The sequence below is a fragment of the Schistocerca nitens genome, chromosome 5, assembly GCF_023898315.1.
Source record: "Schistocerca nitens isolate TAMUIC-IGC-003100 chromosome 5, iqSchNite1.1, whole genome shotgun sequence".
NCBI classification, from domain to species: domain Eukaryota; kingdom Metazoa; phylum Arthropoda; class Insecta; order Orthoptera; family Acrididae; genus Schistocerca; species Schistocerca nitens.
In genome coordinates this window covers 394,138,593-394,210,681 of record NC_064618.1, presented here as the reverse complement: position 1 = coordinate 394,210,681, position 72,089 = coordinate 394,138,593, and the positions used below count along the sequence as shown (strand labels likewise).

The following is a 72,089-nucleotide window of genomic DNA, read 5'->3' as shown; positions in this document are numbered from 1 at the left end:
TGGGAGAGCCATTCCTGACAAAACTCTACCATCTGGTGAGCAAGATGTATGAGACAGGTGAAATACCTTCAGACTTCAAGAAGAATATAATAATTCCAGTCCCAAAGAAAACAAGTGTTGACAGTGTGAAAATTACCGAATTATCAATTTCATAATTCACGGCTGCAAAATATTAACAAGAATTCCTTACAGACTAATGTAAAAAACTGGTAGAAGCCGACCTCGGGGAAGATCAGTTTGGATTCCTTAGAAATATTGGAACACGTGAGGCAATACTGACCCTACGACTTATCTTAGAAGATAGATTTAGTTGACAGTGTTGACTGGAATACTCTCTTTCAAATTCTAAAGGTGGCAAGGGTAAAATACAGGCAGCGAAAGGCTATTTACAAGTTGTACAGAAAGCAAATGGCAGTTATAAGAGTCGAGGGTCATGAAAGGGAAGCAGTGGTTGGGAAGGGAGTGAGACAGGGTTGTAGCCTATCCCCGATGTTATTCAATCTGTATATTGAGCAAGCAGTGAAGGAAACAAAAGAAAAATTCGGAGTAGGAATTAAAATACACGGAGAAGAAATAAAAACTTTGACGTTTGCCGACAACACTGTAATTCTGTCACAGACAGCAAAGGTCCTGGAAGTGCAGCTGAACGGAATGGACAGTGTCTTGAAAGGAGGATATAAGATGAACATCAAAAAAAGCAAAACGCGGATAATGGAATGTAATCGAATTAAATCATGCGATATGGAGGAAATTAGATTAGGCAATGAGACACTTCGGAGCAAAATAACTGATGATGATCGAAGTAGAGAGAACATAAAATGTAGACTGGCAATGGCAATGAAAGCGTTTCTGAAGAAGAAAAATTTATTAACATCGAGCATAGATTTGTCAGGAAGTCTTGTCTGGAAGTTTTTGCATAGAGTGTAGCCATGTATGGAAGTGAAACATGGATGATAAATAGTTTAGACAAGAAGAGAATAGAAGCTTCACGAAATCTGGTGCTACAGAAGAATGCTGAAGATTAGATGGGTAGATCACGTAACTAATGAGGAGGTACTGAATAGAATTGGGGAGAAGATGAATTTATGGCGCAACTTGACTAGATCGGTTTGTAGGACACGTTCTGAGGCATCAAGGGATCATCAATTAAGTATTGGAGGGACGCGCGAAGGATAAAAATCGTAGAGGAAGACCAAGGCATGAGCATACTAAACAGACTCAGAGGGATCGCAGTAGTTACTTGGAAATGAAGAAGCTTGCACAGGATAGAATAGAATGGAGATCTGCATCAAACCAGTCTCTGGACTGAAGACCACAACAATAACAAGAACAGGCTAAACTAATTAATGAGTTATAGTGGCATGGAAAAGTCGCACACATGTAAATAAATGTGTCTGTAAAGACGAATTGCCCTCATTCGCTCGACCAGTAACCGCACAACTGCACCATAGATATCACCGACAAACAATGACGCCCGTAGTATCGTGCAGTTCATTGTTTGGGAAACATTTTGTTTTCTCAAGAGCAAAGAGTTTTCATTGCAACAGGATCTTACAAGTCCTTCTTATGCAAGTGTTGTAGACGCATTTTCTGGGAAATACAAGATAACGCAATGCTAAAAAATTCGAATAACAAGATTAATTCATCTATATCTGGGAATGCGGGTCAGATGCAAATGAAGAAGACAATCTGGGGGACTGGCCATTTTGACGGGCTTTGAACTGAGTCATGTGACGGACATGATACGGTGTCCGCCTTTAAAAAGCTTGAGATTATCTGTCGGATCTCTAATTTCGTATCCTATCGTTCGGAAAGAGATGCAGAAGTTGAAATTCCGTGCGTATCATGTTGTAGTGAGCAACAATTGACGGTGCTGCATAGAGAAAGCCGTCTAGCGTGGTGTATATGGTTCCGGTCGCTTGTTGACATCCATGAAATTGCAGAACTGGATGAGGCGTGGTTTCACCACAAGAAAAGACAAAACAAAAGAATTTTGTCAAAAAAAATTGACATATCTTTCAAGAGAACACATTACACTTTCACTATGCCCGCCCAGTTAGCTGTGCGGTCTAACGCACTGCTTTCCAGGCGGGAAGGCGTGCTGGTCCCCACCACGAATCCGCCCGGCGGATTAGTGTTGAGGCCCGGTGAGCCGACCGGTCTGTGGATGGTTTTCAAGGCGGTTTTCCATCTGCCTCGGCCGAATGCGGGCTGGTTCCCCTTATTTCCCCTCAGTTACGGTATGTCGGCGATTGCTGCGCAAACACTTTCTCCACGTACGCGTACAACATCATTACTCCACCACTCAGACATTTGGGGTTACACTCGTCTGGTGCGAAACGTTCCCGGGGTGTGCACTGGGGGGGAGGGGGGGGCGAACCGCACAATAACACTGGGTTCGGTGTGGGGCGGCGGAGGGGTGAGTGGACTGCTGTAGGCTGTTGTGGGGTAGCGAACCACTGCGGGCTACGGGGGGGGGGGGGGGGGGAGACGAAGCCTCTCACTCGTTTCTAGGTCCCCAGTTCAATGCATTACAATTAAATACAATACACTGTCGCTAAACTGGATTGAGATATGGCGTATGGCATCGTCGAATAGTGGTCCGTATTTTCTTTGAAACTGTAGTGAACATTGTTGTGTACCAGGATAACATTGCACACTTTATTTCGCTTCTTCAGGGAGACGAACGTTATTGCCACTTTTCACACATCTAATGAAATAATGTATGGTGGTCAAAATAAATGTTGCATTCTGCTGAAACTTTAATGTTGAACGCGTCATTGATATCAGTAGATTGGTCTGTTTGTAATGTAATTGTAACGGAAACAGTTCATGTTTTTACCGCGAGGGAGCAGCATGTGCAGTCTATAGCAACCGTGCCGCCTCCACGCATTCCTGTACTTGCACTGTATGTCATAATGAGGGTTGTGCTACTTCCGGATGGTTCGGACAACAATAACGTAAAATCAGAGCCTCCGTAGCGTCACTCTAATGGAGCAGGGAATGAGACAGGTGGACGTCTCAGCGAATGTCACTGTGAGTCGAAGTTATGTCTTTCGAATCTGGAACAAGTTTCTAGCGATAGGATCCATTCAGGATCGTAGCCGCAGAAGAAAACCAGCTGGTGTGAAGGATGAATATCTGCTTATAACACAATGCTACACGTCTACGGCGGTAGTTCCAAACAGCTACAGGACTGCACGTATCAACACATATCATACGAAATAGTCTGCATGAGCAACGATTTCGAACTAGAAGACCTCTCAAGGCTCCCCCCCTAAACCGTGTTCGGAGAGGGACTCGTGTCACATGGACACGAAACCATTCTTTGCGCACTAGGCAGCTGCGGGATACAACGCTGATTCAGATGAGAGCCGTTTCAGTCGTCATTCTGACAATACTGATAGGGACAACGCTTACACAGTAACAGTACCATAAACCGCCACTCTTATCACGGCGGTTCAGTCATGTTTTGGGGTGAAACCATACATGTCCGCAGGGCACCATTTGTGTCAGTACATGGAAAGATGACTGATATGTAGGATCGGAACGACACCCTTACACTCATTGTGGCTCCATTTGTTGAACATATCGGAGAAGGATTCATAGTGATGGACAATGGACGCCCCCGTTGTCACAATCTTGTGAAAACCTTCCTAGTGAAGGACCGAATAAATGGAATGGAACATCTTCCATATTTTCCAGATTTGCAATAGTTTTGTCATAAAGATGCATTACAATGCATTACAGGCTGTATTCTTTGCAGTGGAATGTTTTGTAAGGTTTTTTTTTGTTTTCTTGTTTGTATTTATTAAGTGGAAACGTGTTATTACGTTTATGTTTGTTTTATTATGACTGTAACAGTGAGAAAAAAAATCAGTTTTATTTCCTATTATGTCCAGTATTGACAATATGCAACATTTATTTTGAACACTGTATTTCTTAAGCGACTTTTATGGTGATCGAATAGCCCCTAAAGGAGTATGCACCCCCCCCCCCCCCCTTTCCATGTTCTAAGGATTTTACGTGTCCAGAGTTCTTCCTGGGGGGTAACCTAAAGGAAGGGTCCTATACAACAGGCTGCACTATAGATTAACACAACAACGGAGATTAGTAAAATCAATGATCAATATCCATGTATCCGAAAAGTGTCCTCAAACAGGGTAAGCCGAGTTCGTGTGTGCTTTACAGAATAGGGGACCATTTTGAGCGTATATTATGAACAATATGTGTAAGGTTATGAAATTATACATATGATTAATTATGTGCGTAATCTGGAATAGATACCACTGCTTTCTTCATAAAACAATATGCATGTATAGGGGCACGGCACAAATCGAAAGTTATCGATAATTAACTAACGAGTGCTATAGAAAGAAAAGTATCGTATAAATGGATCGAAAAAAAGTATTGATACATCGAGGTATAGAAATTTATCTTTGGTAAAAAGATTGCAACAGATATTTTCTGTTGGCTCCAGTCTGTCGCTCTCTGTTTATAAAATTTATCTATAATAGAGAGAGAGAGAGAGAGAGCGGATTTTCACAAATTTTAAATAGAATAATAATATCGTTAAATCAAGCAGTGTTCATGTTTTTCTTACAGATTACAATTTTTAAAAATTTGTAACTTAAAATGTAACATGTATAATTATCCTAACAATTGTGTATCGCCCCATTCACTCTCTTATTATCCTGTTAAGTAAATAGTTGTACCTCGCTGTTGTGGTAGGACGTTATCTGAAATGTTTTTTTCATGGTTGGACTATTTCCCAAACATCTCTACCTTATAAAACCGGATTTGCCCCTGTATTATCATTCAGTTTACCAAAATAGTGCCAAGCTTCACTTTCAGCAGGCATCGATCTGCCCACTAACTCAGTAACTCTTCCACTTTAACTGTTTTAAACAACAAAAACAAATATGGAAGTCGAATTGCGGGTATTAGATTACAAATGAACGTATCCGAACGAAACCTTTACCAGCACTGGCAAAGTGTCGCAAAGTTTTCGTACACTCACCCGTTCATTTGGTGGTCTGTCGGCGCTCGTGCGTACAATTGTTGAAAGTAATGGGTCTGAGTCACCCGACCAAAATTTTTGGTAGATAATAAAAATGTAATAAATCATTATTAGTATCACACGATACGATACGTCCTATAAAATAATGATATGAGTGTAAGTATCAATTGAAAAGTATCGTGAGAAAAAAATTTCGGTACCGAGACGAAAGTACCCGACAACAAGAAAAATCGGTATTTTTTACGTGTCGTTAACTGAGTCATCAAGTGAGTCACAATACCTATAATTGTATTGGCCTTCGCTTAGATCTGTATGTAAGCTGAAAATATCAGTAGCAACAATAATAATAGATTTTTGTCTCATCCGTGGTGAAACAAATTCATCACACTGATGAAAACCTACGGAATCAACAAGCTCTTTGCAGTTTGTTCGCACGTGCTACCGAACACTGCCTGTGATGAAAAGCTGTCGGAGGTCTTGAGTGTCGTTTGAACTTCAAAGAGGTACGTCACGCTCTTTCAGCTCATCTGAGCGTTTAGATCCCCGAGAGGAACGCAGCCTGATGCCACAGTACGCTAGGAACGCTTTTGAACATTGCACACCTGGCTGTTGCCTGCTGCATGTTGTTCGTGCCATGGCAAGCAAGTGACGTGTTCGACCTGGTCAGCACTTTAGAGACACCTGCCACACAGTTATTTCATTTCTAAACACCACATGTTGTACTAAAGCGGATATATATTTGTCAATGAGTATATCGTAATTGTACAGTCATACATTCGTTTCAAGGAAGATGCGTTAGGTCGCTCACAGAAACAGCGATCGGTCTTTGACTTCGCCAGTCATCCTCCTCCATCTTCTGCGGTCCGAGTATTGTTCTCTACTTGGTCAAAAAAAAAAAATGGCTCAAATGGCTCGGAGCACTATGGGACTTAACATCTGAGGTCATTAGTGCAGTAGAACTTAGAACTACTTAAACCTAACCAACCTAAGGACATCACACACATCCATGCCCGAGGCAGGATTCGAACCTACGACAGTAGCGGTCGCGCGGTTCCAGACTGAAGCGCCTAGAACCGCTCGGTCGCAACGCTTGGCTCTCTACTTAGTCCCATCGTATTCATGTCCTGCCCTAGTCAGTTACCTTAGATGTCTTCTTCCACCACATGCCGGTGATCTCGACTTCTCGGCGCATTGCTTGCCTATACCACTTCAAAAATGGTTCAAATGGCTCTGAGCACTATGGGACGTAACATCTGTGGTCATCAGTCCCCTAGAACTTAGAACTACTTAAACCTAACCAACCTAAGGACATCACACACATCCATGCCCGAGGCAGGATTCGAACCTACGACAGTAGCGGTCGCGCGGTTCCAGACTGAAGCGCCTAGAACCGCTCGGTCACAACGCTTGGCTCTCTACTTAGTCCCATCGTATTCATGTCCTGCCCTAGTCAGTTACCTTAGATGTCTTCTTCCACCACCTGCCGGTGATCTCGACTTCTCGGCGCATTGCTTGCCTATACCACTTCAAAAATGGTTCAAATGGCTCTGAGCACTATGGGACGTAACATCTGTGGTCATCAGTCCCCTAGAACTTAGAACTACTTAAACCTAACCAACCTAAGGACATCACACACATCCATGCCCGAGGCAGGATTCGAACCTACGACAGTAGCGGTCGCGCGGTTCCAGACTGAAGCGCCTAGAACCGCTCGGTCACAACGCTTGGCTCTCTACTTAGTCCCATCGTATTCATGTCCTGCCCTAGTCAGTTACCTTAGATGTCTTCTTCCACCACCTGCCGGTGATCTCGACTTCTCGGCGCATTGCTTGCCTATACCACTTCAAAAATGGTTCAAATGGCTCTGAGCACTATGGGACGTAACATCTGTGGTCATCAGTCCCCTAGAACTTAGAACTACTTAAACCTAACTAACCTAAGGACATCACACACATCCATGCCCGAGGCAGGATTTGAACCTGCGACCGTAGCAGTCGCGCGGTTCCTGACTGAGCGCCTAGAACCGCTAGACCACCGCGGCCGGCTATACCACTTCAGTCTCGTCTCTCTAAACGAAATGGCGAGTGAGGAGTTCATGGGTAGGTGACGCTACGTCAGTACTGTGTAACAGGCTGGGACTTTGGGTGAGCTCGAAAGAGTGCTCGGATGGCCGAGGCGGTTAAAGCAGTCGCTTGCGTTAAGCAGGAGATCCGGGCCCGAGTCCCGGTCTCGCAAAATTTTCATCTGTTGTCATTGATCCGTTTCAGTGCCCAGAAGCGGCTAACGTCGTTGAAAAGCTTTCAACCGTTCCATTAATGTTAGACTCGGCTACAGGAAATACGAAAAAGAAGTTCGCATAGGGATGCAATTTCACTCAACGTATGCCACCAGCCTGGAAGTACTGTAGTACCAGTTTGGCAGCGTTCATGGTGCGACACTTTCCATTCCCGTCAATGTTTTAAAGTAAAATTACTTGACCTGATTCTTAGAAATGGAACTTAGATAACCAGATACGGGTAAGGACAGAACCCAGACTGTAAAACTAGGTCCTTTTTTGAAGAGGGCCAACAAAATTGAGAAACAGTTCAGACACAAAAATATTACACATTATGTTAACTTCCTGTGCTTTAGCAAACCAGAGATTTTGTTTCCTTTGGTTTGGAGCCGAGTAGATGGTCTCAACCAAAGGCGTTGTCGACCTATCTGCACATTTCTGGACCTGCGTTATCAGGTGGGCAATTGCAAGATTCCCCTTGATAGGTCAAGGATGCGCTACACAAAGGAAGCACCTACTCGGGTAGCAGACTACTTCTGGAGTACACATGGTTTTTTTTTTTTTTTTTAGGCTGGGTGGAATTTCGGAGTAGGCCCTACTCTGATGAACACTCGCCAGTCGATACGCAGGTAGCGAAAATCAGACCACGTGCAGACTAAAGACATATCGACTATCAAAATTTTATCAGTAAATTGTCGAAGTATTCCTAACAAAATACCCGAATTTACTGCCCTCAAGAAAGTACTTGCGCTGAAATTATTCTCGGTACCGAGAGCTGGCTGAAACCCGAAGTAGAAGGCTCTGAGATATTTGGTGAGTCATGGAAAGGACACTGGAAGACAGATTAGACGCCATAGGAGGGAAAATGTTCATTGCAGTTGAGAAAAATATAGCCTCTATTGAGGTCGAAATTGAGTGTGATACTGAAGTTATCTGGTCGCATATAACAGATCTAGGTGGAACCAAGTTAATTATTGGATGTTTTTACTGGCCACCCGATTTCACTGTGACATTTCTAAAGTGATTCAAAGAAAGTCTACGGTTAGTAACGAGTAAATACCAAGATCATTCAATACTACTTGGATGCGTCTTTAGCCTGCCGAGTATAGACTGGTGTGTCTGTGAATTCATCGCAATGGGTACAGACTGACAGTCTTGCAGTGTACTATTGAACACGTTTACCGAAAACTGTCTTGAGCAACTAGTTCGGCAGCCCACACGCATTGGAAATATGGAAAGAAGACATTTTAGCTACAAACAAGCCGGACCTAACTGACGATGTCTGTATAGAGAAGGGGTTTGGGGTCGTGACGTCATCATAGCGACAATGGTTACAAAAGTTAACAAACAGTCAAAAAGGCTAGGAGATTGTTTCTGCTAGAAGGATCAGATAAGCAGATTTTAGCATCTCACGAAGACAATGAAAGTAATCGCTTAGTTCCATTATCATAGACGTAAAGGAATTATGGGCAAAACTTAAATAGATTGTGAATCGTGGTGAGGAGAAGTACGTGGTGAGTAAGTGGATTAAGGAAAGGAAAGACCCACAGCGGAAAATGCCTGGGAACCAAAGGCTGTTGCAGTCTCGGTTCAAAAGAGAACGCGCAAGTGATGACAGGGAAAGGTTAGTAGAAATTCGTGCGTCTATGAAAAGATCTATGCGTAAATCATACAAATACCACCGTGATACCTTAGCAAAAGACCTGGCAGAGAACCCGAGAAAGTTCTAGTCCCATGTGAAATCGCTAGGCGGTCTAAGCTTCCATCGAGTCACTCGTTGACCAGTGTGGTGTTGCAGTTGCAGATAGCAAAACGAAGGCCAAAGTTTTAAATTTCGCGCTTAAGAAATTGTTCACGCAGGAGGATCGTACAAACATACCGTCGTTTGACCATCGAATAGACACAGATATAGTGATAAACATACAGGGCGCCAGTGAGGCTATTCTTGCCTGCTGCACGATTGTTTGGAATCCACACTAGGTCGGACTAAACGAAGACATTGAAGCAGTTCAGAGGGACGTTGCTAGATTTATTACTGGTAGATTGGAACAGGATGCGCACTGATAACCGCGGCGTTAAACGCACGTAAACTCCTACTTCTTCGAACGGGACTCAAGTATTTGCGAAGATGCTTCGGCAACTCAAATGGGGATCCCCGGAGGAAAGACGACGTACTTTTCTAGGACCACTTTTTAGAAAATTTAGAGTACCGCAATTTGAAGCTGACTGCAGAATGGCTCTACTGACTGCAGAATGGTTCTATTGCTGCCCACATACATTTCGCCCAAAGACGATGAAGATAAGAAAGCGTGGAAAGGAAGGTACAATGGGTTTAATGTCTCGTCAACTTAGATGTCATTAGAGACGGTGCACAAGCCTGGATTTTGTCTAGGATGGGGAAAGAAATTGGCCGTGCCCTTTCAAAGGGAGCATCCCGACATTTGCCTGGAGCGATGTAGAGAAACCACGAAAATCCTATACCTGAATGGCCGGATGAGGGTTTGAGCCGTCGTCTTTGTTATATCCACAGATTACCACCCATGTGCGAACAAATATTTTTATTAGGTGGAGCAAGGCCATCGCTTAATTTTACAAAAAGATAAACTTTCTTCGAAAACAAAAGGCTTCGTCTCCTACCAAAATTGTATAACAAGCCAAAGAATATGCCACCTTATTGAATTGAAATATTAGCAACTGAAATGCCGAGGAAGTACACGGGCGCAGAGTCCGGGGTCGATGGCCGGCGTAGCCTGGACGTACCGGCTGCGTCTAAGTGTCTTCCGGGCGGCAGTCCGGGGCGGGTCGGAAGACGCCTGCTTCCCTTTCTTCCGGCTGTTTAACACGGCGGCTCAAGTCTTCCTCCGCTGATTCCGGAGTGATGATTGGCGGCCATTGGCGACCCCTGACTAGTGGATGGTGATGTCATAGTGTGACCATCCGCGCCGGAAAAAGGCTCGTGCGCTTGCGTAGTTCGCGGCTGATTGAATGTTTGTCGGGAACGCCTCTAGCGCCGGCTGGAGGAACGCGCCGGCATTCGCTGCCTAACTCTGCCGCGGTAGCCGACCGTTGAGCGTTTGTGTGGCTGTGCTCGCCACGGCAGTCTTCATAATCCGAGTCCAACGTGCTAACCACTGCGACAAAGATATTAGAAATTAAGGCTCACACAGAGTCATATGAACCGCAGCTCTGTTTCGAGTGGATCTGGAAATGAAATAACTAGTAGTTGTACAAGGTACCCTCCGCCACGCACCACACGTTAGCGTGAAGAGTATGTATGTAGAGGTAGATGTAAACAGATCCTTTCTGGAAAAAATAGGGCTTTTTCTGGTAAAAATTAAATGACATGCGAATAATTGTTTAAGGAGATATGTAAAAATTGCTTGCTCAACTTCCTCTTAGAGGTTAGTTTAACATTGACTGTGACTCCAAAGTAAGGAGGGCCTACGTGTACTCCCTACAAAGGCGGCAAAGCTGATGAGCTGGAATGAGGCGGAGGATAGGCTACTGTACGATCGTCGATCACCAATCGAGATACCATCATACGGCGTATCTTTAAAAATATGTGATCGGCTCAAGTTGACTAATAGAACCTAGGACGATATACGGAATGGCGAATATTCACCTGAAACCAAATTAACATTGGGTGTTGCTCAAAGAAAGGTAATAAAACGTTGACGAAAAAAAATTACAACACAAGAAGTTGTGCGACGTAAACGAATGTTCATATTTCATACCAGTTGCCTAAGAGTGACGCTAGTAGCACCGCTACGAGGATGCAAATCAGGTTTGCTTTAAATGCGCGCTGTAACAGTCGTCAGCGTTAGTTAGCTTTGAGACTGGACGAGGTGAGTTGTTGCTAGTCAATAATGCCTTCAAGGCGACAAACACGCCGTTATCAACACGTCACTACGTTTGAACGAGATCGTGTAATAGGGCTACAAAGAGCTGGATGTTTACTAGATGTTCCTTCTGCTGTACTTCAGAAAAACTTGGCTGCAGTGTAGCCACTGCTCCTGATTGCTGGCTTACATCAGGAAATGCGTCTGCTAGCACACCTTCGACGTTTTTCTGGTTTAGACACTGATAGTTGTGGTCTAATTTTTAGTTGTTCTGCAGCACTCTGCATTTCTCATGCTTTCCACAGCACTTATAAGCAAACCATTAGAAATGCATAGTGCTGTAGAACAACCAAAAGCTAGACCACAACTATTAGCGTCTAAAGCAGAAAAAAAATCAACGGTGTGTGCTAGCAGACGTCATTTCTCGATATAAGCGAGAAATCAAGTGAAAATCACCTTAAGTACAAACCAACATATCTTTGACGAACTGTGTTCGGTCTTAAAGCAAAACAAAATAAAAATAACTTAATTACAGACCACTAATGATGCTTTACATCAATAAAGCGAAAGGCGTCTTGTGGAAAAAAAACCATGCATTTTTGCAGTTGCAACGACAGAACAAAAATACCATCAAGAATTGTAAAGCAAATACGGACAATATGGCCACACAAATGAAATTTTATTTCCATGTCAGAGATTCTTTTTTACGACTCTTCAACACACTAACCATCTACTTTGTAACGAACCTTCATCCATGAATAGCCGTGCGGGGTAACCGCATGGCCTTAGGCGTCTTGTCACGTTTCGCGCGGCTGCCCCCGTCGGAAGTTCGACTCCTCCCTCGGGCGTGGGTGTGTGTGTTGTCCTTAGATTAAGTTAGATTAATTGGTGTGCAAGCCTCGGGTCCGATGACCTCAACAGTTTTGTCCCATAGCCCTTACCACAAATTTCCAAATTTCATCCGTAAGTAGCACATTTGAACTAAAATGAGGGTTGACACATTGCTGAATGAACCATTGACTGAAGTGGACACGTGCAGTAAAACAGCTGTTGATATTGCCTCCACACGCTGTACATGGTACTGATACAGCAGGTTCTCTCATAGCTCTCTCCAGACAGTCATGTAAGGAAACTGCTACGAAAGCCATGGGAACTTCATTGCAAATTTAAACGTAACCAAAGCCTCAGAGACGAACAAAAATTAAAAGTAACCAGAATTAGCTTAAGGAAAGCCTTGCGTGGACCGTTCAACACTTCGGAATGAAATATTCTGCCTACCGACTTGACAGAAAATCCTAAGAAGTCAAGGTCTTATCTTAAATCAGTAACCAGATCGAAACCATCTGTCCAAACACTTCGTGACTATAATGGCACTGAAACTGAGAACTACCCAGAAAAGGCTGAAATACTAAACATTCTTTTGCAAAAGTGACTCACAGAGGTAGAGTGCACTCTAGTGTCTCTTTTTATGCATCCACTGACGACAAAATGGCTATTATAGAAATAAGTGACCGCAGGATATAAAAAGTAACTGGAATCGCTCAGCAGAGGGAAGGCCACTCGACCTGATTCCTCATAGAGTGTGGGAAAGAAGTTCCCCTCTTTTAGCAGCAGTGTACCGAATGGCTTTGGAGGAGAGACGTATTACTCATTAATGAGAAAAAGTACAAGTCATTCCAGAATTCATGAAGGGTCGTCGAACCGACGCACAAAACTAATAAGCCTCTGTCTCTGAAGTTGGTCTGTTGTAGAATTTTGTATGTTTTATGCTCGCTTATTGTGGCATTTCTGGAAGCCGAAAATCTCCTCTGTAGAAATCAACATGGGCTCCAAAAGCAATGTTCATGTGGAACCCATCTCGCTCTGTTCGTCCACGAGGCCCGGTAAGCAATAGATACGGGCTAACAGGCAGATGCCCTGTTCCTTGACTTCCGAAAGGCATTCGATACAGTTTCGTACTGGCGCCTAATGAACAAAATAAGAGCGTAGGGAGTATTATATCAACCACGTGCTTTGATCGAAGAGTTTCTAGCAAACAGGACACAGCACGTCATTCTGAACAGTGTTCTGAAGTCTTCAGACGTTAAAGTAGCTTCGGACATGCCCCTGGGAAGTGTTATTACTTTTCAGAAATATATAGAAATAACTTAGTAGATAAAGCCAGAAATTTCATGACGCTTTGCGTGGATGATGCTGTTTTATACAGAAAAGTCACTGTACTAGCAAATTGTGGGGAAATGCAGGAAGACCTGCAGACGATTGACGCTTCGTGCAGGGAGTGACAACTGGGCCTCAACACACAAAAATGTAACTTATTTTATCTACATTTACATCTGCATGACTACTCTGCGAGTCACACTTAAGTCCCTGGCAAAATGTTCTTCGAACCACCTTCACACTATTGCTCTACCGTTCCTCCCTCCAAAAGCGCGTGAGAAAAACGAACACTTAAATCTTTGTGTACGACCTCTGATTTCTCTTCTTTTATTAAGATAATCATTTCTCCCTTTGTACGTTGGCGACAGTAAAATACGTATTTTCACATGCAGAGGAGAAAGTTAGTGATTGTCATTTCGTGAAAAGGTCTCGTCGCAACGACAAACGCCTTTGTTTTCATGATTGTCATCCCAACTCGCTTAATATATCCGTGCCACTCTCTCCCCTGTACGCGATAATACAAAACGAGCTGTCCTTCTTTGAACTTTCTCGATGTCGTCCGTCAATCCTATCCAGCAAAGATCCCTTACAGCATAGCAATTCTCCAGCAGAGGACGAACAAGTGTATTGTAGGCAGTCTCTTTTGTAGAATAGTTGTATCTTGGAGGTGATCTGCCAATAAAACTTAGTCTTTGGGTTATTATCCCCACAATATTACCTATGTGATCGTTCCAACTTAAGTTGTTCGTAATTGTAATTCTTTGATATTTTTTAAAGGAACACATCGTCATTTGACTTCTTTATTATTTATTTAAGTACAACATAGGTTTCGACCCTTTATGCCATTTTAAAGTATTTGATTTTATGGTCTTCAACATATATTGATGGACACTTGACAAGTTGTCAAGCTCAAAGTTGACCATAAATTAAGAAAAACATTGGCTCCCCACGAAATGCCAGATGTAAAATCACCATCTTGTAGCAGATAAGTAAATAATCGTGGGAGCACATCTAAATATTTACTGATCTGTGACACGATGGTGACTTTACATCTGGCATTTCGTGGGGAGCGAACATTTTTCTTAATTTATGGCCAACTTGGAGCTAGACAACATGATAAGTGTCCAGCAATATATTGTGAAGATCATAAAATCAAATACTTGAAAATGGCATAAAGGGCAGAAACCTAAGCTGTACTTAAATAAACAATAAGAAAAAGTCAAATGGCGGTGTGTTCCTTTAAAAAATGTTGTATGACTGGGGCTCAGCAACATCAAAAATTGTTTTCTAGATATTTATTCGAACTGACGCCCTTTACACTTGGGTGAATTATTATGTAATCGAAAGTTAACAGAAATTTTTCCTTATTAACAGAATCTTCCGTCGGTTCTTGGTAGAACAACATTATAATAAATTAAAGGCACCAGTTTGCTTTTGTTCTACAAAATTGTGGAACAAAAGCAAACTGGTGCTTTTCATTTATTATTTTTTCTTATTGCGAGACAACTGCCACTTTTCGCACCATTCAGATATCGTGTTTAAGCCATTTTGGAACAGCAGAATGTCTATACCACTTCGCTGGGGAACGCCGGATATCACTGCTGTTGAACTCAATGATTTTCCGTCGATTACTACGTGCTGTGATCTTTCTGAGAGGAAGTCACGGATCCATCTCACAACTGAGACGATACTTGCTGGGCAGGCAGTTCGAAGTCTCTTGTGATGAACGGTGTCAAAATCCTTCTGGAAAGCTAGACATATAGAATAAATTTGAGACCCTCCGTCGGTAATACTCATTACTTCGTGCGAATATAAAGAGATAGTTGTGTTTCACAAGAACAGTATTTTCTGAATCCGTGATTATTGTGTTTCAATACAGCATTACCTTCGAGATAATTCACAATGTTCGAACACAGCGTATGTCCCAGAATCCTATTGCAAATCGACCTTAGTGATACGGGTCAATAATTCAGCAGATTTCTCCTGTTTCCTTTCGTGAGTATGGGTGTGACCTGTACAGCTCTCCAGTCCTTTGTTACGGATCTTCCGTCAAGCGAGCGGTTGTATGTGACTGCTAATTATGGGGCTATTGTATCAGCATACACTGAAATAATCCTTATTGGTATGCTGTCTGGACCGTATAAGACTTGTCTTCATTAACCACTCGAACGTGTTCAATGAACTGAGTTCGACCTGCATGGCAGCGCTGTGATGTGTGCTCGACGAACGGCCGTCGGGCCCACAGTTGGCCACATTCGGTACTTAGATTTTTACACCAGTCGCAAAGGTCCCACTCGGTATTTTCACATTCGTTTTAGACGATAGGTTGTTAGCAATAATGAGACGAATAGCCGCGACCGCTCCGGTCGCAGGTTCGAATCCTGCCTCGGTGTGATATCCTTAGATTAGTTAGGTTTAAGTAGTTCTAAGTTCTAGGGGACTGATGACCTCAGAAGTTAAGTCCCATAGTGCTCAGAGCCATTTGAGAAGAATAATCACACTAAGCAGTTTGTAAGTTCCCACGTGGGTACAATGAAACAACGATCGCTTATGCACCGAAGGGTAGCAACCAACAATCCCAATGCTATTCCTACAAGGCATACTTCAGAAAGCCGATTTTGAAACATATTACTCAAGGGAAGAAAATCATGAAACATCAATCTCCGGAAGAGTATTGTGCATACCAGGGCTGCCCAGCCTTCTAGCTTACCGGAGCCACAATGAAAGAAGGCGAGTATTTTTGGGCTGCACGTAATATACTCATTGCTAACGATAACTGCTGAAGAAAACAGATGGACCAATAAAGGAGTAGAATCGTGTGGTGGCAGTTTCAGATTAAAATATTCAGTTTATCATAGATTTACATGAACGGAATTTTATGGATTTTTATCCGACCCTGTGTTAGACGCTCACTCCTTGGGCCGCACTGATAGCTACTTTGGGCCGCATATGGCCCGCGGTTGGACACCCCTGGTGTATATGTTCGCCCCTCCAGTAGAAACCTTCACGAGACTCTTAAAATAAATCAATTGTAGAGTACTTATTTTGATAGTACACTATTGAGAATTTACAATCGCAGCAATTACTTTTTACGAAAAGTGCACTGAAACGTGTCAGATTACTCCGCGCTTCAAGAAAGCGCCCCGAGGCACTGGGGTAGTTACACGGGCGGGGAATCGTCGGTCAGTTAAATGCTACAAATTGCTTCGTTACGCCGAGGATATCTACTTACAAGTTACTCACGCTGACACTGTTCTCGATTCGAATACTGTAATATTTACTTCGTGTTCTTTACTGAAGTAATTTCGGAAGACTGTGTATAATAACTCTGCTTTAGTGGCGCTGTCATCGCTTATATTACCACTGGTATCGCTCAGTGAAGCTATTGACTCTGTCTTTCCGTTGGTGTAGTTTGCATAAGACCACAATCTCTTTGGATTTTCAGTCAGATTTCGGGACAGTTTTTCATTGTGGAAACTACAGGGTGGCGCACGAAATGTGTTACCAATTGTTTCTTTCATAATTTACGACGCACATTAGATATCCCGCTGGGATCTCTACAGCAGTACCAGCAGAGCTTGGAAAAACAAATGAGTTACAACATGACGTGTAATTCACGATACTGCCGCTAGGAGACTAGTAAGCAGCAATGGCTGACAATGGAAGACTGACGACACAGCAACGATCGGCAATTGTGTTACTTTTTCATGAAACGAAAAGCATTGTTGTGACTCAGAGGCGTTTTCGACAACAGTTTAACACACGATGGGTCCCTTGCAAGAAGACCATCCACAGGTTGTACGATAAATTTGTACAGGAAGGAACAGTATTGGAAGCGAAGCGACCTCGGCCTAAGCCTGTTTGTTCGCCGGAGAATATTGAAGCTGCATGAGTTGCTGTACAGAGAAGTCCCGGGAAATCGTGCAGAAAGGCAGCAGTGCAAGTGAGAATATCCAGACGCTCCGTTCAACGAATTCTAAAAAGTGACCTCCATATGTACCCATACAAGATGACCTGTGCACAGAAGCTTACTGAAGAACACAAGCAGCAGAGACTACTGGTTGCTCAGTGCGCGGAGGATAGGGAAGAAACTCTCAACAACGTTTGGTTTTCAGACGAGGCGCATTTTCATTTAGACGGTGTGGTTAACAACCAAAATGTACTCTTTTGGGCCACTGAAAACCCACAAGTGCTTCATGAACGACAACATTATGCTCCGAGAATTACAGCGTGGGCAGCAATTTCCAGTCACGGACTTATTGGACCCTTTTTCTTTGAAGAAACTGTGAACAGCGAGTGTTATTTGAGCATGCTTCGCAATAGCTTCATTCCACAGCTTCTTGCTACTGCCTTGCCCTTCAACACGCAGTGGTTCATGCAAGATGGAACTAGGCCACATACTGCAAAACTGTGTTGCAGTTTTTACACGAGCATTTCGACATGCAGATCATTTCACTCAGGTTTCCAGTTCGCTTCAATGACGGACAAAATTGACCCCCCAATAGTCCAGACATCAATCCATGTGACTTTTTTCTTTGGGGGTAACTAAAGGAAAAAATTTTCCTGAAACGTCCACGTGATTTAATGGAGCTCACAAGACTTATTCTTCAAGCTTGCAGTGAAATTACGGAATACATGTGCCGTAGGGTAATCACTAACTTCAGTGGTCGTTTGAAGGAAGTTAGGAAACGAAATGGTGGACATATTGAGCATGTGCTGAGTTAGAACAAATCTCCATAGACGGCTCTTCATTGTAGTATAAGATCCTTTCAGGTTGTATTGACAATAAAGTTTATATTCAAAAACAAAGTGGTAACACATTTCGTGCGTCACCCTGTATTACAAGTATCTCGCACTGAAGTCCGCACCAAGTTTCAGGCTGCCTTAAAACATCGCCGCCCTTGGCGATTTTGTGTTCTTTTACATTTGGCATACTTTTTTCGTTGCTTCTGCAACAGTTTCCTGACCTGTATTGTGTACCGTGGGGGATCAACACAGTCTTTTATTAATTAATTTCGTATAAATCTCACAATTGATTCAGAGCTATTTCTTTGAATTTAAGTCATATCTCGTCTACACTTACATAGTTAGTTGGAAAGAGTGGAGGCTTTCTCTCAGGAAGGAGTCAAGCAAGTTTTTGTCTGCATTTTTAAAAGCACTCCGTCTTCAGGCCACAAGTGGCCCATCGGGACCATCCGACCGTCGTGTCATCCTCAGCTAAGGATGCAGATAGGAGGGGCGTGTGGTCAGCACACCGCTCTCCCGGTCGTTACGATGGTTTTCTTTGAACGGAGCCGCTACTGTTCGGTCGAGTAGATCCTCAATTGGCATCACGAGGCTGCGTGCATCCCAAAAATGGCAACAGCGCATGGCGGCCCGGATGGTCACCCATCCAAGTGCCGGCCACGTCCGACAGCGCTTAACTTCGATGATCTGACGGGAACCGGTGTATCCACTACGGCACGGCCGTTGCCATCCTGCATATATAAATACATATATTTTGTGTCCACTTTAGGTAAGTTTGGATGCTGCAGTGGTCAGTCTCGCTACAACGGCCTTATTCTTACTCATCCCTGAATCCATCATGATATTCCCTATGTTCTCAAGATTCTTTGTTGTTAAGAGTTCGAGTATGTTTTCGCACCATTTACATTTCGTGTGGGTACCTTACCTAACTCCTCAAAATTATTTTCGGAGAAAGCATTTAGCACAGTTTCCGACCATGTTTTATGCCTACCACCGGCTTTGAATACGTACTTTCGCCGACAAATCGAGGGTAGATTGAAGTCATCAGTAATTATAAATGGGGTAACTATTTGTGATAAGACTCAAGTTTTCTTTGAACTTTTCAGAAACTCTATCACCTGAGTCGGGAGGTCCATAAAAGGAACCAGTTGTTAATTTAGTTCGGTTGTCAAGTGCAACCTCTGTCCATAGCAACTCAAAGCAACTAGCTACCCCAATTTCGCTACAAGATGAGCTACTTCTAACAGCAAGAAAGACGCCACCACCAACTGTATTTAATCTACACTACTGGTCATTAAAATTGTTACACCAAGAAGAAATGCAGATGATAAACGGGTATTCATTGGACAAATATATTATACTATAACTGACATGTGATTACATTTTCACGCAATTTGGGTCCATAGATCCTGAGAAATCAGTATCCAGAACAACGACCTCTGGCCGTAATAACGGCCTTGATACGCCTGGACATTGAGTCAAACAGAGCTTGGATGGCGTGGCGTGTACAGGTACAGCTGCCCATGCAGATTCAACACGATACCACAGTTCATCAAAAGTAGCGACTGGCGTATTGTGACGAGCCAGTTGCTCGGCCACCATTGACCAGACGTTTCAAATTGGTGAGAGATCTGGAGAATGTGCTGGCCAGTGCAGCAGTCGAACATTTTCTGTATCCAGAAAGGCCCGTACAGGACCTGCAACATGCGGTCGTGCATTATCCTGCTGAAATATAGGGTTTCGCAGGGATCGAATGAAGGGTAGAGCCACGGGTCGTAACACATCTGATATGTAACGTCCGCTGTTCAAAGAACCGTCAATGCGAACAAGAGGTGACCAAGACGCGTAACCAATGGCACCCGATACCATCACGGCGGGTGATAGGCCAGTATGGCGATGAAGAATACACGCTTCCAATGTGCGTTCACCGCAATGTCGCCAAACACGGATGCGACTATCATGATGCTGTAAACAGAACATGGTTCAAATGGTTCAAATGGCTCTGAGCACTATGGGACTTAACATCTTAGGTCATCAGTCCCCTAGAACTTAGAACTACTTAAACCTAACTAACCTAAGGACATCACACACATCCATGCCCGAGGCAGGATTCGAACCTGCGACCGTAGCAGTCCCGCGGTTCCGGAATGCAGCGCCTAGAACCGCACGGCCAACGCGGCCGGCTCAGAACCTGTATTCATCCGAAAAAAATTACGTTTTGCCTTTCGTGCACCCAGGTTCGCTGTTGAATACACCATCGCAGGCGCTCCTGTCTGAAGAAAAATTTAAAGAAGAGCAGCGCGTTATGTTTCAGGCACGGAAGCGTCACAGAGGTGATCAAGCAACGCCAGGGGCAGACGGTGCGAGAGAGACGTTCGCCATCGTGGTGTGGTTTATTGTTAAAGTTCCGAGAGCGTACTTTCCTAGAAAAGTCTACCAATACATTGCTTCCTCCTACAGATTTCTCAAGACCATAAAGGTAAAATTATACAGATTCGCGCCCACACTGAGCCTTACCGGCAATAGTTCTTCTCGCCAAGTATTCGCGGGTGGTACAGGGGAAATGAAAGTGGTGCACAAAGTAACCACCGCCACACACCGCAATGTGGCTTGCAGAGCGTAGGTGTAGACGCTCAAGATTACTTGTTGCAGCTGTCTTTCGCTGAAACCAGGGTTGGGTTGACGTCAACGGCACGGAGACGTTCGTCCTCCAGTTTCGGAGCCCTCTTCCAAGTGTCCACAGGTCGTGGTCTAGGGGCTAGAAGCGCTGCTGCCTCTGGATCACGGGGTCTCGGGATCGATTCCCGGCCAAGTTGGGGATTTTCTCTACCTGGGGACTGGGTGTTTGTGTTGTCACCATTTCATCATCGTCACCGTTTGTGAGTGGCTAGATTGGATTGTTAAAATAAAATGGACTGTGTAAAAATTGGAACTTTTTACGGGCGCTGATGACCGCGCAGTTGAGCGCCCCACAAACCAAACATCGTCTTCATCACCTTCTTCCCGGCCTCCTACAGTCGCGAGCTGTAGGCGTAAACTTTCGGACACGTCCGAAAGAACAGACAGCATATCCATATAAGTATATAGTTCTGGCGATACCGGCAATGACCTTCTTCTTCTGTGCGGATGCATACAAATTACCCGAACTCTTACGGGACTTGGTAAGAATGTCTTCCACGAGTAATGAGAGTGTTGGGTAGGAACGCTACGAATGTAGGTCGGGACATACAAGATGAGAATGTGGGTCTCGCGGGAGGCGTGCGCGAGATAGTCCCTGCAGTCGCACTATCCTCTGTGCCCTCGTTGGCTCGTCGGATTCGAGTCCCGGTCGGGGCACACATTTTCACCTGATATATATCAACGGCTGTCAGCAGCTGAAGGTATTAATATAAGGCGGCGATCAATTTCTTGCAACGTCCTCCTATCGAGACAATATCGTTCTGGAAATTTCTCAAAAAAATGGTTCAAATGGCTCTGAGCACTATGGGACTCAACATCTTAGGTCATAAGTCCCCTAGAACTTAGAACTACTTAAACCTAACTAACCTAAGGACATCACACACACCCATGCCCGAGGCAGGATTCGAACCTGCGACCGTAGCAGTCCCGCGGTTCCGGACTGCAGCGCCAGAACCGCTAGACCACCGCGGCCGGCGGAAATTTCTCCCAGTACTGCCGTTACCATCTGCTAATTCGTACAGCAGCAACGGGCATCTGCCAACTGCACATTTCAGTACACATCCATTGCACTGAAACGAACACCAATTTCGTGACGAACACTAAACAGTTGATACTGTGTGCTTGATACTAGTATAGAAGAGAAGATGGATCCATGTCAACATGACCAATGAAATGAGTCACCTGTTAACATTACCTTCGTTCCTTAGAACAACAAATACTGGCGGTGAACCAAAGAGTTACAACTAACTGTCCGTTCAAACCAAACGTAACCAACGAGGAGTTCTGATATTTCATGTAAGACTGGAACATTCTGTTTCTGTGCGTTTCCCGTGATCTGATTATGTAGAGAGGTAAAAACTGAGTTCTAACATGGAAATAAATCATTTAGAGCCACATGCCGGTATAATACATTTCATGTGTGAGGAATGTTTTTAAAAAGTTTGGCCGTAGCTATTCGTTACAACCTGTAATCAATTTTTCTTTCATCAGTCTTCCGAGTGGTTTCATGCGACCTGCAACGAATTCTTCTCCCGTGCCAATCTCTTCGTTTAAGAATAGCACTTGCAACAAACGTCCTCAGGATATATTCTAATCTCAGTCTTCCTCTACGGTTTCTCCCTCCACAGCTCCCTCTAGTAAGTCGTGTCTTAACAGATATCCTGCCATGCTGTCCCTCTTTCTTTTCAGTGTTTTCCATATATTCCTTTCCTCGTCGATTCTGCCGAAAACCTCCTCATCGAATAGCGTACCAGCCCATCTAATTTTCAACATTCTTCTGCAGCACCACGTGTCACTTGCTTCTACTATCTACTGCTCCGGTTTTCCCAAAGTCCATGTTTCACTAACATACAAAGCTGTGCTCCAATCGTAAATACTCAGAAATTTCTTCCCCACATTAAGACCTGTTTTGATACTAGTAGATTTCTCTGGCCAGGAATGCCCTTTTTGCCAGTGCTAGTCTGATTTTCATGGGTAATTTGGTTCTCTGCGTAGCAGAATTCTTTAACTTCATCTACTTCCTGATCACCAATCCTGATGGTCAGTTTCTCGCTGTTCTCGTTTCTTTTAATTCTCATTACTTCCGTCTTTCTTCGATTTACTCTCAGCCCTGTACTCATTAGATAGTTCATGCTTTCAACACAGTCTGTAATTCTTCTTCACTTTCACTGAGGATAGTAATGTCATTATCGGAACGTAACATTGATCCCTTTTCACCTTGAATTTTAATCTCGCTCCTGAGCCGTACTTTTACTTTCGTCATTGCTTCTTCGACGTATAGATCGAATAAAAGTGGCGAAAGACTACGACCCTATCTTACACCCTTTTTAATCCGTACACTTTGCTCTTGGTTCGTCCTTATTGTTCCCTCTTTTTTCTTGTTCATATTGCATATTACCGGCCTTTCACTAAGGCTTACACCTATTTTTCTCAGGATTTTTAACATCTTGCACCAATTTATATTATCGAACGCTTTTTCCAGATCGACAAATCCTATGAACATGTCTTGATTTTTCTTTAATCTTGCTTCCATTGCCAAATGCATCGACAGAATTGCCTCTCTGGCGCCTTTACGTTTTCTTTCCGGTAATCCATACGAATACTTTAAACAAATTCTCGAAGAACGTAAATAGTAATCCTCAGAAGAAAGACATGTTCCTCGCGAAACGCTGTTGGTTAAATTCACTTATGCTGTATTCGAAATAGAGAGTGCGACTGTCGTATATCTCGCGAAGGGATCATTAGAATAAGATAACAGAGACTAGGGCAAGTAGAGAATAATTACTCTGTCACTCCATACGTGAATGAAAAGGAAAGAAAACTAACGATACTGGTACCACGTAACCTTCGCCATGCACTGCATAGAGGCTTTCAGAGTATATATGTTGACGTCGTAGCCAGAATTGACGTCATATCAGTGCACTCTGTGACGTATGACATTTACCCCTCTGTGCTCAGAGCAGCTTACGTCCCATCCGCACTAATTGAACCTCCTGACGTCACAACGAACTCTCAGGTGGCTTTGAGGAGCGCTATATCGTTAGTCTTATCTAGTTGCCACTCCAGAGTTCGTTGTCTGTAACAGTCGATGACCTCGTCTCCCTCGCCCCAATACCACAGCCCTGCCGGCATCAAGCCCTACAGTAATTACAGGTACAGCTGGAATAAAAGCAAGAACAGGTAAATCTTTGAGATATTGTGGTGGACATGTTATATTATTTACATCGCAAAAACGTCACGACATTCTATGCGGAAGGTTACGTCCAGATGGCTGGTTGGATTAAAAAATGATGTTAGGCGTTATTGCCATCTGAAACAGGAATTGTGAATACAGCTGGGTCCCTATATACACTGCTGGCCACCGTAAATGCAACACCCTGAAGGAAGCATCAGAATCAAGTGAAATTTACACCATGGGTTTGCAGCGATGAGATATGCAACTGATTAGAATTTCAGCGCAGACGCACATCACGCGCGCCTGTGGCGCCACCTCATAGTGCCATTTAAGGCTTGGCGATTTCGACGAGTGTACGTTCGGCACGTGTGTTTATCTTGTGGTTGTTTCACACGACGATCAGTTATGCCTCGTAGACAACAGCGAACATCTTTTGATCAAGTATCCGAGTTCGACAGAGGAAGGATAGTGGCTTACTGAGATTGTGGATTATCACACAGAGAAATCGCTAGTCGTGTTGGACGAAACCAAACAACTGTAATGCAGATATGTGACCGTTGGATGCAGGAGGGTACGACGGACTGACGTGGTCGATCGCATTCACCTCGGTGCACCACTGCACGTGCTGATAGGCAAATTGTGCGCATGGCAGTGACGGATCGCTCAGTGACATCCCGAACCATAGCACAGCACATTGCGTCTGTAACGCATCATCCAGTGTCTGCGCGTACCATTCGACGCCGTTTACAGCAGAGTGGTCTGTCCGCAAGACGTCCATTGCTTCGTCTACCATTGACGCAGAACCACAGACGTCGCCGACGCCAATGGTGTGATGACAGACGGATGTGGACGGCAGAATGGAATGACGTTGTCTTTACTGACGAGACACGCTTCTGTCTGCAGCACCACGATGGTCGGATTCGAGTGTGGAGACAACGTGGAGAGAGGATGCTGGACAGCTGCATTATGCACCGCCACACTGGTCTTGCACCGGGTATTATGGTATGGGGAGGTATTGGATATTACTCTCGCACGCCCCTAGTACGCATTGCCGGTACTTTAAATAGCCGGCGCTACATATCCGAGGTGCTGGAGCCAGTTGTCCTTCCTTACCTTCAGGGCTCGGCCACACGTGGCACGCATTGTCCAAAGGTTCTTCGTCAATAACCACATTGAATTGCTTCCCTGGCCGGCTTGCTCTCCGGATCTTTCGCCGATAGAAAACACGTGGTCCATGGTTGCTCAACGAGTGACCCAGATTACATCCCCAGCTGCCACACCAGATGATCTTTGGCAACGTGTGGAAGCTGCTTGGGATGCTGTACCCCAGGAACACATCCAACGTCTCTTTGACTCAATGCCGAGACGTGTGGCAGCGGTGATCTCCAACAATGGCGGCTACTCTGGCTACTGATTCTGGCAGGAACCACATGTCACAGACGTCTGTAAACGTAATCATTTGATACTTGGTCAACATGTTATCTACAAAATAAATTTTGTTGTGCTACCTCTTGTCTTTCTTGGTGTTGCATTTACGGTGGCCAGCAGTGTATAAAAGGTGACCCTCAGATCTGCACGGAAAATCAGACGACGTACAGGTGCTGCTGAGAGGAACCAAAATGTTATCAGCGAGCGAGGAGGCGCAGTTGTGGGCACACCGGACTCCAGGCTGTCTAAGCTGCAGTATAGGTGTCCGCCCCACCAAAATTCAAATATAATGTCTGTTTTAATAATAATGCAGACAGAATTACTTTGTATGGGCTTATACCACTGAATTTTTTAATAGACAGCTACTAAGAACAAGTCAGCATTCACCTCTGAAACTCCCTCCTCCATCGCATCAAATTCACCAGTGGCGTCCAGTCAAAAGCGTAGCACTTCTTTTTCCAAAATCGCTAAGTCCTTACGAGATTGGTTAACGTAATTTTCACGGTTTGAAATGTGTTAGATTTCACAGAAACCCTGCCTTTCCCACATACAAAGCAAGACGTATAAAATTTTTGACGGCTTGCTGTATTTTTCAAGCTCTTGAAGCTGGGGAAGCCATTTGCAGATTTCTTTATTTGTTACCGGGACATTGCGCGAAATGTGCTTGATGTCTTAACCGTAATGTCTTATAGACAGCTTTCTGACTGATGATATTTTGCCGGTACAGAGTAATAAATTTAAGAGTTGACAGGACAGTGGGTGTCCAAAAGGAGTAGTCGAAATAAATGAGGGAGTCACTGTCAAGTGTATTCATAGACACAGCATACATCCGAGTGCGCCCTGCGGTTGAAAAAAGACCGCCAGCCTCTCAGGACGGTCATGGAAGGTTTAGTTTTGCAGCGGAACGACGTCCGAGAGCAATCAGGAGTGAGAGGAGAGGATCGACGTCATGTTAGCTGAGACCCAGAGCCACAGAGAATGTTAGGTTCTGGCAGCGACTTAAGCCAACACATGATTCCACTCCCACATTCCTTATTGGCTGTTCTGGTAGCATGTGGACACTTCTCTGTCAGCGTATTCTATTGGAACAAACAGCTTCTGCTGATGCGATGCATTTACTTGGCACGTAGACCACAAATGTATGTAGGTCCGCGAGTACCGAGAACGAGAATTATGGTTTGATAAGTATGGTAAAAAAGCAAGACAAAATGCTTATTTCGTTAACAACTAACCTTATTTCTCGACATAGTCTCCTTTGAGGTATATACACTTCGTCCATCGAATTGGGAAAATAGATTCCGTCAGACTCTGAAAATTACTCGTTGACTATAACTATAAATTCCTTATTTGATGAAAATTTCTTCCAAGCATGCCAAAATTTGAAGTCAAGGAACTGGAAGAAATTACTTGGGACTAATTCTGGTGAGCAGGGTGAATGAGGAACCATGGTGTCAATGATTGTGCAATGTCCGCTTGAACTTCATCTAGTACCTTTTTGATTAGTGCGGCAGCCCAACCTTCCGAATAAAAATTTTTAATAACAGCACTAAACAGGGTTTTATCCATTTTCAATCGCAGTCGACACTCTGACCAATTGAGACGGCCGTCAACAATGAACTGTAGGTTGCACATTGTTGAAATTCTTTATACGATCCTTGAAATTATATAGCTTACCGACTATGAAGGTGCAAAAAATATTACATTCCCTCATGAAAATTTATCAGCTTTATCAAACCAACCTCATAAAGTGAAAAAAAAATTAGATCAGTATATCTTATAAAACTGAATGTGTGTATGTATGTACTTTCAACGTCTTGTAAACTACCGTATCAGTTTCAGCCAAACTGATTAAACACTTTTTTTGAGATACCAGTCTTCTGCTGGGTTTGATATGGCTCACCACGAATTTCTCTCCTGCAGCAGCTTCTTCATCTCAGAGTAACACTTGCAACCAACGTCCTCAAATTATTTGGTGGATGTATTCCCATCTTCTACTTCCTATGTAATTTTACCTTCTACAGTTTCCTCTACTACCGTGGAAGATATTCGCTGGTGTCTAACAGATGTCCTATCACCCTGTCCCTTATTCTTGTCAGTGTTTTTCATACATTTCTTTCCTCGTCGATTCTGTGGAGAACCTCCTCATTTCATACCATATCAGTACATCTAATTTTCAACATTCTTCTGTATGCACCACATCTCACATGCTTCTGTTCTCTTCTCTTGCGGTTTTCTCACAGTCCACATCTCACTGCCATACTATGCTGTGCTCCAAACGCGCGTTCTCGGAAATTTCTTTCTCAGTTTAAGACCTGTTTTGGAAACTAGGAGACTTCTCTTGGTCAGGAGTGCCATTTTTGCCAGTGCTAGTCTTTTATGTCCTTGTTCCGTCAGTCATTGGGTATTTTACTGCCTAGGTAGAAGAATTCCTCAACTTCTGATGTTAAGTTTCTCGCTGTTCTCATTTCTTCTACTTATTACTTCTACTCATTACTTTCGTCTTCCTTCGATTTAATCTCAATCCATATTCTGTACTCATTAGACTGTTTATGCCATCAACACTTCCTGTAATTCTTCTTCACTTTCACTGAGGATAGCAATGCCTTCAGCCAATCTTATCATTGAAATCCTTTCACCTTGTATTTTAATTCCACTCTTGAACATTTCTTTTATTTCCATTATTGCTTCTTCACTGAATAGGTTGAATAGTAGAGGCGAAAGACTACGTCCCTGTCTTACACCCTTTTTAATCCAAGCACTTCGTTCTCGGTCTTCCACTCTTACTGTTGCCTCTAGGTTCTTGAATGTATTGTATATTACTCATCTTTCCCTATAGCTTACCCATGTTTTTCTCAGAATTTCGAATATCTTGCACCATTTCATATCGTCGAACGCATTTTTTCAGGTCGACAAATCCTACGTACGTGTGTTGATTTTCCTTCAGTCTTACTTCCATTATCAACAGCAAGTCAGAACTACCTATCGAGGGCCTTTACCTTTCCTAAATCCAAACTGATCATCATCCATTACATCGGCAATTTTATTTATGATTTTTCTATATATTATTCTTGACAGCAAGTTGGATGCAGGAACGATAAGCTGATTGTGCGATGATTCTCCAACTATTCGGCTCTCGCAGTCTTCGGAATTGTGTGGGTGATGTTTTTTCGAAAGTCTGATGTTATATTGTCAGTCGCATATATTCTGCACACAAAAGTGAATAATCACTTTCTTGCCACATTCCCCACTGACGTTAGAAATTTGGATGGAATTTTATCCATCACTTCCACCTTATTTCATTTTAAGACTCTCAATGCTCTTCTGAATTCTAATTCTAACACTGGATCCCCTATCTATTCCCTATAGAGTCCTGTTTCTTGTTCCGTTACATCATCGGATAAGTCCTCCACCCCCCCCCCCACCCCCCAATGAGGCCTTCGATGTACTCTTTCCATCTATCAGCTCTCTCCTCTTCAGTTGGCAATGGAATTCGCGTTGTACCCTTAAAGTTACCACCCTTGCTTCTGATTTCACATAAGATTGCTTTGATTTTTCTGTACAGTGAGTCAATCCTTCCGGCAATCATTTCTTTTTCCATTTCTTCACATTCTTCATGTACTCATTTCACCTTATCTTCCCTACACTTCCTGTTTATTCCATCCCTAAGTTCCTTGTAATTCTGTATTCCTGAATTTCCCCGAACTTTTTCCTACTTCCTTTTTTTCGTCGATCAACTGAACAATTTCTTCAGTTACCCATGGTTGCCCCCCCCCCCATGAACCATGGACCTTGCCGTTGGTGGGGAGGCTTGCGTGCCTCAGCGATACAGATAGCCGTACCGTAGGTACAACCACAACGGAGGGGTATCTGTTGAGAGGCCAGACAAACGTGTGGTTCCTGAAGAGGGGCAGCAGCCTTTTCAGTAGTACAAGTTTATATGTCAACTAGCTCTGCAGATGACGAAGAAATTGAAGAAATGTATGATGAAATAAAAGAAATTATTCAGATACTGAAGGGAGACGAAAATTTAATAGTCATTGGTGACTGGAATTCGAGTGTAGGAAAAGGGAGAGAAGGAAACGTAGTAGGTGAATATGGATTGGGGCTAAGAAATGAAAGAGGAAGCCGCCTGGTAGAATTTTGCACAGAGCACAACTTAATCATAGCTAACACTTGGTTTAAGAATCATGATAGAAGGTTGTATACATGGAAGAACCCTGGAGATACTAAAAGGTATCAGATAGATTATATAATGGTAAGACAGAGATTTAGGAACCAGGTTTTAAATTGTAAGACATTTCCAGGGGCAGATGTGGACTCTGACCACAATCTATTGGTTATGACCTGTAGATTAAAACTGAAGAAACTGCAAAAAGGTGGGAATTTAAGGAGATGGGACCTGGATAAACTGAAAGAACCAGAGGTTGTACAGAGTTTCAGGCAGAGCATAAGGGAACAATTGACAGGAATGGGGGAAAGAATTACAGTAGAAGAGGAATGGGTAGCTTTGAGGGATGAAGTAGTGAAGGCAGCAGAGGATCAAATAGGTAAAAAGACGAGGGCTAGTAGAAATCCTTGGGTAACAGAAGAAATATTGAATTTAATTGATGAAAGGAGAAAATATAAAAATGCAGTAAATGAAGCAGGCAAAAAGGAATACAAACGTCTCAAAAATGAGATCGACAGGAAATGCAAAATGGCTAAGCAGGGATGGCTATAGGACAAATGTAAGGATGTAGAGGCTTTTCTCACTAGGGGTAAGATAGATACTGCCTACAGGAAAATTAAAGAGACCTTTGGAGATAAGAGAACCACTTGTATGAACATCAAGAGCTCAGATGGAAACCCAGTTCTAAGCAAAGAAGGGAAAGCAGAAAGGTGGAAGGAGTATATAGAGGGTCTATACAAGGGCAATGTACTTGAGGACAATATTATGGAAATGGAAGAGGATGTAGATGAAGATGAAATGGGAGATACGATACTGCGTGAAGAGTTTGACAGAGTACTGAAAGACCTGAGTCGAAACAGGGCCCCCGGATTAGACAACATTCCATTGGAACTACTGACGGCCTTGGGAGAGCCAGTCCTGACAAAACTCTACCATCTGGTGAGCAAGATGTATGAAACAGGTGAAATACCCTCAGACTTCAAGAAGAATATAATAATTCCAATCCCAAAGAAAGCAGGTGTTGACAGATGTGAAAATTACCGGACAATCAGTTTAATAAGCCACAGCTGCAAAATACTAACACGAATTCTTTACAGACGAATGGAAAAACTAGTAGAAGCCGGCCTCGGGGAAGATCAGTTTGGATTCCGTAGAAATACTGGAACACGTGAGGCAATACTGACCTTACGACTTATCTTAGAAGAAAGATTAAGGAAAGGCAAACCTACGTTTCTAGCATTTGTAGACTTAGAGAAAGCTTCTGACAATGTTGACTGGAATGCTCTCTTTCAAATTCTAAAGGTGGCAGGGGTAAAATACAGGGAGCGAAACCAGAAACCAAATGGCAGTTATAAGAGTCGAGGGACATGAAAGGGAAGCAGCGCTTGGGAAGGGAGTAAGACAGGGTTGTAGCCTCTCCCCGATGTTATTCAATCTTTATATTGAGCGAGCAGTAAAGGAAACAAAAGAAAAATTCGGAGTAGGTATTAAAATCCATGGAGAAGAAATAAAAACTTTGCGGTTCGCCGATGACATTGTAATTCTGTCAGAGACAGCAAAGGACTTGGAAGAGCAGTTGAACGGAATGGATGGTGTCTTGGAGGATATAAGATGAACATCAACAAAAGCAAAACGGGGATAATGGAATGTAGTCGAATTAAGTCGGGTGATGTTGAGGGTATTAGATTAGGAAATGAGACACTTAAAGTAGTAAAGGAGGTTTGCTATTTGGGGAGCAAAATAACCGATGATGGTCGAAGTAGAGAGGATATAAAATGTAGACTGGCAATGGCAAGGAAAGCGTTTCTGAAGAAGAGAAATTTGTTAACATCGAGTATAGATTTAAGTGTCAGGAAGTCATTTCTGAAAGTATTTGTATGGAGTGTAGCCATGTATGGAAGTGAAACATGGACGGTAAATAGTTTGGAAAAGAAGAGAATAGAAGCTTTCGAAATGTGGTGCTACAGAAGAATGCTGAAGATTAGATGGGTAGATCACATAACTAATGAGGAGGTACTGAATAGGATTGGGGAGAAGAGGAGTTTGTGGCACAACTTGACCAGAAGAAGGGATCGGTTAGTAGGACATGTTCTGAGGCATCAAGGGATCACCAATTTAGTATTGGAGGGCATCGTGGAGGGTAAAAATCGTAGGGGCAGACCAAGAGATGAATACACTAAGCAGATTCAGAAGGATGTAGGTTGCAGTAGGTAGTGGGAGATGAAGAAACTTGCACAGGAAAGAGTAGCATGGAGAGCTGCATCAAACCAGTCTCAGGACTGAAGACCACAACACAACCCATGGTTGCTTCGCAATTACCGCCCTTGCAACTACGTTTTCGTCTCCAACTTCTGTGATTGCCCTTGTTAGATACATTATGTGAGCAAAAGTATCCGGACACCTGGCTGAACATGACTTACAAGTTCGTGGCGCTCTCCATCGGTAATGCTGGAATTCAGTATGATGTTGGCCCACCCTTAGCCTTGATGACAGCTTCCACTCTCGCAGGCATACGTTCAATCAGGTGATGGAAGGTTTCTGGGGGGAATGGCAGCCCATTCTTCACTTGCATGTATGTCCGAAGGAACAGTGTGCTGCTGCAAAAGACATGAAATGTACTCGCAGCTGCGAATATGGACCACCTCCAGCAGTATAATGGAATGACGACAATGAAAATTGGTGTCGGACCGGGGCTAGAACCCGGATTTTCCGCTTTACGCGAGAGGTCTACTTAACAGCTTTGGCTATCCGATAAGGATAGACCCAGACCTCCTTATGTCGCCGTAATTGTACCTGTAATCGTACATCCCATTAGTGTTATTCCCGTACAGGTGAGACAATTTATTTGTAAGTCGCAGGCCCAGTATCGGCCAACAATACGAAATTGCAGTGCTCGTGTTGTGCAGAACTACGATGCAATATTCCTTCAAATAAAATATCTCCCTTGTACGACAAGAACATTAATGGTATGTACGAGTACATGCATGACACGTGGATGACGACATTTGGAAGTTGGGGTCTGACCGTGAGTCGTGCTCGGATAGGCAAAGAGGTTAAGGCGAGCGCCCCCTTAAAGTAGCAAATCGGGGTTGGAGTCCCGGTCTGGCACCAATTTTCATCGTCATTCCATTATTCTGCTGGAGGTGGTCCATATTCGCAACTGCGAATACAGTTCATGTCCTTAATAGCAGCTCTAGTAGCCGCAGTGCCCGTTCATCCAGAGGTGCATGCATGTCCGAAGGAAAATCGCATCGTTGTTCTCCACAACGCAAGTACTGCAATTTCGTACCTGCGTTAAAAGTCTCCTCCTAAGCTCCTGGCTCGATTTGTAACCAAGCCGAGTGCACATGCTACGTACTATCTGGTAAGAAATACTGCGGGGGTGAAAACCACCAACCTCCCGTTCAGGGTCAGGGTGGATGTCGTAATGTGGTGATGAACAGAGATTGGGAGGATGAGGAGACGATGGACATAGAGAGGGCGGATGAAGAGATGGACAGAGAGAAGGAGATGGTCACAAGGGAGATGGACAGAGGTAATCAGTGATAGACAGAGAGAAGGGAAGGATGGACTAACGGAGGATTGGAATATATACCTACACGCAACTCCTGGTTTCTCAGCAAAGTAAGAATAAAAATTAGCCATACCCCAAAGACTGGCCTTGTGACCGACACAATAGCAAAGTCATGCGACCACCGTCAGCGTTTTAGTCGGATACTCAAAACTCGTTGCCCTTAGCTGGTTTCGTGACGTCCTCTAGTGTACCAAATAGGAACATTGTAGCGTTACTTCCTGGCAGATTAAAACTGTGTGCCGGACCGAGACTCGAACTCTGGACCTCGAGTCTCGGTCCAGCACACAGTTTTAATCTGCCAGGTAGTTTCATATCAGCGCACACTTCGCTGCATAGTGAAAATCTCATTCTGGATTGTAGCGTCAGTTTATCACACTTAAAACAACGAAAATCGTGGAACACATAGACTGCCGTTAATTTAAACAGCGTACGGCACTACAGCACGGCTGTTCTGTAGCCACGATTCTACCAACGCGTCGGCTAGCACGATGTTTTTTTTTTTTTTTTTTCATCACTCTTCTGACTGGTGTAATGCTGCCGGCCACGACGTATTCCTGAACAGTTTTTATCTTCTACAGCTCCCTCTAATGACATGGTAAGTATTCCCTGATATCTTAACATAATACTCTATCGTCCCGTCGTTCCTTCCAGTCATGTTCTTTTCCTTCCCGATTCTGCAGACAACTCATTCATTTCTTATCTATCCACCTAATTTTTGACATCTTTCTGTAGCACTTCGCAAAAGCTTCGATTTTTATCTTTTCCGACTTTCCAACAGTTAATGATTCACTACTACACAACGCTGTGCTCCAAACGGTCATTCTCAGAAATTTCTTCCGCAAATTAAGGCCTATATTTGATACTAGAAGACTTCTATTGGCCAAGAAATGTCACTTTTCCTGTGCTAATCTGTTATTTACGTCCTCCTTGCGTCCTTATTTACGTCCACCATGTGCTACTTTGCCCGCAAGATAGGAGAGTTACATTAATTCATCTGCTTCGTGATCCTCGGTTTTGATGTTTAGTTTATCGTTAACCTCATTTCTCCTATTCCAGATTAGTGTTTCTTCGGTTTTCTCTCAATGTATATTTTGTGATCATCAGACTGCTCATTCCATTCAACTGGTCCTGTGACTATCTCTGATATTCAGTGTTCAAGATACCTCGTGTGCGAGGGAGAAAGAGATGTGAATTTTATTTAAACTCTATAAATAAACGCAAGGAGTGCTGTTCAACATATAAGTGGTTTATTCAGTGAAACTGCTTTAAACTGCATATGCAATAATTATTGAAATTTTATCAATTCATAAACAAGAATAAATTTGGGTCGCCAGATACTGTAGTAAATATTAAAAAAAAAAAAAAAAGAAATAGAATTGAATTGGCACCAAGAGCTCACAACAAGTGAATTATATAACGAGCCTGCCCTGCTATTTGACTTTCAACATGAGCATTGTATGTCTTCATTCTAATTTAACATATAAATAAATTACACGAGACGGGTTGACTTTGTGTAATAAATGAGGAAGGAATACAAGAAAAACAGCTGAACATATGACTCTCTTAGCGGGCAAACGGTGAATACTGTGCCTTGCTTCTTTATGAGCATCTAATACATTTCAAAGAAATTGAAGAAAGCGAAAGAACAATGCGCAGCTAGGAAAGCGGGCGTTTTCTGTATTACCATACGCATAGCGTGGTGGGCATGGCGGTGGAGTCGGCTGATTGCGTGCGGCTGCATCAAGACTCTGCCGGCGACGTAGTTGATAGCGTCTAACATGCCTTATGCTGAAAATAGTGACCTGAACCTGCTACTGGAAGTTATCATTACTGGACGACGGTATGCGTTTATCTGCAAGTGCAAACCTACGTGAAACTGCGTTAAACAAAGCTCAAAACTGTTCTAACAGTACTACCGCCATCGGACACATAGTAAATCAAAATGTGATTCTGAGTTAAGCTCTTGATAACGCGCACAGAGAATCCTTGCGACTTATCGGAAGCAGTCAAGAGTGAACTCCTGCCTCCTCAGAAGCAATATTCGGACTGCCCAAAACTAGTGCGCTCCTCGCACCTGGAAAGAGAGAGCCGCTCCCCTCCAGCGTCTTGTCTCCGCCCTTCCGCAAATTACGTAGCTCGTACTACTTTTCAAAGCGAACATCAGATTCTTGCCAATGGAGATGCCCCTTTCAAAATTTCCTCCCTCCTTGCCGTCGAATTCCGCGAGGAAAAGAGAGCGTTATTCTGCGTGAGACAGAGTATACAAATAAACCAAGACTTCTCCCTTTGAGCACTGCCGCTACGTTCCCAGGTGTTCTGCTCGCGGGAAACGGCCAAAATTCCCCGAGCCACTTAAGATTCTTGGACACCCAAGTCGTGCTGTTACTATTCAACTCGCCGCTCTGTCCGCGTTACCCAGAATCGTCACAAAACTGTTTTTCGCTCTAAGTTTGTAGTTTCTGCTGCCTCGGACACACGTGTGAATGTCCACGGCTTCCCTTGGCAGCGTGTTGATGTATCCAGCTTCTTCAGATGGTTCAAATGGCTCTGAGTACTATGGGACTTAACATCTGAGGTCATCAGTCCCCTAGAACTTAGAACTACTTAAACCTAACTAACCTAATGACATCACACATATCCATGCCCGAGGCAGGATCCAAACCTGCGACCGTAGGCAATGTCTTCGCCTGTCGCTAATCCTCTAGGGGCCTGCCCTCTGCGCGCGACCGCCGCTCGCCCGTGAGCACTACCTGTGTATACCTGGTCGCCGGGCTTCCCAGCTAGGAACGCAACAGAAGAATTCCTTTCATGCACAGTGTACCAAGTTTGCAAAGAAAAGAATCATAACCCTTTACCGATGCTTAATGACACAACAATTCACCTCCATCACACTTCATATATTGCAATAAACTAATGACTGATTTTAAAAGCAATTATCTCCTTTAATTATAAACATGAAAAGCTTGACGCTTTTCAAGTGAGATACCCGTATCATTAGGAATCTCGTCGTTGATCTCCTTCCGCCCTGTATTTTAATCCCACTCAAGAGTAATTTGTTTTCTTGACTGTTTCTCTGAGGCATGATTGAACATTAGGGACCAAAGACTGTATCCTCGTGTGAACATCGACTTTCCGGCGTACGCTACTGGTAAAAAGCTCGCGGGTTTGAGATACCGTAATGTTTCGACAAGTGTCATGGACTTCTGGTGAACTGTCGAGATATTGCCGATGTCTCGAGATTTACACTAGTGGTTCGGTACGGGCGGCTGGACCCTGTGCGGCGGGCGGTCGTGAGGGGGTTGGTGGGAAACCGGAGGCTGTGCTCGAATCTCTGCATGGGCCTTCTGGTTGCGTCTTGCGTGCTGGGCACCTTTGGGAGTGCCGTCGTCGTATTACCGCTAAATCGGGATTCCATTCTGAATTATGGTGGTAACCGTCATACCTACAGACAAGATTCTCATGTATTCTTATTTCTATAAATGCCATTACGATGTCGTGCCAGTAACGTGCTGTATAGAAACTCGGTGTTCTCAGATCCCTTGTATCCCTGTGTTACACAGTGTTAATCAGAGTACAATTTTCCATTCCTCTTCCACCCTCTTAATTCTTGTACATATTACGTAGCAGCGGAAAATTTCTGCTATCGGAGCACAAAAAAGGCTAATATACTCCTGTTTAAAAGACTCTGAAAAGCCGAGTACCAGCTGTCTCATTCTAACCCCTTCAGCACGTTTAAAATTTTTCCCACAAGCTTTGTCATGCGAAAATATTCGCACTCTTTTTAACATGCAACTCACCTCCCACTCCTCACCTCCTACCTATACCTCGCTCACATTCACTAGTCCACCGCTATTAGTTGCTCATACACGTCCACTCCCACTTGCCCATTTTCATTCAACCCAATTCAGTGTCATTATCTCTTTCTGCCTCTCCAGTTGTCACTGCCTCCTGTCTCACAGCCACAGTCTCCCCCGTTCAGCCCTACTATTATAGTCTCCTGTCTCTTGTTTTCTCTTACTGCTACTATCTCTTCCTTCTTTGTTGTCATTGTCGTAGTTCGTTTTCTGATTATCACTGGCTCTCACCCACTTCCACTTTCTCCTCTTTGTTTCTCTTCCACTAGCACTGTCTCTTCACTCATTTCCTCGCGTTGTTCTGCCAGTTATGTTCCACTTACACTTTGTCCCTCTCATTCTCTCACATTGCCATTACCTTCTTCGCTCTTTCTATGTCACAATCATTGTCAACTTTCTTCCAGCATTTATTACGTTTATGTCTCTTTCCCACTGCAATAGCTCCTTCTCTCTGAGCATAAAACAAAAGCGAACATGATTGCATGTCAAACTATTTTCGAGAATTTTTAAAGGTGTTGACAAAGGTAGAAGGAGGCAATTGGCACCCCACTTTGCAGTCAGAATCATTTAAACAAACAGGACCATATTCGCTTTCTTTGTGCACCTATAGGAGTATTTCTCAGCTGGTGTCATTGTTTTCCCTGTTACAACAGGGTTAGTTATTTAGATACCCGCTGCTGACGAGGAAAAAAGATGAAAAATCTATTTTTCAGGTTTTATCAGGAACTGCCCATGAACTGATTGGTGCCTCCATAATCCCCAGAATGTGCGCCATAAACCACATCTAATGCAAAAATAACCAACCGATTTGCTCCATTTTCCTAAGCTAGAGGAAGTGTGTAATATTCAATCTTTTACCCTGTATTATAGAATAGTTGTAGTAAGACGATTCTTCAGATGGGTGTACAAATGGTCCCTAGCCCAAGGGCTATCATAAACACTCGGCCTACCTCTCTATCTCCTACTGAACCCATATATGAGTCCCGTAAAAATCCCGGTTTTACGTGCGGCGTTTTGGAACATATTGGTAACGCATGCTATCGTGTTTGTATCGCGTACCGATTACCTCGTAACAATTTACATCCACGCCGACAGTATGTGCATGTATAAACCGCGTCTACATCAGACATTCCTTCCAGGTGCCTCTCTTTCTCTCTGTTTCTTTTTTTTTTCAGTCAGTTCACATTGGCATAGTACATGTGATGTGATTCATCATACCTTATGATGATTTCCTGTTCTTAAGGCGTCCAAAGGTGACAAGTCTGCATCATTAATATTAGTAACGTGTATCACGGTGGCTGGATATGTGTCAATTTGCAAATCGAAATTGGGAGTCGAATCCCGTCAGCACTAGGCTCTTTTCTGACAGTTAACTTAATGTCAGTTCCTGGAAATGTTTTCTGTGTGTGAAGAACGCCAGGCCAAATGGAACGGTGGCTTGAATTCCGTTAAATTGGCTGCCAGAACACAGTCGTGGAAAGACATATAGTACACCACCTCCGATAGGTCCTTGACTAGTTAAACACTGCGATGTTCAAACCAAGCTAAAGACAGAAAGCTCTGGTGTACTGCAGCTCACTCAAATCAACCACAGACTTGATGACCCGGTAAGATGGCGCAGTACTTACTGCATCCGATCATATGGTGGAGAAGCGGGGCTCTGATCTCTGATTGGTTCAAATGGCTCTGAGCACTATGAGACTTAACTTCTGAGGTCATCAGTCCCCTAGAACTTAGAACTACTTAAGCCTAACTAAACCTAAGGACATCACACACATCCATGCCCGAACCTGTATCTACATCTACATCTACATCTATACTCCGCGAGCCACCTTACGGTGTGTGGCGGAGGGTACTTATTGTACCACTATCTGATCCCCCCTTCCCTGTTCCATTCACGAATTGTGCGTGGGAAGAACGACTGCTTGTAAGTCTCCGTATTTGCTCTAATTTCTCGGATCTTTTCGTTGTGATCATTACGCGAGATATATGTGGGCGGTAGTAATATGTTGCCCATCTCTTCCCGGAATGTGCTCTCTCGTAATTTCGATAATAAACCTCTCCGTATTGCGTAACGCCTTTCTTGAAGTGTCCGCCACTGGAGCTTGTTCAGCATCTCCGTAACGCTCTCGCGCTGACTAAATGTCCCCATGACGAATCGCGCTGCTTTTCGCTGGATCATGTCTATCTCTTCTATTAATCCAACCTGGTAAGGGTCCCATACTGATGAGCAATACTCAAGAATCGGACGAACAAGCGTTTTGTAAGCTACTTCTTTCGTCGATGAGTCACATTTTCTTAGAATTCTTCCTATGAATCTCAACCTGGCGCCTGCTTTTCCCACTATTTGTTTTATGTGATCATTCCACTTCAGATCGCTCCGGATAGTAACTCCTAAGTATTTTACAGTCGTTACCGCTTCCAATGATTTACCACCTATGGCATAATCGTACTGGAATGGAACCGCTCGGCCATCCCGGCCGGCTGATCTCTGATCCTGATGATCCAAGTATCCAGAGATTTTCTTAAATGAGCGGAGATTGATGTCAAAATAGTTCACTAGGCTCTGGTTGCTTATTCACGCTACCATTGCTTACCTGAGCTAATGCTTCGTTTGACGTTAACGAAAGTTTAAATTCTTTTCCTACTTTTTTCACAATTCCTCTCGACGACTGTTGCGGAAATTGGCATCACTTGATAACAGCAAATGGAAGGCTATGAATTTGACGTCCAACGAAGGTCCTCGACTTCACTTCACCTCACGTCAAATACGTCGACAGTTTGTTTATGGTAACGTGTTCAAAATTCGTTAAAGAAGTTTATGTCTCTGCGATTTCCTCTTCGCAGCTACATTTGTTAAGTGTTGTCCAAGCTGTTTTTGTTGTTGTGGTCTTCGGCCTGATGACTGTTTTAATTTAGCTCTCCACGCTAGTGTATCCCGTGTAGGCCTCTACATCTCTTCATAACCAAACAACCGGCATCCAATGAATCTGCTTACTCTAGTTAAGTTCCATATCACTCCAACTACACACGCCCCAAACCATTACAGAGCCTCCATCAGCTTGAACAGTCCAATGCGGGTATGCAGGGTCCATGGATTCATTAGTTGTCTCCATACCCATACACATTCATCCGCTCGATACAATTTGAAACAAGACTCGTCCTACCAGGCAACATGTTTCCTGTCATCCACAGTCCAGTGTCTGTGTTGATGGCCCAGCACTGAAATGTGCAGCAATTTGCGGAACGGTTGCACTTCTGTCACCCTGAACGATTCTCTTCAATCGTCGTTGGTCCCGTTCTTGGAGGATCTTTTTCCAGCTGCTGCTATTTCGGTGATTTAATGTTTTACCGGATTCCTGATATTCACGGTATACCAGTGAAATGGTCATACGGGAAAATCCCCAATTCATTGCTACGTTGGGTTTTGCTGTGTCCCATCGTTCGTGCGACGACTATAATAACACCACGTTCAGACTCACTTAAATCTTGATAACCTGCCACTGTAGCAGCAGTAACCGATCTAACAACTGCACCAGAAACTTGTTGTCTTATGTAGGCGTTGACGACCACAGCGCCGTATTCTAGCTGTTTACATATCTGTGTGTTTGAATGCGCATGCCTATACCAGTTTCTTTGGCGCTTCAGTGTACATAGAATGGCGTCGCATGAGTGTAATCTCACCATCGGTGTTACACATAATGAGACCATACTTACGTGATGTCATACTACGAATTAAGGCATTTTGTCTCATGTTCTGAGATTGGGCGATGCTCGAAACGCATCGAATGTAAGTTTTTTACAACAACGGACCTTTATATAAAAAGGATCTGTGTATAAACAGCACCCATGGTTTACGTTATAGTCGCAGGCTTCCTGCGCAACTTGCAACGTAATGCGCAAGTTGCAACATAATGATTACTATACCTTTAACAGTTCACGTCGTGCGTCTTTTATTATCAAAGAGAAAAAAGATAATTTGAATAGGGTGCACACGGCCCTTGTACCTAAAACATCCTTAGCGAAGTATGCGAACAGCTCAGCTCTTTTTTCTGGAGATGTCCAGTCACTAATACCTAGGTAATGTATATCCCCAGTACTTACATCAACTATCATGATACATAATTACATAATGTATGCTTCCTTGAGGAAACAGAATGTAAATGGCTATATTGGGAAACACGGTCATCTCACTGATAGGAGCAGAAGAGAGTTCACCTCTAAAATAAACTTTGGGCTGGCAGCCAGCAATCGAAGCGCAGATCGGTGGCGAATGTTTTGAAGAGTTTTTTAAACGGCCTCCAGGATTAGCGCCGTCCGGCAGCGGCCAAGCCGGAACTCTTGTGATGGCCTCTTCCCCGACTGGTCCATTGCGGCACAGCGCCAGGCTGAGAACGACCAAGCTTTCAGTGGGGACCGCCAGGTGCGCAATCTGACGTCACTCCTGACGTCAGGCGCCAGTTTTTGAGATGTACTAACACTTCACTGCCTTCCCTTCCAAAGTATGTCACAAGTATGACCTTTACGCTTCGGCTTCATGTAGTGTTATTCGTAAGGAGGGAGAATTTAATCTCCAACATGGGATTAACCCTTACAATTTATTATGTAAATTATTTCTGGGATGGGAAATAACAGTGAATATAATGACTGGGCGATACAGACTTCCAAATGCACATATAAGTAATGAGCTTACTGGAATACATTTGTGTGGGTAACATACGTAAATGATTAAAATTGCAAGCGCATAGGTAAGTGTAAGCGAGAGATAAGCCATTGCACATATGAAAATGTAGTGCATTAAAAACTGGCGCAGCCGCCAGAATTTATAGGGTGGTTATAACTAAACTTTCCCTCTTTAACATGTTATAATGCAGAAACTAATCACCGTACGATGACCAAACTAGGAAGCATTAATGTCAAGGATATGGGGAAGAGAAATAATGCAGAATCAATTCAATTGAAACACCTTTTATGTGCTGCTATGATACATCACACCATTACGCTCAGGCACAATTACTGCTACAAAAGGGGCTCAATATGGCACACATCAGTGACCAGAAGAGTCTGAAAGCGCAGGATTGCATTCTGCGCAACACAACGAAGCATGTCCGTACGTAGGCAGACTACCTCTGCTGCACTTCAGATCAGCACTTGCGTGGATGTTCCCCTGCTAAACGCTGTCCTTTAGGTAGCCCTACAACCAGAAATCACAGGGAGTGAGGTGATCGTGCGGGCCAAGCATTTGGGAACGATCGACTGATAATCCGATCGTTTCCAAATGTGATGCGCGGTGGGGTCCCATCTTGCATGAAAACCATTGAGTTCAATGTTTCTCTCTCCTGCAGGGCGGGTATGACATGCTGGCGAAGCATATCGCAGTAACGCTGGCCAGTCACACTGCACATCTTTGGTCCTTGAGCGCCAACCTGTTCAAAAAAGAATGGGCCAATCATGAACGTAGCTGTGAAGCCACACCGTACAGTGACAAGTTCACCATACGGAGGAACTTTAAGCACAGTGACTGAAGGTGAAGATCCCCACACTCAGCAATTCTGTGTGTTCACCTCACCTCTCACAGAAAAATGAGCTTCGTCTGTCCATAGGATGGTCCAGGGCCAAGCCTCGTCAACTTCAATCCTTGTGAGAAAGTAGAGGCTGAAGTCAAACGTCGTTATGCGTTCTGTAGTGCAAGCTGCTGTGCGACATGGGCCTTGTATGGATACCATCTGAGAGTGGTTCGAAGCACCTTCCTTACGGTGGACCACGGGATGTTCAACTGTCGTGGCACATCACGCGCACTGCCTGACACTCGGGAATTGAGCGCGGCACTATCTGCCACAGCTACAGCGATTTCATCAACCACCTGTGGTGCAACCGGTCGTCGGCCTCTTCTCGGAGCGACGCCCAGTTCTCTAGTTGTTCGAACTTCTTCATCATGCTCCGCACAGCAGGTGGGGAAAGACGACCCTTTCAGCCAGCGATATTCTCGAAGTGGAGCTGCAGCATTGCTGTTGTTTTGATAACAGAGCTTCACCAATAACGCCCTGCTCCTTTCGTCCGGACTTATGTTCACACGTCAAGTGCATTGCGACTGGTCAGGTGTATGAGAATGAATCACGATGACTGATCACGGCACCTGGTGGCCATAGTTGGAACTGGACGGTGGCGCTCTGACGCACGGAAATCGTGCACCCCATACTCTGGACGTTAATACTATCAAGTTTGGTACTCTTATGGTAATTAGTTTCAGTGTTATAACGTGTTAAGTAGGGAAACTTTAATTATAACCATATGGTAGAATGCAAGTACGCAGACACGCGTGCATTGTGTTGTACGGGTGCCGGATGTCAGTTTATTGGATGAAGTTCCGTGCTTGTTGCACTTGGCCAGTCAATACAGGGACGGTTAAGATGACGCTGGAGTTGTCGTCCGATGAGGTCCCATATGTGCTCGACTGGAGGCAGGTCTGGTGATCGAGCAGGCCAAGGCTACATGTCGAAACACTGTAGAGCATGCTGGGTTACAACAGCAGTATGTGGGCGAGCGTTATCCTGTTGGAAAACACCCACTAGGATGCTGTTCATGAATGGCAGCACAAAAGTTTGGATCAATAAACTGACGTACAAATTTGCAGTCAGAGTGCACGGGATAACCTGCTGTCATACGAAGTTGCACTCCAGACCATAACTACAGGTGCAGGTCCAGTGTGTCCAGCACGCAAGCAGGTTGGCTGCAGGCCCTCTAGTAGCCTCCTTCTAACCCATCACTAGCATTAAGGCAGAACCAGCTGTCATCAGAAAACACTACAGCTACAGACCTCCACCCTGCCCTCCATTTAGCTCTCGCTTGACACCACTGAAGCCGCAAATGGCGGTGTTTTGTGATCAGTGAAATGAACACTACAAGCCGTCTAGCTCGGAGCTGTCCTTGACTTAGCCGATTTGTAACAGTTTCTTGTGTTACTTTGGTACCAAATGCTGCTCAGTATGATGTGCCAGAGCCTTACGCCAAAATGATGTTTTCCCCCCTTGGTAGAGTGACGTGGCCCTCCGGAGTCCGGCCTTCTTGCGACCGTACATTCACGTGACCACTGCTGCCAGCAGCCGTGTACATTGGCTCCATTCCTACCAAGTCTTTCCGCAGTGTGTTAATTATGTGTGTGAAATCTTGTGGGACTTAACTGCTAAGGTCATCAGTCCCTAAGCTTACACACTACTTAACCTAAATTATCCTAAGGACAAACACACACTCCCGTGCCCGAAGGAGGACTCGAACCTCCACCGGGACCATTTCCGCAGTATCACAGACAGAACATCCAGCTTCTCGCAGCCCTGTTACACGAGTCAATGGAGTGTTGATAATGGCGTCTGTCGCCTTAAAAACATTCTTGTTGAACATTAACTCACCACGCCCAATCTCAATGGTAACTAACGCTCACGACCGTTACAGTGTGCATTTAAAGCAAACCTGATTTACATCCTCATAGTGGCACTGCAAGTGTCACCTAGTGCGACTGGCGCGAAATCTGAATAGACGTCATCTTTCAGATGTAGAAACACGCCCTTGGTGTTGCGATTTTTTTTCCGTCAGCTTGTTTAGAGACTGCTGAAGTGCACTGACGGTCCAAGTCTTTGTTCCAGTCTGGATCATTCATTCCGTCACTCGCATCCTATCAGGAATCTCTCTTTCTCCTTTTCTAAGAGAAGCCTCTAATTATCATCAAAGGGCACATTATGCCAGTGTAAAATCACATTACAAACTGTGCTACAAATTTCTAAGGCAAGCCATTAGAGTCTCGGAATGTACGTGTTCTTCCAAGACAAAAATTGTCTTCTCCAGCAACAAGGTAAGGACTATTTCTAACACAGTAACATACGAGACAGGAGAAACGAATCAGGAAACACGGAAATTTCTTTAAATATCGATAATGAACTAAACAAAGATAGCCACAAAATGACAGGCTCTTTTAACATTTGTTTTCTGACAATAGCACATCGTCTGCGTATGAACACATCATTAGTAGATAATCTATAGTTCCAAAGAAAATCATGTCAAAATAAGTTTGGAAAAAATTATTTATATACTACACACCAAAAGAAGTTTTCACTGTTATCAACTCCCTTGAAAATAATTGTTTAAGGGAATATGGTAAAATCAGTAATAAAATAACAAAACATTGTTTGGTTAAATGTAATAAATTAATTTTCATAGTGGAATTTTCCTAGGCAAACTTAAGTACAGTTTCGTCAAACCACGCCATACAATAGGAGATACACATTACTATAGAATTACTGTCGCTTTTGCCAGTATTTGCAAATATATTCGAGAAAATTATGTACAGGAGACTTAAGAACCACACGACAGCAAGCAATCTGGACTTACTATACACTCCTGGAAATTGAAATAAGAACACCGTGAATTCATTGTCCCAGGAAGGGGAAACTTTATTGACACATTCCTGGGGTCAGATACATCACATGATCACACTGACTGAACCACAGGCACATAGACACAGGCAACAGAACATGCACAATGTCGGCACTAGTACAGTGTATATCCACCTTTCGCAGCAATGCAGGCTGCTATTCTCCCATGGAGACGATCGTAGAGATGCTGGATGTAGTCCTGTGGAACGGCTTGCCATGCCATTTCCACCTGGCGCCTCAGTTGGACCAGCGTTCGTGCTGGACGTGCAGACCGCGTGAGACGACGCTTCATCCAGTCCCAAACATGCTCAATGGGGGACAGATCCGGAGATCTTGCTGGCCAGGGTAGTTGACTTACACCTTCTAGAGCACGTTGGGTGGCACGGTATACATGCGGACGTGCATTGTCCTGTTGGAACAGCAAGTTCCCTTGCCGCTCTAGGAATGGTAGAACGATGGGTTCGATGACGGTTTGGATGTACCGTGCACTATTCAGTGTCCCCTCGACGATCACCAGTGGTGTACGGCCAGTGTAGGAGATCGCTCCCCACACCATGATGCCGGGTGTTGGCCCTGTGTGCCTCGGTCGTATGCAGTCCTGATTGTGGCGCTCACCTGCACGGCGCCAAACACGCATACGACCATCATTGGCACCAAGGCAGAAGCGACTCTCATCGCTGAAGACGACACGTCTCCATTCGTCCCTCCATTCACGCCTGTCGCGACACCACTGGAGAAGGGCTGCACGATGTTGGGGCGTGAGCGGAAGACGGCCTAACGGTGTGCGGGACCGTAGCCCAGCTTCATGGAGACGGTTGCGAATGGTCCTCGCCGATACCCCAGGAGCAACAGTGTCCCTAATTTGCTGGGAAGTGGCGGTGCGGTCCCCTACGGCACTGCGTAGGATCCTACGGTCTTGGCGTGCATCCGTGCGTCGCTGCGGTCCGGTCCCAGGTCGACGGGCACGTGCACCTTCCGCCGACCACTGGCGACAACATCGATGTACTGTGGAGACCTCACGCCCCACGTGTTGAGCAATTCGGCGGTACGTCCACCCGGCCTCCCGCATGCCCACTATACGCCCTCGCTCAAAGTCCGTCAACTGCACATACGGTTCACGTCCACGCTGTCGCGGCATGCTACCAGTGTTAAAGACTGCGATGGAGCTCCGTATGCCACGGCAAACTGGCTGACACTGACGGCGGCGGTGCACAAATGCTGCGCAGCTAGCGCCATTCGACGGCCAACACCGCGGTTCCTGGTGTGTCCACTGTGCCGTGCGTGTGATCATTGCTTGTACAGCCCTCTCGCAGTGTCCGGAGCAAGTATGGTGGGTCTGACACACCGGAGTCAATGTGTTCTTATTTCCAGGAGTGTATATTGCTTTTCTTAACTCATTAATTTAACGAAAATATTCGGAATAAATAAGTTTTTTGATTTTTCAAACACTTATAACAATAATCAAGAGCACTGCAAATACAACTGAACAAATATGCTTCATTAACTTACAATTAAGATTGTGAAAGTATGTAATCCTAAAAACTTTACGCTTTCTACTTCTTACATTTCGTTATTTGTTTAGATCTAGTTGAATTTTGTCAGAGTTACCTAATTGTTCGTACTGAATTTTGCGAAAATTTACTGGTAATCCATTAATCCATTTACCCTGAACCACCTGTTGATATTCTCAAATATTTCGTGAGGCGGCTTTTCAGAAATATGGCTTGTTCTACACTATTTTTATTCGTATGCTTACAGCAAAGATGAAATGGTCATCGTCTGACAATGAAAATGGAATATGGACTGTAAAAACGAAGAACCAAACTAGTACCCTGTAGTACACCATTATTGGTGTCTTCAGTTTCCCAGTGACTATTGCTCCGTGACCGACAAGGAAATGATACACTACCCTTTCTGTCATGCAGATTATCTGCTGTGTCTACTGGTACATAACATTTTAACAATAGTGCTGTGTAAGAACATTATGATTCATGCAAGCCTTATCCAGGTCACAAAATATTTTCAATGATATATTGATTCTAGTATATCATCTTTCAAATATATATATATATATATATTGTGTGTGTGTGTGTGTGTGTGTGTGTGTGTGTGTCCTCTGTTCTTAACAATATTTATCTTTCCTCAAAAAAATTAGATGCAAGCTTGAACTAGTACCAAATACAATAAATACCAAGACTTAAATGGGATAATATTAGTACAGAAAAGAGTCAGATATATGGATACGTATGTATTCAACAAACAGCCAGACAATATTAAATGTCGTGTAAATAATTTGGTGGAATTTAAGACGTTATCGAAAAAGACACAAAGGAAATACAGACTTTGGGTGCGAGTGAGGATTGGTTTAATTCAATGACGAAAGTTAAAAATCTCTGCTGGACTGGGATTCGAACATGGGTCTCCCTCTTACGAGCCAGATGCGCTGACTACAACAGTACCTGGTCGCAGTGGTATGGATTCCCCTATCGCACCTTCCTTCAGATCTAAATTCTCTACTGGTACTAATCCAGTGCCTCTTGCCCATTATGCTCATTTTTTGCGGCATTTCAGCATTTCCCATAAGAGTTTGAACATATCTGCACTGAAGATATAATTGGCCGTCCTAGCCTTAATTATCTCTCCAGAATAATGGACACCACATATATAATTAAAAAGTGAGGATGGTCAATGTTCTCTTCAGTGCAGATCAACAACAGGTTCGAACTCTTATGGGAATCGCCGAAATGCCATGAGTAATGAGATTAATAGGCAAGGAGCACTACTGACGGGAGGCGACCTAGTGTAGGCAGTGCAGTTGCGCTGACAAGTATGAGTGGTTGCCGCAGGGGTCAGCCTGCCTGCACAGGAGATGCGGGATCGAATCACAATCCAGCACAATTTTTTTTTAACTTTCACCATTGATTAAAGTCAATGTCTACTCGAAGCGAATGTCTGCAATTCCTTCGTGTCTTAATTCGAAGTGGCTGCTGCATCAAAATGCTGTCTGTTCTTACAGAAATGTCCAAAAAAGAGACATGGCGTATACACACATCAAAAAAAGTTTTGCATCACCCTAGTTCCCAGAACTCGTGAAGACAGACGTTGACTGTGGATATTGTATCACAGTCACAGTCCCTTTGGCTGTTAAGAGATGTCACTAAACCTGCCCAAACATATAAACAACCATGCACGACCAGCGCCTATTAGACGGAGGGGGTCCGACAGCCGATCAGTTCCAGTCATTCCACCATGGAGGAGGTACACGGCTCTTGTTCTCTGTAGTCCAACCATGCCTACACGGTCAATACTGCGGTTCAATCGCGTCCGCATTGTTACTTTGTGCCAGGAAGGGCTCTCAACAAGGGAAGTGTCCAGGAGTCTATGAGTGAACCAAATCGATGTTGTTCGAACATGGAGGAGATACATAGAGACAGGAACTGTCGATGACAAACCACGCTCAGGCCGCCCACGGGCTACTACTGCAGTTGATGACCGTTACGTACGGATTGCGGCTCGGAGTCACCGTGACAGCAACGCCACCATCGTGCAGCCACAGAACGCCTTGCTACGACTCAAACTGCACGCAATAGGCTGCATGATGCGAAACTTCACTCCCGACGTCCATGGCCAGGTTCATCTTTGCAACCACGAAACCATGCAGCGCGGTATAGATGGGCCCAACAATATGCCGAATCGACCGCTCAGGATTGGCATCACGTTTTCTTTACCGATGAGTGACGCATATGCCTTCAACCAGACAATCGTTGGAGACGTGTTTGGAGGCAAACCTGTCAGGCTGAACGTCTTAGACACACTGTCCAGCGAGTGCAGCAAGCTGGAGGTTCCCTGCTGTTTTGGGGTGGCATTATGTGGGGCCGACGTACGCCGCTGGTGGTCATGGAAAGCGCCATAATGGATTTACGATAGGTGGATGCCATCCTCCTACCGATAGTGAAACCATATCGGCAGCATATTGGCGAGGCATTCGTCTTCACTGACAACTTTTCGCGCCCCCACCATGCACATCTTGTGAACGACTTCCTTCAGGATTAGGACATCGCTCGACTAGAGTGGCCAGCATGTTCTACAGACATGAACACTATCAAACATGCCTGGGATAGAATGAAAAGGGCTGTTTATGGACAACGCGACCCACCAACCACTCTGAGGGATCTACACCGAATCGCCTTTGAGGACAATCTGGACCAACAGTGCCTTGATGAACTTGTGGATAGTATGCCACGACGAATACAGGCATCCATCAATGCATGAGGACGTGCTACTGGGTATTAGAGGTACTGGTGTGTACAGCAATCTGGACCACCACTTCCGAAGGTCTCGCTGTATGGTTGTACAAGATGCAATTTGTGGTTTTCATGAGTAATAAAAAGTGCGAAAATAGTGTTTATGTTGATCTCTATTCCAATTTTTGTACAGGTTCCGAAACTCTCGGAAACGAGATGATGCAAAACTTTTTTTGATGTGCGCAAATTTATTAAAAAACTTTGGTGTACAACTTCTTTCACTCCACTGAATAGCATCTTCAAACAAAAATTTAAATTTGGTGTTTAAGCTTATTTTATGATTAACTTTAGCGCTTTTATACAATATTTCAGAATTTCGTCTATTTAGGATCCCTAGAAAATGACTTACGCGATGTCTTACTTTAACTCATCAAACCTATTGCACACAATGTCTTCAATAATCTTTTTTATGTATTATATCTTTGCCTACACACATAATTTCCAACCTCTATGGCTTCTTGCAGTGTACAGTTAACTATATGGTTTTGTGATAAGTTGTTATCCATTTATCTCACGAAGAATTACATTCTAAAATTATTTCTCACATCGAATTAAACTTAATTACTTATTATTGTTCTTGTTCCAGGTAATCTACACCCTCCACTGCAGATTATTCGAGAGCGAGCAAAAAGGTACGAAATGTAGCAATCAATTGTTCAAATTGAGTGCTGGTGGAGAGACTGCCATTGTAAAGTAGTGAGAAGCGATCTCTCTTGGAAATACCACGTACTCGTTCAGTGTCAGAATCTGCAAACAACGCCAGCCGTTCCCGGGAATTACGTGGCAGAAACCATAAAAACACCATCTGTTAAGCATTTAGAGCAAAACTGCTGCTCCATCCCTGAAATTTGTATTCTGGCTTTGGAATTCCTTAGAGTGTTCATTATTGTGTGGAATTCTCAGAGCTGTTGCTAAAGTGGAAAATCGTAGATCTGATCTGGCATGATATAACATCGACGAATTTAGTAGGTCCTTATCTCCTGACAGACCAAAAAAAAATGGTTCAAATGGCTCTGAGCACTATGGGACTCAACATCTGTGGTCATCAGTCCCCTAGAACTTAGAACTACTTAAACCTAACTAACCTAATGACATCACACACATCCATGCCCGAGGCAGGATTCGAACCTGCGACCGTAGCGGTCCAGCGGTTCCAGACTGTAGCGCCTAGAAGCGCACGGCCACCCCGGCCGGCTCCAGACAGACAACTCAAACACTAAATACTACGTGGTTATGCTTCAGAGCTCTGCGTTACCTATCATCAATCAGTGGGATTATACAAGAGTAGCTCTGATAATGAATATGGAAATAGTAATGCAAAAAAGATTCTATGAGCAGGATAGTGAACACCTTCTCGTGCCAAGACAGATACAAATCTAATACCCACAATGAGTAGCATAAGTTTTTATGGCGACTAGCACCGCAGATGATGAAATAATTGAAATAAAGTATGATGAGGTAAAAGAATTTAATCAGATAATTAAGAGACATGAAAATTTAATTTTGATGGGGTAACTGAATTCGACACAAGGAAAAGAACAGAAACGAAAAATAATAAGAGAACAGGAAGAGGGGAAATCGTCGGCTTGGTTTAAGAGTCATTAAATGAATTTGTATACGTAGAAGAGACATAGATAGACCCAAGGCTTTGCGACATATCACATAATAGTAGATTCGAATAGCTAAATAGGAGGTAACGGATGAAACTGGAGAAAGAAGTAGTATTTAGCACAACGTAATAGAAGTGTTAGGTTGACAGTAGACATCTTAAAGCACCAACGGATCGTCCATTTGATGATGAAGGGAAGTGCGACGATAAAAACTGAAGAGAGACCATGGCTTGACAAAGTTTTGAGTCATCAGTCTTCTGACTTTGACTGGTTTGATGTGGCTCGCCACTACTTCCTCTCCCGCGTCACACTTTCCATTTGCAATCTAGGTCCTCAGTTATTTGCAGGATTCCTCAACTGTTTAACGCTCTACTACTCCTTGGTGTCTTATCAAATGTCCTATCATCCTGTCGCTTCTTATTGTCAGTGTTTTCCATATATTACTTTCCTCGCCGATCTTGCGGAGAACTGCCACATTCCTTACCTTATCAGTCCATCTAACTGTCAACATTCTTCTATAGCATGACACCTCAGTTGCTTCTGTTGTGGTTTTCCCACAGTCCATGTCTCTCTGCCAAACAATGCTGTACTCCAAACGTACATTCTCATAAATTTCTTCCTCACTATGTCTGATACTAGCAGATTTCTCTTGGCCAAGAATGCCCTTTTTGCCAATGCTAGTCTACTTTTTTCGTCTTCCTTGATCCGTGTGGCATGGGTTATTTTATTGCCTACGTAGAAAAATTCCTTAACTTCATCTTCTTCATGATCACCGATTATAATGTTAAGTGTCTCGCTGTCTTCATTTCTGCTACTTCTTGGTACTTTCGTCTTTCTTCAATTTACTCTCATTCCATATTCTGTACATATTAGACTGTTCATCCAGTTCAACAGGTCCTGTTAATTTTTTTTCACTCTCATTGAAGATAGCACTGTCATCAGCGATTCTTAACATTGATATCTTTTCACCTTGAAGTTTAATCCCAGTCCTGAACCTTTCTTTTATTTCCGTCATTGCTTCTTCGACGTAAAGAATGAACAGCAGAAGCGAAAGACTACATCCCTGTCTTACTCCATTTTTAATCCGTGCACTTCGTTCTTGTTCTTCCACTCTTATTGTTCCCTCTTGGTTCTTGTACATATTGTGTGTCACCAGTCTTCCCCTAAAGCTTTTTCTTCTCAGAATTTCGAACACCTTGCACCATTTCACATTTTCGAAGATTTTGTCTAGGTCTACATATCCTATGAAAGTGTCTTGATTTTTCTTCAGTCTTACTTCCATTATCAACCGCAACGCCAGTCCCCCAGTGATTTTAGAAGTTCCAATGGAATGTTACCTACCACTTCTGCCTTATTTGATTTTAAGTCTTCCAAAGCTCTTTTAAATTCTGATTCTACTTCTGGATCTCCCATCTCTTCCCTATCGAGTCCTGTTTCTTCTTCTATCACTTCATCAGATAATAAACAAGTTCAAATCTGTGTAGGTTGCAGTAGTTAGATGAAGAAGTCTGCAGACGGTAGAGTGACGTAGTGAGGAGCTGGGTCAATCCAGGCATCAGAAGAGAGATCGCAATAACGAGGCAGCTGATTCGGAATGCATGCAGGATTACGCGTTTTTGCATTCTGTCTCAACTCGCAGCTGACATGTCACCTACTCTGCAGGATGATGACTGTGTCGTCGCGGACCAAATGAATCGACTTCAAGAGGAGCAGAGCTTGCTCTTTCGGATTTTATAGTCTGCCGAGAGAAAATGCTTGTAATACTCGCCCACATACTTTCGGTGATAATGAGGGCAGAATCCTTAATAATTTATGCATAGTCTTCTGAAAAAAATTTAATTCGAATCAGTATAACTGTTCTACTGCTCTTCAGCCGAAACAAAGATTCAATTTCTGTACTGTTTGTTTATCGACAGATTTCCTGAAAAAAAAATTAATTCGAATAGGTATAACTGTTCTACTGCTCTTCAGCTCAAAGTTCCGCTGCCTATATTGTTTGTTTAGAAAACGTTTAAGTAGGTATTGACTCTCCAGAAACCCAAACCTGTGTTTCTTTTGGATATACTGTACGTGCTTCCTTCCATACTCTTTCTACTATGCTGCATTATTACTTAAGAATAAAAAAATTACAGTTCTACGGTCATCTGCTATGGAATGATCTTGTTCTCCTTCAGTGTAAATGTTGGTAAATTCTTTGTGGGGGTATATTAACAAACAAACATCTTTCGCTACTGAATGTGTGAACTTTGTTTTACTCACGCCGTTTCGGGCTTCACCGGCTAATTTCTTATAATTCAGTGGATATTTGTGACCAGCATTTCGTAGAAACGATCTCTTCCTTGCACTACATAATCGTGTTAGAAGCTCCAGGATTTGATGTTATTATACTGTTTGTATTATGTATAGACAGACTATACACGGTGAAGCGAAATTTGCTCACTCGGGCTTCGTAGGGCGGCTCCTCACACACCAGCGATAAAAAAATGTCTGTCACAAAATTTCGTCTGGCGAGTACATCCGGCAGAAAAAGCACGTTAAAGAATGGCAGTCTAGCAACACTGTGACAACATGTATGGTAACTACCTCTAACATCACCCATGGTCACGCTTCGCAGTTGGCGCACTGGATAGAGTTATGGGTTAGCATGTAAGTGGTCGAGGGAACGCCGGCACGGTAGCTCAGCGTGTTCTGTCAGAGAGCCGGTTGGCCTCTGTAATAAAAAAAACTGAGTGAAAGGATCAACAAAACGAACTTGACTGGATGTCATGTGACGTCCGCAACGACCAAACACAACGATCAACAACGAACAAAATGAAAAAAAAAGGGTTCAATCCTCGCTTGGGATGTAATTTTTTTTATTTGCTAATTTCATTATGACATTTCATACTGTAATATACACCATTTCTTATGTCACATGTACCCTAAATATACAACATTCTGTAACGCTGAACACAACAAATACTTGATTAGACAAATAAAAAATAGACAGTTTGAAACAATGAACGGGACCAAGGTGATAACAAATACAAATAGTAACCGAGTTTAGGCATTATTCGCAATGCACGTTGCTAGTCCTACTGGTAACGTAAGGTCCTAACGAAATGCAATGGACCTGAACGAGGCAAGAATAATAGCTGGTACTAATCTATGTGACTATTAGAGGAGGGTATAAAGAAAACAGGTTTCGCTTCTAGTAGAGGAAGTGGTGCGAATAAATTCGAGCCCATGACGTGGAAAGTGCATCTTTCATAAGCTGACCAATGTTCCACTTCTACGATTGTCGTATGTAAGTGCAAATGTTTTCCAGAGGACCCGCTGCAATCGCTGTTAACGATTAAGATGGCAGATACTGTACCACTTGGACTACATTTACCAAATAAAAAACATATTTTTGAACCCAGGACCGAAGCCTCGACCTCCAGCATGCTAACCCAAAACTCTATCTAGTGCGCCAACTGCACAGCACAATTGAAAGGATCTGTCAGAGGTAGTTACCATACGTGTTGTTACAGTGTTGCCAGATTGCCACTCTTAACGTCCTTTTGCTGCCAGATGTACTCGCCGGACAAAATTTTGTAACAGACGTTTTTTTATCGCTGGCATGTGCGGAGTCGAGCTGCGAAGCCCCAATACGCGAATTTCGCTTCACCCTGTATATTAAATAAGAGGCAAAGTCCGAGAGGTGATTTCTGACAGGAAAAGAATAAAAATATTCACTGCATGTCCGGGTATAGATGGTGAGTCTGCAGTACAACAGTGAGCACAGATATACTGCGTAGCACGTTACAGGAAAAATAGTTTCTTCCATGTTGAAGCCGGCCGGTGCGGCCGTGCGGTTCTAGGTGCTTCAGTCTGGAACCGCGTGACCGCTACGTCCGCAGGTTCGAATCCTGCCTCGGGCATGAATGTGTGTGATGTCCTTAGGTTAGTTAGGTTTAAGTAGTTCTAAGTTCTAGGGGACTGATGATCACGGATGTTAAGTCCCATACTGCTCAGAGCCATTTGAACCATTCCATGTTGAAAAAGACGTTCAAAGCGACCGCCACGGTTGGCCGTGCAATCACTCCCACGTTGCGTCGAAGGTTGTCTCACTCCATCAAGTGAGCCAGGCTGTACCCGAACAGCGTCACGTACTAAACGCTTTTCAAGGCTCTGCACATCAGCAACTGATCAAGCTACACATCAGTTCCACATAAGTGTGGCCATTTAGGCATTGTGACAAAACAAATGATCCATGTAAGTGGTCGCCAATACACGCCGGCCGGAGTGGCCGTGCGGTTCTAGGCGCTACAGTCTGGAGCCGAGCGACCGCTGCGGTCGCAGGTTCGAATTCTGCCTCGGGCATGGATGTGTGTGATGTCCTTAGGTTAGTTAGGTTTAATTAGTTCTAAGTTCTAGGCGACTGATGACCTCAGAGGTTAAGTCGCATAGTGCTCAGAGCCATTTGAACCAGCCAATACACTTTGACCAAACATTGATGTGAGGATGCAACGGCTCTCCGAGGACTTCCTATATGGCTCTGAGCACTATGCGACTTAACTTCTGAGGTCATCAGTCGCCTAGAACTTAGAGCTAATTAAACCTAACTAACCTAAGGACATCACACACATCCATGCCCGAGGCAGGATTCGAACCTGCGACCGTGGACTTCCTATAACCCACACTATTGAAGAGCACTAAGCGATAGATATCCCCAAATGACTGTGGTCTGTTACAACAACCGGCAACAAAATCTTTGTTGGGGAGGAAAATCCACTGCCGATAATCGCCGCAGGGGCTGCATAAGGAAAGGATAGTATTGGTTTTCATGTAGCGTATGCAATACCGTCCTTCGGCTTACTACATGCTGGCACGCCACATCCACGGAGCCTGCAATGGAATGGATCTCGTGTAAAATGTGTTGTTCCAGAGCTGATGTACGAACATCCCGTGATCGTCGAGATTGTTCATCGCTCTGAAATGACTCTTGCTCATGCAAACGCCGAAAACTAGTGCAAAGCTTTTGCTAGTTGGGCAGTCTATGAGGATGAGTGGCTAGGTAAAGCCATGCAGTCTCGCGTCTATTTCCACGTCTATGACCTTGCATACCCGAAAGCCAACTCGCCTTGCTCCTGGAATGATTAACTGACTGTTGCACTTTGACTTAGCTGAATTCGTACAACTTGCAAGACTGCGAGTAAAATTGTTCATTTGTGCTACCTTCGTTGGGAAATATGCATTACTTAAATAATGTGCAATATAATTACAGAGCAATAATTGCTTCATAGCAGACTCAGCACCCATTCTCATTATTTTATTTGCGTTTTTGTTCCGTTTCCTGACACTTTATGCATTACTTAAATAATGTGCAATATAATTACAGAGCAATAATTGCTTCATAGCAGACTCTGCACCCATTCTCATTATTTTATTTGCGTTTTTGTTCCGTTTCCTGACACTTTATCCACTTACTTAACATTCAGCCGGTATAGTGTAAATATTTATTTATTTATGAAAATGTTCACATTGTGCAAATACAAAACAAGCACAAATAAAAACCGAGATACCGTACCGTAGTCCTAGTTTTATGATTGATATTAGGCTTTTTCTGCACTTAATCTCTTGTTTTCGCAGAACTTGTGGCGGAAAATATGTGTTGTTTATCGTGCTACTATTTGTCGCAGTTTGTGGTTTATCTGTTGCCACTCTTCTGTGATTATGGCGTCCGTTAGTAGAAGTTGTTCAAGATAGATTTTTTTCCTATAAGGATTTGGCTTGTGCTTTCTGCATTCCGATGCCTGCTATGAAGGTTTCATTCAGCAAGACGTAAGCCAGCCTTGAAGGTACTATCTTCCCGATGCCCAGTATTCGTTTCATATACATTCTAAGACAAAGAAAACGACGCACGGCGAAGGAATTACCCGACTGGTACGGAAATAGACAAACAAATTATTGTAATTTCAGAAAAATGGATGATTTATTAAAGAGAGAGCGCTTCACAAACTGAGCAAGTCATCTACATCTACATCTACATTTATACTCCGCAAGCTACCGAATGGTTTGTGGCGGAGGGCACTTTACATGCCACTATTACCTCCCTTTCCTGTTCCAGTCGCGTATGGTTCGCGGGAAGAACGACTGCCGGAAAGCCTCCGTGCGCGCTCGAATCACTCTAATTTTACATTCGTGATCTCCTCGGGAGGTATAAATAGGGGGAAGCAATATATTCGATACCTCATCCAGAAACGCACCCTCTCGAAACCTGGACAGCAAGCTACACCGCGATGCAGAGCGCCTCTCTTGCAGAGTCTGCCACTTGAGTTAGTTAAAGATCTCCGCAACGCTATCACGCTTACCAAATAACCCTGTGATGAAACGCGCAGCTCTTCTTTGGATATTCTCTATTTCCTCCATCAACCCGATGATACGGATCCCACACTGATGAGCAATACTCAAGTATAGGTCAAACGAGTGTTTTGTAAGCCACCTCCCTTGTTGATGCACTACATTTTCTAAGGATTCTCCCAATGAATCTCAACATGGCAACCGCCTTACCAACAATTAATTTTATATTATCATTCCACTTCAAACCGTTCCGCACGCATACTCCCAGATATTTTACAGAAGTAACTGCTACCAGTGTTTGTTCCGCTATCATATAATCATACAATAAAGGATCCTTCTTTCTATGTATTCGCAACACATTACATTTGTCTATGTTAAGCGTCAGTTGCCACTCCCTGCACCAAGTGCCTATCCGCTGCAGATCTTCCTGCATTTCGCTGCAATTTTCTAATGCTGCAACTTCTCTGTATACTACAGCATCATCCGCGAAAAGCCGCACGGAACTTCCGACACTATCTACTAGGTCATTTATATATATTGTGAAAAACAATGGTCCCTTAACACTCCCCTGTGGCACGCCAGACGTTACTTTAACGTCTGTAGCCGTCTCTCCACTGAGAACAACATGCTGTGTTCTGTTTGCTAAAAACTCTTCAATCGAGCCACACAGTTGGTCTGATATTCCGTATGCTCTTTACTTTGTTTATCAGGCGACAGTGCGGAACTGTATCGAACGCCTTCCGGAAGTCAAGGAAAATGGTATCTACCTGGGAGCCTGTATCTAATATTTTCTGGGTCTCATGAACAAATAAAGCGTGTCAGGTCTCACACGATCGCTGTTTCCGGAATCCATGTTGATTCCTACAGAGTAGATTCTGGGTTTCCAGAAATGACATGATACGCTATCACACTTACCAAATAACCCTGTGACGAAACGCGCAGCTCTTCTTTGGATATTCCCTATTTACTCCATCAACCCGATGATACGGATCCCACATGTTCTAAAATTCAGTAACACGTCTGGCACTTACACGAGCAGCTATTCGTCTTGGCTATGACTGACGTTGTTGGATGTCCGCCCGAGGGATGTCGTGCGAAATTCTGTCCAATTGGCGCTTTAGATCGTCAAAATCCCTATCTGGTTGGAGGGCCCTACTCCAAACGTTCTCAACTGCCGAGAGATCCGATGACCTTGCTGGCCGAGGTAGGGTTTGACAAGAAGGAAGACAAACATTTGAAGCTTTCACTGTGTGCGGGTGGGCATTATCTTGCTGGAATATAAGCCCAGGATGGCTTGCCACGAAGGGCAACAAACAGGGGCGTAGAACGTCGTCGACGTACAGCTGTGCAAGGGCGCCATGGATGACAAACAAAGGGGTCCTGCTCTGACAAAAAATGGCACCCCAGACCATTACTCCTGGTTGTAGGCCCGTATGGCTGATCGCAGTTCGAAGCGGGAGTCATCGCGAAAGACAATTCTACCTCAGTCAGTAAAAGTCCAGGCGGAATACTTGTCTGAAGACGCCCAGGGTAGCCGTGGGATACCAACCTGGCTGTCACCCGCCATAGGACCGGACAGCTAAGAGTGATGGTCTGGGTGCTGTTTCATTTCATAACAGTGAATCCCTTTGTTTGTTATCCCCAGCACACTTACAGAACAGCGGTAGGTCGACGACACTCTGTCCAGTTTTTCCCTTCACGGGAAGCCACACTTGTCTTTAAAACTTGGTAGTCAAGGAAGGCAGGATTCGGTTACATTTGTGGATGGGGCCGTAATCAGTTACTATTGGTTCCCTTTTGCAATTACACACAATTATTTTAGAACGGTAATTCCAGACGCAGCAATAAATAAAGATACCTTATGTTATTAAAGAAGGAATATACAACTGTGTAATTAATAGTGCTTTCAGTGGGTTACAATTTACCAAATGAGCATAAAATACAGACACAGCAAATAATGTTTTAAGAACAATCCAATGTGATCCCAATTAGAATTTTAAGGCAAATAACCACAGTCACGGCTGAAGGCCTTTAACGCCAAGAACAGCAATTATTTAAAAAAATTAACAAATATACTGTAAAACAGCAATGCAATAGCAAAGGTTAATTTAAAAAGACAGGCAACTGATTACCAAACGGGTCAGACAAAATGATGGTAAACTTGGTAGCACAATTATTTAAACCTGCCGTAACGCCAAGAATGGCAATTATATAAAAAAAATTTAGGAACATACAATAAGACAGCAAGTACTATAATAAAACATAAGGGCCGGTGTGCACCAAGAATCGGTCTCTGAATAGGTCCAGCAAAAAACACTTTCACTAGCGATGAAATAGGCAGCCAACAGCCAAGAGCTGCATTCACTTCACAAGATGGTAGCTCAGACTAGTGGCAATCTAACGAATGACTAATGATAATCTTGCTAAGGCTACCGGACGTCCAATAAACCAAATGCAAAGATTAAAGATTAGATTAGATTAATACTTGTTCCATACATCATGAATACGACACTTCGTAATGATGTGGAACGTGTCAGGTTAATAAAAGATGTCTGTACAAGATATTACATTACACAAAATATTGCATGACACTAATGTTTAAGGTTTTTTCCCTTAATTTATATCTAAAAATTCAGCCAATGAGTAGAAAGAGTTGTCATCTAGAAATTCTTTTAATTTATCTTTAAATGTTAGTTGGCTAACTGTCAGGCTTTTGATGCTGTTTGGTAGGTGACCAAAGACTTTTGTGGCAGCATAATTTACCCCTTTCTGTGCCAAAGTCAGATTTAACCCTGAAGATCATCCTTTCTCCTGGTGTTATAGCTATGCACACTGCTATTACTTTTGAACAGGGTTGGATTATTAACAACAAATTTCATAAGTGAATATATATATATATATATATATATATATATATATATATATATATATACTGTGAGGTTACTGTGAGGATCCCTAGATCCTTAAATAGATGTCTGCAAGATGACCGTGGGTGGGCTCCAGCAATTCTTCTGATTACACGTTTTTGAGCAATGAATTCTTTTCTACTCAACGATGAATTACCCCAGAATATGATGCCATACGAAAGCAGTGAATGAAGGTAGGGATAGTAAGCTAATTTACTGAGATTCTTATCACCAAAATTTGCAATAACCCAAATAGATACGTAGCTGAACTCAGACGTTTCAGCAGACCATCAATGTGTTGCTTCCAGTTTAACCTCTCATCAATGGACACACCTAAAAATTTTGAAAATTCTACCTTAGCTACAGACTTCTGTTCAAAGTCTATATTTATTACTGGAGTTGTGCCATTTACTGTACGGGACTGTATATACTGTGTATTATCAAAATTTAAAGAGAGTCCGTATGCTGAGAACCACTTAATAATCTTGTGAAAAACATCATTTACAATTACATCACTTAGTTCTTGGTTTTTGGATGTTATTACTATACTTGTATCATCAGCAAAAAGAACTAACTTTGCATCTTCATCAATGTGGAATGGTAAGTCATTAATGTATATCAAGAACAGTAAAGGACCTAAGACCGAACCCTGTGGGACCCCGTACTTGATATCCCTCCAGTTTGAGGAATCAGCTGTAGTTTTAACATTACATGAACCACTTATTTCAACTTTCTGCATTCTTCCAGTTAAGTATGAATTAAACCATTTGTGCACTGCCCCCCTCAAACCATAATGATTCAGCTTATCTAAAATAATTCCATGATTTACACAGTCAAAGGCCTTCGACAGATCACAAAAAATACCAATGGGTGATGTCCGGTTATTCAGAGCATTTAATATTTGATCAGTGAAAGCGTATATAGCATTTTCTGTTGAAAAGCCTTTCTGAAAACCAAACTGACATTTTGTTAGTACTTTATTTTTACAAATATGGGAGGCTACTCTTGAATACATTACTTTCTCAAAAATGTTTGATAGAGCTGTCAGAAGAGAGATTGGGCGGTAGTAAAAATACGCCAAAGCCGGAACTGGCGGTCTGAACTCCGCCCGCAGAATACTGTGCTTAGAGCGCCTGGAACGAGAAAGTAATCACTACCACCAGAGTAGGAGAATCGCAAACCAACCTACAATCAAGAAAGCTGTCAAAACTACACTCCTCACTGGACAGCAGCGGCAAGGCGAGGAAACGTACACTGCCGTTACATACACTAACCCCCAGGGTAGGTAAGTGGGGCGTTAGCGGCCACGAGACAGGAAAAATACCGCTGGTTGAACTTAAAAAATAGTAACAAACAGAACGCAATAAATAATAATTAGAAGTCCAGGAAAGCTAAACAGATCCGCCTTCCCCAAGCACTCCACTCGCTGCTCTTCGCCTCGGCAACACTACGAGCAGCCCCGCGCCCGGGTTCCCGGGTTCGATTCCCTGCGGGGTCAGGGATTTTCTCTGCCTCGTGATGACTGGTTGTTGTGTGATGTCCTTAGGTTAGTTAGGTTTAAGTAGTTCTAAGTTCTAGAGGACTGATGACCGTAGATGTTAAGTCCCATAGTGCTCAGAGCCATTTGAACCATTTGAACTACGAGCAGCAACACAAACCCAAGTCACTGGAGAATCGCAAGAGCTCACAATGGTGGAGGTTTCTCTACTTGAATCCAAATGCACTCAACTTAAAGCTTGCAGGATCCTGTTTAAGAAGGTCATGCACCCTCGTGACCATAGGCTTTCGATCCGGCAGTCCATGCCAACCAGCGGTCCCAACATGTTCACGCACTGTGCGGACCTGGTTCCTCCTGATTCCCCCCCTACTGAACTGCACTCTGACTCGACCCGGAAGAATAACAACGTCGCCCCAAAGGTAGGGCCACAGTTACTACATATCGATAACCGCCGCTGCTGCCGCTAGCGGACAGGCAACGCTTGCAAAACCAAGTGGCGCCAGTCAACACGACAGGAAGTCAAACAACCGCAACCATGTCAACTAAACGATACAGTCTGGCCTCCAAGAGAGAACAGAAACCTACAAACAGCACCAACACGAGCCGCAGATGGCTCACTTATATTTCAGCGACGTAATACCCTGCCACATACGGTGAGAGTTTCAGCTGCTTGTCTTCATGCTTGCCAAACGCTACGTCAGCCAGAAAAGTCGCCGGATTACTCCCCAACTGAGAATGTTGGAGCATTACTGGCAGAGCTCTCCAACCATCTCGGGATTCTGAGGTTCTAAAGCGCCAACTGAGCAGAATCTGCGCGGTCTCCCTAAAGAGGACATCCAACAATTCTGTCAATTGACTTGCTCAATTTGTCGAGCTCCTCCTCTTGTCTAATTTTTCTGAAATTTTGATCATTTGTTTGTCCGTACTTTTACATCACATCACAGGTTTCTGCCTCATTTGGATAAATGCTTCGTGTGCATCGTTTTTATTGTCTCAGAGTGTAGCTCAAATGGCTCTGAGCACTATGGGACTTAACATCAGTGGTTATCAGTCCCCTAGAACTTAGAACTACTTAAACCGAACTAACCTAAGGACATCACAGACATCCATGCCCGAGGCAGGATTCGAACCTGCGACCGTAGCAGTCGCGCCAGAGTGTAGCGTGACTGGACTTTCTCTAATGTTCCGATGTTAGTTTGTCCAAGATTATGTAGATTCCGTACGTTGCTGTTGGTGGTATGGCCGTTGTAAACAATGTCAACGCCGTTTTTATTGAGGTTTTGAGGTTGTTGGATGTTGTACATTGATTTATTGCTGCTGTTCCTCTTTCTTTCACGTGGATGTTGAATGATGTCAGTGTTGTTTGCAGAGTAACTAGGAGATATTTCTATTCTGATACCACGTTATTGGTTTGTTTTGAAGAGCCAGTGTTTCTTTTGGTGAAAGTTTTTCACCTCTTCTGAAAATCATCTGTTTCGTTTTGCTGTTTGGTTTTGTCGGTCATTTTCCAAACCCAAGACTTGAGTTTCTTAATGCCTTTTGCAGTTCTCCTTTGTCTTCTGACCCTAACAATGGCATTCGCACAAACTACGAGTGTTTCTGAGCTGTCCATAACGAACTTATGATATCTGCTGTCATGATGTTGAACAGAGTCAGATTGATCGGGTCTCTATTTTTTTGTGTTAATTTCTTGGATACGGAGACATCCTGAGATATTTAGATGTGTAAATTTCCCTTAATTTACGTCTATGGTCACAAACTTTTTGTTCACAGATTACCTATTTCGGTCTATAATGACCATCTTCACCTCTACAGCAAAAAATATGGGAACAACATATACACTCGCAAACTGTCTGCAGCTTAAAAACAATAAATAGACCTTAATTAAAAGTACTACTGACATATATATATATCACACAGGTATGCATCTTCATACATACAGCGCACAAATGCATTATAAAACACGGGTATGCTTCTTCATACTTAAAGCGCACAAATGCATATATATGTCAGTAGTACTTTTCATTATGGTCTATTTATTCTTTTTAAGCTGTAGACACTTTGCGAATGTATTTATGTGTTTCCCATATTTTTATGCAGATATTAAGATGGTCATTATAGACCGAAACCGATAATCTGTGAACAAAAAGTTTGTGATCATAGACGAAAATTAAAGGAAATTTATTCTATACATGGGTCACTGTTTTATTCGCGACAATGTCGGAGCTTGTGAAAATGTTTGTGTGTGGTTGTTCTTAGGTTGTCTGAGAGTACTATTTTTATTTGGTGTGTGTCACCAGTTAAAAGACTGATTTTTCGGATGAGTATTTTTCTGTAAATAGTGTCGAAGGCTTTGCTATGGTCTATAAAACTATAAAATATTTTTTTCACGGGATGTCTTAGCGTGTCTTCCACTTGTTCTATTAAGCAGTTCACTGCATTTAGGGTGCTTGTTCCCTTTCTGAAACCAAATTGGATTTTTGGTCTTCGGCCATCTACTTCAGCGGTAAGTCTGTTGTTTAATGTTTCCACGAAACACGGTCTACGTAACATATGTTACACACGAGACATAAAATAACTTGTGTAGTACAGTAAATAGTATACGAAAAAATTGCATAGAGAAAAGAACTTGGCTTCTTGGAACTGAGCTCTTGCTGTCAGCACAGACACGTCACAGTGTGACTACTAACATCCTGTTCGAACGCCACTGGACTTAACTTCCTGCTTGCTTCGCGGAGGCCATGTATCTCGACTTATTTTCCTTAAAAGCAGCTATTAATCTTCGTATTTTCACTGAAGACGGGAACATAGATAACGACCACTTAAAAGATAAGTTAACCAGCCTGAAGCGTTAGCGTATATACTTACCACGAGACTACATTTACGAACATTAATTCTGCTGAAAGAGGCTCGATATACTTGCTGATGATTCCAAATTATCCTTGGTCGGATCAAGGCATCAAATGTGCTTAATATATTCTTGCTACGCTGAGCCGACGTTTGTGAGGTAAGGCAAAAGTTTCCTCGTTAAGTTATGGTCCTCGATATCTGTATTAGTAAACCACTAACTCGGTGCACAGTCGTCGGTTCCGGTCGTCGATTGCCTGTCTAATGGCTTACAGGGGCAACAAAACTTGACTGTCAATATTTCATGCAATTATTGACCGAATCAAAAAACTTAAAATGTTGTGGCAATCCAGTCACTGTGAGGTATAATCTTGTGTTAGGTACAGTAAAAACTGTGTGTTTGTCCTGAGGCAGTGCAGCTCACGGCGCGCAAATTATCCAGACCATATTTCTCCAATATTTGAGAATGAGAGCACTTAGGTACTTCCAACAAACTTCACACGCAATTTCAAACGTTTAAAAAAACTTTCTCTCACTGACACCTGACACAAAAAGTTCATCGTTTACTACATTTTCGCTGTCCGTGCTCGAAGGCTTCAGCATCAGGCACAACAGTTTATTATTTCTTTTCTAATAACTCTACGCGCAACACATTTTGCAGACAGTGTACACACAACCCACTGAACGTACCTGTAAAGTTATATAATTGTATGACATGTAGTACAGGAGATATGACGTCATAAACATTGAGATAAGTGAAAACGAGGTTTTCATGGAAGGGAGTGCAAATTATCTAGACTACACTCATCCAGTGCTTGATGATGACAGCACTTAGCGACTTTCAACACCCATTATACATAATTTCGAAGCGTATCTAAACTTTTTCAGTATTTCATGTGTGAATGATCCTAAACTAATAAAACCAACAGACTTAGGATTTGCTTCTTCGACGGGCTTAAAGTCAAACTTTTAACACATCAACTCATTTGTAAAGTAATCAGACGTTTGCAGTTATTTCATGCATGGGAGTACGATTCTTTAAAGGATTAGACGTGGGTTCCTGGTTGTAACAGATAACCTTTTAAGGAGGGCTACAAAGTAGACGTGAATTTGTTGTGTTACATGTAAAGTGAAAACTGTTTCAACGTTTATACTTTTCGTGGAATGCATCAAATTATAATGCAGCGTATGTGACGTTTTTGAACTGGGATAGCTCTGAAATTGGTACGTACGGAAACTCATTACACAGCACGAAACGTCGTTCCAGAAAATCGAATTTTGACATTTTAACGAAATGAACGAGAAAACTAGAAATGTTTACGAAAGATTGTAATGTAAAATGCTGTTTTGATAGAACGCTGTACTCGTACATGTCCTCGGAATGAAGGAGAGTGAGTTAATATCCTTGTATCACGATCCACAATTTCAGTTTTCGGTTCCAAATTCCTGTTTCCATCAATGAGTTAAAGCTTATTTTCCACCCTTTCCTACCCAAAACAGAACGGTATATGATTCTTTAAGAAATAGAGGAGTTCATTAAAGAGAAATAAAAGTTACGAAACTGGAAAAGTTATTATGTTTTAGTTGGATGAGAACGTATGAAGTAAGTTTAATTTACTACACATTATAATTTGAAATAGAATATGTTAATCGTAAGCTGAGGATATAAGATGATCTGTAATTCATGAGAGTCAATATGAAGGAGCTCTACATCGCATTTCTCGTCGTAAGTACAAGGTATAGTGAGGGATGAAGAAATCCTTAGTAAAAGTAAAACGTAACCAGTGCCAAAAGACAGAGCCCCACTACAGGAAGGCGAACGAATTTTTCGCCTTTAACGAGGCCGACATTTTTACTAAGATCAGTAAAGGTCAAAACTGTCTCTTACTTTCCGTTCCAGAAGTGCCGCTCGATTGCACCTCGTCCTTCCGCCAGCGGTTCATTCACGGAAGCCTTCCCGCTCGCCTTTGATCGCAGCCGCGGAAACTCACCCTCTGGATATTCTCTTTGATCACCTTCCTATCATTCCTCTCAGCGAAACGAGAGGTGTAACTTCACCTGAGCACCAGTGTGTCTTCGTAGTGGTTACAGCGATTTTCTCTATAACCAACGTAGTCTCCTTTCTGAAATGCGCGTAAGGAAACATTTGCGCTTTCGGGCAGTAGCCTTTGCTTTATTTGAGTCAAAATGACTTTAGGATTGACAGCTACTAAGAAAGTTGCGGGGTGAGGCTCATGCGGAGGGCGCAGCATGCACCCAGCCAATCCACCAGACCCGTAGCTGCGGCATCCGTCCCCAGTTGCCAAACCTTCATCCCCATCACACACACTACCACAAAACTATGCCTTAAGTACCTTGCTTCGTAGCGTGCTGAGATTGTTTCTCCATTTCTTGCTGTTACAGTGTTGTTACTGCTGTTTATTATGTGATACTTACCAACGTCTGAAACAAATGATTCAATGAAGAAACTCTTTATGTTGTTCTCGCCGTCAGAGGATTGACCTCTGAGATCAGTCGACGAGTTGCCAAAATCATATATGCATAGAGTTATTAGGTTGCCACCTTACCATTGCTACTTCCATCAAATAGAACTGATATGGGCCTACATTAAAGTTTATGTCGCTAGCAATGACAATTTTTTTCTGTCAACAATCGAAGCACAACAGACGAAGCTGTTGGGAAAGCCATCCTCGAAGATTAAAACAAAGCAGTCAGTCAACGCAACCTGTCATGGAAAATGCATGGCAGAATCAAGCCATTTTAGAAACTGAGTAGAGGGAATGATCATCAAATAACGATAGTCACAGTATTAGTTCAATATCTGTGATAGCGATTGCAGTAACGTCAGCATTATTTTTTATGTGAGAAATAAGTAGGAAGATTTAACGAGAAAAACAAAAACAAGTTAATTATAACAATAGCTGATCTGTTTAACGTAATGAAACCAAATGGGTGGCTACTTGTCTTTTAACGCGCGAGATGTGCACTCTGCGTAATTACTTCGTGTTAGGGATCTCTGGCAGAACTGACTAGCTTGCATAGCGTAGCGCGTAGCTTACGAGCCAGGTAGCTCAGACCCGGACCAAATCCGCAAAGCGCATCAGCGACCGGGCCCTGGCATGCAAGCCACGCTGAGCGTACATTATCTGATCAAAAATATCCGGACACCAATTAGGGGACATTCATGTGAGGTGTGTGTCCACCCTTCGCCTCTATGACGGCTTGAACTCTACTGGGGACTCTTTCAACGAAGTGTCCCAACGTCTGTGGAGGAGTGGCAGTTCATTCTTCATCAAGAGCCGAAACTAAAGAAGGCAGCGATGGTGGACATTGGTGTCTGGAGTGAAGCTGGGACTCCTGGGTTCAAGCTGGGACTCCTGACATGCCGATCCATTTCAGGGATGTTACTGTCCGCAACCCACTGCCTAGCAGATGATGCTTTATGACAGAGTGCTTTGTCACGCTGATAGAAATTATCGTCACTTCTGTAATCTCCCTCCTCCTTCCTTCTACTGTCCATATTAAAAAAATACCCAGTCCCAGTAATTAATAAGCGAAGTCTTTTATGAAGATTCGAGAGGAGTCAAATTACAATAAACTCTCAAGTTCACTTAGCTTGTCACGTTGAGATGGCTCCAGTTCTTCTTGTCTAGGGAGATGATTCTTGAAGCTGAAAATCTAATATCAGGTCCTTGCGGTTGGCTTGAGCTAAATAAATTGGAAGGTTGTTGTTGCAGAATTTTTTACATAAATAAGTTTTCTCATTGATTTTCTCATATTTTAGTATATCATCCAGTATTTTGATTTTTCACATTAACAAAGCCGAAATTACATCGTTCGCACCCGATATACAAAAATACGTCCGATCAAATCAGAGGCAAACTTACGATTCTCACACTCTTGGGAAATAACAATATTCCAAAGGGTTTAAGATTTTTCTTAACATATGAATTCCTACTAGTTTTCGTTACATTATCAATTTCGATTATTATTTTATAAATGAATTCAGAAATAAACATAGTAAACAGTACAGGATTCCGTAATTAATTATAGAAATTTTCAGTGTGCAAATTATCCGGAATTTAAAATGTTTCTAAAAAAATAATTTTAACTGTACACTAAGAAGTAGTACTTATCGATTATAACATCTAAACTAAAATATGTTTTAAAGTAATTTCTTTTCATAAATTTTAGCCTGAAATATAATATACTGTGTATAAAATTATATGAAAGTTTTCAGAAAACCAACTGAGATAATACTGACCTGTCAAAAAAACGAAAAAATAATACTGGTATCGACAACTACTGTTGAGGAAAAGTATTTATTGTACACAGTACACAACGCTGTCAAATGAGTTCTTATCGTTCCGCAAGACAGCGTTTTCTTAAATGCAACAAGGGGACCACAACCTCACTACAAGGAAGAGCCCCATACTGTAACACCACCTCCTCCGTACTTCACAGTTGGTAGTACATACCTTCTCCAGGCATTCGCCAACTCCAGACCCAACCATCGGATTGCCATAGCGTATAGCGTGATTCGTCATACCAAATGACTCGTTTCCATTCATCCACTCTCCAGTGGCGTCGCTGTTTACACCACTTCTAGTGTCGCTTAGCATTGGCTACAGAAATTTGTCACCCATGAGAAGTTGCTCAGTCATTTTACACCATTATTTTTAACTCGCCATGCTAAGTCACTGTGCTAGCTGGACTGCTGATGGCACTTTCGAACTCGTGAGTGATTTTTTCTTCTGATTTCATTAGATTTTTTACAACCACACGACGCTATGCTCGAGGGTCGCTGTCCGTCAGTACACGCAGTCTGCCCGGTCTCGGTTTCGCTACGTTTGCCTACTCGCGTTTCCAGTTCACAACCAGATCACCAACTGTCGACTTGGGCAATTTTAGAAGGGTTGAAGTGTTCCTGACCGACCCATTCTGCTGTTATTGCTCCTCTACTAACAACAAAATACATCCCTCCTACTATTATACGCCCGCATCTCGTGGTCGTGCGGTAGCGTTCTCGCTTCCCACGCCCGGGTTCCCGGGTTCGATTCCCGGCGGGGTCAGGGATTTTCTCTGCCTCGTGATGGCTGGGTGTTGTGTGCTGTCCTTAGGTTAGTTAGGTTTAAGTAGTTCTAAGTTCCAGGGGACTTATGACCACAGCAGTTGAGTCCCATAGAGCTCAGAGCCATTTTACTATTATACTGGCAGGTGCAGCTCTCGTGACATCTAGTGGTCAGTTCCGCATTACATAGGGATCTCCTGATACCTTTGATCAGGTGGTCTATCCTCACGAAATATTTTCGTCCGTTCAAGTTACGTTTACACATAAAACTTAGCCGGCCGGTGTGGTCGAGTGGTTCTAGGCGCTACAGTCTGGAACCGCGCGACTGCTACGGTCGCAGGTTCGAATCCTGCCTCTGGCATCGATGTGTGTGATGTCCTTAGGTTAGTAAGTTTTAAGTAGTTCTAAGTTCTAGGGGACTGATGACCTCAGATGTTACGTCCCATAGTGCTCAGAGCCATTGGAACCATAAAACTCATCCAGGAAACGCACATTAACATCATTTAGTTGCAGGTGAAAAGCTAACGGTTTACAAAATATAAAGTAGGTCCTGCAGAGCCTAACAGTGCAGCAAAAATAAGATACACTACTGGTCATTAAAATTGCTACACCACGAAGATGACGTGCTACACACGCGAAATTTAACCAACAGGAAGAAGATGCTGTGATATGCAAATGATTAGCTTTTCAGAGCATTCACACAGAGTTGGCGCCGGTGGCGCACCTACAATGTGCTGACATGAGGAAAGTTTCGAACCGATTTCTCATACACAAACAGCAGTTGACCGGCGTTGCCTGGTGAAACGTTGTTGTGATGCCTCGTGTAAGGGGGAGAAATGCGTACCATCACGTTTCCGACTTTGATAAAGGTCGGATTGTAGCCTATCGCGATTGCGGTTTATCGTATCGCGACATTGCTGCTCGCGTTGGTCGAGATCCAATGACTGTTAGCAGAATATGGAATCGGTGGGTTCAGGAGGGAATACGGAACGCCGTGCTGGATCCCAACGGCCTCGTATCACTAGCAGTCGAGATGACAGGCATCTTATACGCATGGCTGTTACGGATCGTACCGAGCGAGGTGCGGCAGTGGTTAGACACTGGACTCGCATTCGGGAGGACGATGGTTCAATTCCGCGTCCGGCCATCCTGATTTCGGTTTTCCGTGATTTCCCTAAATCGCTCGAGGCAAATGCCGGGACGATTCCTTTCAAAGGGCACGGTCGGCTTCCTTCCCCGTCCTTCCCTAATCCGATGAGACCGATGACCTCGCTGTCTGGTCTCCTTCCCTAAAAACAACCCAACCCAGCTGTAACGGATCGTGCAGCCACTTCTCGATCCCTGAGTCAACAGATGGAGACGTTTGCAAGACAACAACCATCTGCACGAACAGTTCGACGACGTTTGCAGCAGCATGGTTTATCAGCTCGGAGACCATGGCTGAGGTTACCCTTGACGGTGCATCACAGACAGGAGCGCCTGCGATGGTGTACTCAACGACGAACCTGGGTGCACGAATGGCAAAACGTCATTTTTTCTGATGAATCCACGTTCTGTTTACAGCATCATGATGGTCGCATCCGTGTTTGGCGACATCGCGGTGAACGCTCATTGGAAGCGTGTATTCTTCATCGCCATACTGGCGTATCACCCAGCGTGATGGTATGGGGTGCCGTTGGTTAAACGTCTCGGTCACCTCTTGTCGCATTGACGACACTTTGAACAGTGGACGTTACATTTCAGATGTATTACGACCCGTAGCTCTACCCTTCATTCGATCCCTGCGAAACCCTACATTTCAGTAGGATAATGCACGACCGCATGTTGCAGATCCTGTACGGGCCTTTCTGGATACAGAAAACGTTCGACTGCTGCTCTGGCCAGCACATTCTCCAGATCTCTCACCAACTGAAAACGTTGGTCAATGGTGGCCGAGCAACTGGCTCGTCACAATACGCCAGTCACTACTCTTGATGAACTGTGGTATCGTGTTGAAGCTGCACGGGCAGCTGTACCTGTACACGCCATCCAAGCTCTGTTTGACTCAATGCCCTGGCGTATCAAGGCCGTTATTACGGCTAGAGGTGGTTGTTGTGGGTACTGATTTCTCAGGATCTATGCACCCAAATTGTGTGAAAATGTAATCACATGTCAGTTATAGTACAATATATTTGTCCAATGAATACCC

At 43.4% G+C, this 72,089-nt stretch overlaps 1 pseudogene; it reads right to left on the bottom strand.

The window, feature by feature from the left end:
- Positions 1-18,647: 18,647 nt before the first annotated feature.
- On the bottom strand, positions 18,648-18,765 carry LOC126261068 (5S ribosomal RNA; annotated as a pseudogene).
- Between the last annotated feature and the right edge of the window lie 53,324 nt (positions 18,766-72,089).